The sequence below is a fragment of the Cebidichthys violaceus genome, unplaced genomic scaffold (genome assembly GCF_023349555.1).
Source record: "Cebidichthys violaceus isolate CVI_PGR_0920_01 unplaced genomic scaffold, fCebVio1.0.p SCAF_45, whole genome shotgun sequence".
In the NCBI taxonomy this organism is placed as follows: Eukaryota; Metazoa; Chordata; class Actinopteri; order Perciformes; family Stichaeidae; genus Cebidichthys; species Cebidichthys violaceus.
This window is the reverse complement of record NW_027176650.1, coordinates 2234081-2296407: the sequence shown is the minus strand read 5'-3', so window position 1 is coordinate 2296407 and position 62327 is coordinate 2234081. Positions and strand designations below refer to the sequence as shown.

Genomic DNA, 62327 nt, shown 5'->3' with positions numbered 1-62327 from the left:
AGTTACACACAACACGAAGGAATAAGAAGTTCATCATTAAAAAAAAAGGACTCACTGGTGTTTTATTTTGACCATTTAAATGAAATGGCCAAATGACTCCAAGCATAACAACGTTGGGCACAGTCGTCCACGTCTCCCTCAGCATGAATCCTACGGACTTTGGTGAGCCATTAACGGTTCATCTTGTCAAAATGACATTTTCTTTTTTAATACTTTGGACTATAAACGTGTAAAACTAGGGACATTGGTGCCAATTAGCAAATGCTAGCACACTAAACTAAGATGGGGAGCGTGGTTAACATTATAAAGCACCACTGTGTCCGAGTACAGCCTCCCAAAGCTGTCTTGTTTTTACTTTTTCAGACGGACCCCGGTGCATAATCAGCAGCTCATTTGCATTTTCCTCCAATTTTTCTTCTTCATTTTGTGTGACCAGGATCACTTTGTGAGCTGTAAACGTGCCAAGAGGTCCTTGTTAACTGTGGCGGTCGGTGTTTTCATGCTGGAGGAAACATGCTGATAATTGGTTGAAACCAATCTGCCGTTTCCCCCAAGAAATCCCAACATTTCATGTTAGAAATCTTGAAGATCTGAATTGAGAATTTAGTGGTGGGGGAGATTGGAACTGCTCTGTGTTTGGTGGACATATTTCAGCCGGATCTCATTTGGCACGAACAATGGTGAGCATAATTAGCTTTTGTGGAGCAGCATCATATTCAGATGGTTTTCATGATTTAAGGATGTTAAGGAGACAGAGTCTGTATCGAGGCTTGCTCAGAGGTCTGTCTCTGAGTCTCTGATATTTATACTGCGGATAACACACAAGTGCGTTTGCACAGAGTCATTTGCATAAAGCTTGACGTTTAGTAAGATATACCATCGCCCCCTTACAGAAGGTCACAGCGACTGCTAAGCGAGGAACATCTGAGGATAACAAGTGTGAAGAGAGTTCACACAGGAGCCACAGACTTCACGGAGCCTTGTGTGTTAAACAACAAGAACTGATCATTCTAAAAGTTTTATTTTTCCCCAACAATAAGAAATCCTCAACTGTCACGAATTTTGAGATTTTCAGATTTCATTAACCATCATTAGCTATAAAATGACCCGGCAACTGCTGCTGTATTAGGGCTCACACAGTCTTCAAAACCCATCAAAAAATGGCAGGAAAAGGAAAGACATAAAGGAGGCGTAAATTGAGTAACTCTTGATTTTGCAACCTGGCACTTTACATCTAACAGCAAGTTAAGTTTAATTCATTTACAAGACCACTTAGAGAAAATGTACATATGGAGGTTAATAGATTCAGGTTCTAACTTTAGAAGTTCACTTTAAGTCCAGCCCTCATTCCGCGCGGCCTAATTGAAACCATATTGTGTCTGATCGCAGAATACGAATCCAATCTTATGCGATGACATCTGAGAGACATTCTCCACCTGCTGCTGCTCAACTCGTCCCCCTCCATCTTTAAAAAAAAATCACCTGCAGCTGCTACAGTTACAGTATGTCCAGCTCCCCAGATGCAGAACATAATTTACATTTTCACACATGAAGGGAATTTCCATTTCCATTGTTAGCGCAGGGCGCAGAGTCTCTCTCCGTGAGAACCCCTTCTCCCTAAAGAGAGAAAGAGCGAGTGAGTCATCGCTCTAATCAAACTCCTTCCCGCACACCGATAGACATCACAGAATTACACGCTATTTCCTTCTTTTCCTTCAGTTTAACTCATCAGCTTCTTTCTCTCGTTTCCACGGATTTGAGACAAGTGACTTCCGACCTCATGTTTCAGCTGAGACGGACAGCGAGAGGCTGGAGGGGGACACAGCCGTCCCCTCCCATGCTAAGCTCTTTACGCCTCACTGTAGAACTGGTTGGGCTGCTTCCAGGATGGCTTAAATCATGGCTTAGCCACCGTGGGATTTGAGGTTTTTATCCTGCACGTTTTGACTGTGGGTGTTTTTAATAGCTGAATAATTGTGCAAACTGTTTAAGTCTTTTATTCATGACAATGGAGAACATGCTGCTTTGGTATGATGCAAATTGATTTTCTTTTTTATCAATCCTGTCACATAAAGATACTTAAAGAGGAAAACTGAATCCCAAATAGACTTTCAAATGGAGCATGAAAGAGAGAGAGAGAGCTGTTCCTCCAGGCTTGACCCCCAAAAACATGTTTTGAAGGATAGCGGCGCTGCTGTGACAGCTCGGAGAGGATGTCGTCACTGCTCCTAGATCAGATCGCTCACTATATACAGTGACCGATGTCAAACAAACAAGAGTTTCAGGTTTCAGGCCCGCGGGTAGTTACAGTGCAACCTATACAACGTGAAACGCAAACCGAGCACCTCTGTGTAGGTGCCAAGGGTTTAACAGGAGGATCGCCTTTCTAAATGTTTTAACCGACATTGTTTTTTAACAATTGCAATCTGGCTAATGGTTGGATGCCAAATACAAAGCTACTGTCTTACAGCTTTGTAACGTATATATATATATATATATATATATATATACTATATGCATGCATATTCTGTGACATTTATAAAAAAATGAGATGTTGGATCAAACTCAGCACCGCTGAAACATGCATGTTTGGTTTTATGCAGAATTTAAGTGTCCTGTTTGGAGGCGCAAAAATATAGGAATAGGTAAATTCTGACCAAGATCGTGTCTGAAATTTTGTCTCACACCGAGGGAGACAACCATGCCAGTTCCATGACTACAACAGAAGACAACAGAAGAACAATACAACAGCTGTTTTTCATACAGATTTACTTTTCTCCTTCCTTCAGTGGCCTTTTAATGGCTCACAAACAGCTCCAGTCCAGTGTGACACGACTAAAGCCGCCTGTAATACCGACATGTACTAGTTTAGAGTATAATTTGCGGCACGTTTCATAAATACCCCCCCCCCCCCCCCCCGCCAGTGTGTCTTAAAGACCAAACCACTTGGACAAATGTCATCGAAATGTTAGGAGGACTTTTTGAAAAGAAAAGTAAGATTTAATAGTTGCTTTGTTTGATTTATAAAAGTCAAATTGACTTTTTTTTTTTTGCTCCCTTTTCGTGCTCCTGGGTCAGATGTTTTGTCAGTGGGAGGAGGAAGACATGTTTGAACAAGAGACTCCAAACACACTTGGTGAGCATGCCCTTATTTGTACAATAATTGGTTCAGTGACACGGATTATTCATCCAAACAGGGAAAAAAACAAAGCTAGGCTGCTCATCACATTTTGTATAAGCAGATTAATGGTGAGAGGAAATGGTACAATCGACCCCTCGCACAACACGAGCCGGGCCTCCTCGGCAGGACTTTGTGATATTTGTCACATGCATAGAAAACATAAAGCTCAGCAGACATGTTCTGTCCTCGCTTAGCTTTGAAAACAAAAGCTTTAAAAAAAGAAAAATGTGATCACAAACCTCTGAAGCGATTCCCCAGTCCGTCGAGCTTTTTCCTTCACTTTCGGGTTACCAGTAGAAACCAGGAGGAGCCTGTGACTCCAGCTCGCTGAGCGGCGCTCATTACAGGTCGGTGTGTTGATGCCGGGTGAAGGAGGGACTCAAGAAGTGTGAGTGGTTACAGAGGCCCTGCAGGCGCTTCCATCCTCTGGAGTGCGCTGCTTATAGCTGACGACAACAACAGTCCTTTTCCTGTGTGGCTTTCTGCACTAAAGGTGTTTGTCATATACGAAAAAAAGAAGATATATAGGATTGTATCTTCCTGGACGCACGCAGAGAAAGCATGATTTATATGAAGTCATGAATCGATGTACTGTAATCTGGACAGCAGCTGTTGGGGAAAGTTCACCGGGTTATTTTTGACCCGCTGTTTTCAGCACCAGAGAGTGTTTGCTATAACGGTGTTAATAATTATAATGTCATCAACACACACACACACACACACACACACACACACACACACACACACACACACACACACACACACACACACTCTCTCTCTGACGATGTGTGTTAGAGAACACGATAAGGCTCACAGCAACAAGTAACACATGAATATAAGCAACTAAATAGTCCTTCTTATCTTGAATTCACTTAACATGTCGGTGTAACAAATGTGCAAAACGTTAAATGTTAGTTTTTTAATTGAAGTACATCATCACTGTTTATAAGGTCTCAAACTGACACCATTCACACAGGTTGGGATATTGCGCTTGTGAAGAGAGAAAGAAATGGAAACAGATGTTGTGTCTCAAAGCCCTGGACATTTATACTTTCCCTGCTGTCTTTGTCCCTCGTGTGCGATGCCGGTCTCTCCTGCTGACGTCAGCGAAGACGTCTTATTCCCTTCCTCCGCTGCTCAACGCGGTTGCTTTGCGATACTTTCGCAGCACTTCCACGCAGGCTATATGTGTGTGTGTGTGTGTGTGTGTGTCTCCGTACAGGAATGAGAATCTGCTGTACACAGAGAACCTTCTTCTAGTGCCTCATGATGTGATTACCAAACATTGTGTGCGCAGCGTCAAGTATTGTTTAACATTGTTTATCAACTGTATAAATCAGGGGGCTGTCTAATAGGTAGTTGTCTCGATTTTGTCTGAGCTGGGGCCTCCCGGTGTCCGACTAGACGCTACGTCTTCACAGCGCAAACCTCCCAGCTGTTGCACCACCATGCAGCCTGAAGTATGTCCGCATTGGTCGTTTGATAAATCCCCTTGGTACAAAGCTTGTAGCATCCCGTCTCCTACTGACAGTCAGCGTTAGATGATGTTAACCATGAAAGGGACTTTGTAGGCCAGGAGCTTTTATTAGCAAAGGTCTAGACAAGACATTTATCTTAAATGTTTTTTTGGTAAATTCTGCTGTTGGTTCCCCTTTAGAGGATGCATTGGGAGTGAGAATGTTTGTTACTGCATGGCAGGTCTACCCCCCCCCACTGCTAGGTGGATCCCTAATGATGAGGAAGCAGCTGCAACGCTGCTCCACAGGAAGCCCGCTAGACAAAGACATAATCTGCTTTTATTGACAAGATAAGAGAGAAATCCCTTAAACCCACCGCTTTTACTCTTCAGTGTGAAAGTCGCACGCACAAAAGAGGAGCGTGCTCGTCCTGGGGAATATCCCGACTGATGCGGCACAAGCCTGAATATTACATTCAATGTGTCTGGGGAGGGTTTCCATTCAGCAAAAAAAAAAAAAAAGAGAGGAATAGTGCAGTTGACTTAAATCAAGTTAAAGACTATTTTATTCATACTTTATGTTGTACTAATATCCCAGTGTGCAATTCAGCAGATGCAGCTGTGACACACAGCTCAGGGAGACACATAAGGTGCTTCACTTGCCTGAGAATCAAGTTTATTTTTTAACGTTTTCTTCAGAATCAAAGTACCGTTCATGGCGAATTTAGCACAAATGTAAAGAAATACAGGCTTAAAAAAAAAAATACAAATGAAACAGGTAGAAGATGTAGCCCACAGCTAACTGACATGGTAGATAAAGTATGTTGATTGGAGGGACAGACTTCATCAATATGAACTGGGTTTTTTTCATGTTGCACAATTAATATTTACCGAAGCTCAGAATGTTCCGTCACGGTTGTATCTGTTAATCAGATAACAGGACTCTGCCCAGAGGTTTATGATGTTGTGAGGGAGAGGTTTAACAACTCAACTGGAAATTTATGACAGAGATAGTGATTTTATTGTTTCATTCCTCCTAGCAACAGTTGGTAGGTAAACAGTAGAAGTACGGCCTTCACGCTACTTTAAACTTCCAGAAATATGTTCTTGTATGGGCCAATACAATTAGATAAGTCCTCTGACAAACGGTGCTTTCTGTTTCCTCTTCGTCGTCTCCCTGCTTATCTCTTGTCTGTCCTCTTCGGTTCGTCCTTTGACCCCACTCAGCCTCTCTGGTGGGTGTGGTCAGAGGTGACGCAGATCCTGGAGAACACTTCGCTGCACATCAGGACAGAAATGTGAGAAGAAGCTTTTCAGAAGGTGTAAAAAAAAAAAAATAAAAAATAACGTTAAGACTCGTTGAACAGAGGATCGTCCACTGGGGTTTCGTTGTGTGTTGTCCCTTAAGCAGTTTTTGGCACTAAAGATGATACTTGCTGCTAAAAATGAAAGTTAAGAAAATGAAACATTAACTTCCTGCCGTTCCAGGAGGTTTTTTGTGCTCTCTCTGTACTCTTACAGTTTACCAGCTCTGTGGTTCAACACGGTGGTCACTCTGATGTCCTTGATAAACCAGAGGATGAAGAAACGTCTCTGGCTCAGCGTCACACACACACACACACACACACACACACACACACACTTTGCAGACTGGATGCATTGAACTCGTCGTGGATCTCTGGATTGATAAAACAGCTCGGCCACGAACCACAATGACACACGACGAGCTGCTTTCTTACCACACGTGTCTGGGGATTATGTAATATTTATCATCCTTCTGCTGCTGTCGTCATCGACCGCAAAACCCATTATGCAATCTTGATTGTTATCTTATCTGATGATGAGTAATGTGACACTTTCTGCCAAGATGATATTCCATTAAGCTCTGATGCATTTATTATATCTCAACGTATGAAGCCGATGAAGCCAGGCTTCGCTTTCCCCCCCCCTCGTTCTTGTCTCAAAGTGTAAATGTAATCCTCCTAAGTGATATTAGCACGGATCAAAGTGGCGTGTTGCTCATGAAAAAGCAATAATCTTCAAACGTCATACATTTTTCATTTTCAGCGCGCAACACTTTTATTGGCACTCGCTCTGAAAACCTTAAACACGAGGGAGCGCGGTGACGCTTTACCCTCGAGTCTGAGTCCAATAACTGTGAACATGTTGTGCTTAATATTGCAACCCAGAGTCGTCTTGGAAACGCATCACAGCCGTCGATCACTTACTGTACTACTGGTTATCTACACAATCTTCACCTACATAACAATGGCAGCCAATCAAAAACACAATCAATTGTAAAGGGCGTAGATAGAAATCTACGGGAGACGACAAGGAGAGACTACGTCCGTGTTTTGTTCATTGCATTACGGTCATTTTAGCAGACGCTTTTATCCAAAGCGACTTACAATTCAGTATCTGTCTACACACCGTAGACGCAGCTACGGGAGACATTTTCTGGGGGTTAAGTGTCTTGCTCAAGGACACATTGACACAAGACTAGCGGTAGCAGGAGGATGGGGGTCGAAACCGCCGACCCTCTGATTGAAAGGCGGCCCTGCTCTCCTCTTAGCCACGGTCACCCCCACGCCACGGTCATTTCTGTCTGTGAGGAAGTTGAAAACGACAAACAAATTGATCAAATTCACTTATTTTGCTTTTGTGAAAATCAGTGAGAAAAGAAAACGATGAGCTTTTCTTGTACGGGTGAATGTTGAAACACGACGATGGTGATAATAACTAAAGTGTCAAAATGAACTCCTGTCCGTTAACCATCGACGCTGTTTTTGAAACATTTGTGGGGTTTTGACCTTTGAACTGTGAATGTCCGTTTGTCTTTCCTGCCTTGTCACGGAACAAGCTGTGATTCGGACCCTTTAATCACAATATCTTGTTGGGGAAGATGAGGCCTGAAGATTAGCCTGTTATGAAACACACGCTGGGTAGGTTGTGCTCCGATCACGCTTTAGGAGGGTGCCAGGCTCCAGGAGAACCATCCAAACACCCCCATTAGTATGCATGTTGTGTTTTTTTTTTTTGTTGCCTGTCGCCACAAGCGTGGGGCACATGCAGACTCGGCCAGTGAGCGCATGTCTGAGCTGAGCAGGGACGCAGCTGTCTCTTAAAGGCACCGATCTGTCATTTTTTTTAACCATCTCATTTTCAGGTAGAGCTTATACTTTCATGTATAATTAAAACAGCTTGACAGATTGACGTTTTGCTGCTGCGTTCGCAAACGGGACTGCAAGAGCGTCGGAAGTTATTTTTAACTTTTAACGCGACGCGTTGGCTCGTTAGACACTGACGAGCTTTGAGAGGCCACGAGGTCGAGAGGGGCCTTTAGATAATCGTTCACCCTATCGGCAAAGACTAATAATTCTGCTTTGACGTTCATCGACTGAAGATCTCGCAATATAATCAGGATTATTATATGAGCCGTGATCGTTGAGCCCTATTTCGGGCCCGGCTGACGCTCTGCGTTGTACTTCAAGTGCTCTAAATAGACACTCGAGGGCCTCAAAGAATCAAAAAGGTCACACCGATGCGAGCGTGTCGTCGTCGTCGTCGTCGTCGTCCATCACGGCGCTTTCAGCATCAACTGCAGAGCTGCAGTTGCATCACGCGTCGCAGATTGTCCCGTCAGCTGCAGAGGAGCAGGAGTTCAAACAGGAAAGACGAACTGTAAATGTTTAAAGTGTTCACTCGAGAGTCCGTGTTTATCGGGGGCTGCGGTTCGTCACGTTTATGGCCGTTTGTCGTAAAACAGGCTAATTTGCTGTTATCACCCTGTGAGAAGGATAAACTGTGCAGCGGTGCTGTAAACAAAGTCTAGGTAGCGAGGACAGTCGTGATGGACAAGGTGTCTCTCACGGTTCACACATTTACAGCTGCTCTGAACCTCACATGCAGCAAAAAACGAAATGTGTAATTAAATAATTTCTATCTATGCAGCGGGATTCACGGTCAATTTAGGCAAAATAATATAAAGAATTCATATTTACAGTATTGAGTATGTGTGTTCACATTTTTTCTAAAGCTGTCCTGTAGTTTTCCAGGGAGGGAAACAAGCTTTCTGACTAGAAATTCCCCAATATTTCAAATGAACAAATACTTTTTAATGAGAATTCTGAGAACTGCCCCTTTTAAAAACTAGTTTTCAAGTTCTGGAAAAGACAGCTGATAAAAGAAAATGGAAATCCATTTATGTAGAAATTCATATCACAGTCTGTAACTATTCAGCTTAAGGACGACTCATTGATGGATTTATTTATTTCCCCTTCTATTGTGCTGTTTTTGTGTTTGCCATTATGCCCAAGATGCGTTATAAATCAATATGGCATTTGGAGACAGACAAGACAGGAAAGTCCTCTCGGGTCATTTTTTGTTTTGGAAAGCAGCGCCGTGTTCCTGAGAAGCTGCTGGGGGGGGGGGGGGGGTCGGAGGTCAGAGGTCAGAGGTCAGACAGTCACCCGTGAGGAACACCGGGGGTACGCTCCCGTGAACATTGAAGTTGCACACAGTTGAAGCTGCATGAACTGAACGTGAAGGTGGGGAAAGTGAGGGTTCAACTAACGGACAGCTGACTGCACACACACACACACACACACACACACACACACACACACACACACACACACACACACACACACATCTCTGGCATCCCACCAATGAGAGCTTTGATCCCGCAGTGATCGCAGCCTTTAATGGAGTATGGAACAAACTGACCCCCTGCTCCTTCTGAATCCTGTTTTTAGATACTGTAGCAGCTCGCGGCCTCGGCCTCCCACTGCAGATTTCTGTTTCTACCGTTACCTGAATCTCAGCGAGCTCTACTCTCATCAGATACGATTCTGTCAACCGGGGTCCACCCGCTGCACCGCACCATACGAGCTAAAAGCATCCGTCGTTCATTTGCATCTAACGACTGGAGAAAAAAAACAAGGAATCGGGTGAGGGTGAACACCACCGTGGACTTTGAGCTCGCTCCCCGCAGCAAAAGAGATTTCTGCTCAAGCAAAGTTGCCGTTTCTTTGGCAGGTTATTCACGCTGGCTGGATGGTGAGTCACTCTCCGGGAAGAGTGGAGGAGCATGAGTGGGTTCTCTGATGTTTGTAGGTTGACTCCCGAATGCTTGAGACCTGCTGGTGCGCTCCGCAAGGGCCGTGACATACTGCGCATCGTAGCCTGGGACCATTGCCGGTGTTGTAATCTGTTGTGAAAGTGGACTGAAAAGAATTTGTCACACACAGAGTTCATAGTTGAACTTTTGAGATTTTTTTAGCCTCATTTTCCCAGTTTTTGAGATTTTTGTTCTGCACTAGTTTTTCCACTCCTAGACCAGAGACTTAAGTCAGACTTACGTAAAAAAGATAAGAGTGTGAATCATGACTTACTTGCTTATTTTGAGACTTTAAAGCAAAAACACTTGAGTCAATTTAATTTATGTACACCGTCCAAAATCACAAATATATGTAGTACATCCTCGATGCTTCTACGCTGTCAAAATATTTGACCTCAAACATCATGCAGCAATAAAAAAAAAAAAAGCAATCAAACAGTGGCAGAAAGTCCATCTTGTAGTCTTTTATAGTCTTATAACTCCAAAAAAATCTAATTTGCGTATGGAGACTCGGCTTTTACTTGTCCTCGGGGACTTGAGATTTGTATTGGACTTGTCTTGAATGACTCGAGACTTGATTTGAACTAGTCTAAAATTACTTGAGTCTTGATTTGAACTAGTCTAAAATTACTTGAGTCTTGATCTGGACACTTTTTCCCCAATTTGTTGTTTTCTCTCCGAGCCTCCTTGTAGCTGGAAACCGTCTCCAGGTTACAGATGTGATGCGTCATTATCCGCCGACTATGAGATGAATGATGAATGCCGGCACCGTCTGCTCTCGCCTCATTGACGAACCCGGTCATGATCCCCCCCCCCTTCTTTGCTGACTGGCTGCGCATTGTTATTAACTGCCATCGCCGAGTCTTCCTCAGCCGGTGGCATTAGCGTTTCTAGGGTTGCACCGACATTGTTTCCAGTCTCTAAACCGGGATGGTCAGAGGCATAGAGAGATTTCCTGGCTTTCAAAGAGGAAGGGGGGGTCAATTAAAAATGCATGCTGGGTGGGTTTTTTTTTTTGTCATTACGGAGCCGTCGGTGCTTGCAGGTTGACAATACAATTTCACATCATGGAAATGAATTAGTCTGAGCTCATTCATTATGGATGCCCATCGGTTTCTTGTTCAGGATGGCCATTGTGTCATTTCTAAATAGATGAAAGCCAGGTTAGGCTCGCAGATAGCCCGGCGATGTGTTTCAGGATGTGTAACGCATTTTGTTCTGCCGTCTGGCAGAAACCTCTCTGCTCACGTCTGAGTCTCTCCGGGTCGAGCATTAGCACTGACTTCTACAAGATGAAATTAGGATATTCATTTCAGGACGGTGTTAATGAGCCGCTGTGCTTTTTGACTTCTGGGCGATATGACCAAAATCATCTATCCAGACGTCAATATCCCTTCATATCTTCATAACAATACACATCATGATAGCACGTTTATGTGCAAAATGATCTGATTATCTGAGACATGTTAGTTAGCATGCGCTTGTTATTATCGTTAGACAATACAATTGTTATCCACGGTATCTATGTGATTTAATCACGATACGATTCCATGGAAAGACAATGAATTATGATATAGAATTATTGCCCCGACCCTGTTCTAAAGATGAATGAATGATCTACGGTCAACGCTGATTTTAAAGAATTCAAAATCTAGGTCAAAACACGTGTTGAAATGTAGCAGCTCATGATCTGTGTTGCATCTTAGTTGCTTGGTGACCTACTCTGTAATACTTATGCTCTAATCAGGGAACAGAGATTTTGTCCCCTGTCCTCCGTTTCAGATGATCTTCCACTTTCTTTTTCCGGTTAGACAAACGCAACAATGACAGCATTCACTTTTTTTTGTATTTTAACACTGATGAACACACTGATTCATTCCGTGTTTTAACTGTTTTGTATTGACAGTTTAATCTGATTTCCTGCGGTATCCGCTTAACTTTCACCTCAGCCGTATCGGTGTCAGAGCTGTTACCTGACAACTCCTGCTTTGTTTGCCAACACCTCCGGATCTCATCATGTTTATTACCCCGCAACCCGCCTCGCGGTCCGCTCTGAGCATCTATCCACTCACTCAGGCGTCCGTTTATTCAACCCCCCCCCCTTTACCCCTTGCAGAAAGCCGGAGTGACAGAGTAGAAGCGATGCCCTGCTTTTTATTCTCACGCTGCTCCACTGTGGCCCACCCAAAGCGTCGGGCTCAGCTGCAGCCTCCCTTGTTTGTGTCTCTGTAAGAAACTGAAGCCGTTCCCGTCACCTCGCCCACTCCTCCACCGCCTATTTACACGACGAGCCGAATTCCTGTGTGTTTGTTTACACCGTCGGATGTACGGTAGCTGATGGGTCTGTTTGTGACACTGCTGTTCCAAACTGTGACTCGCTCTCTCTTTTTGGTGTGTGTGTGTATATAACACAGTTCTAGCAGGTTGACGAGACGTGTCGAGGTCCGGCATTAAAGATTCACTCAGCACCTTGAAACACACATTTCTGTAACTCTTTAACTTTAAGTTTGGTTGTCTAATAGTTTATGCTTCTTAAAAAAATAGAACAAAAGATCTGCAGCTAAGAATCCTCCTCATCACTGATTCATCAGCTGGTTATTTTGTCAAAAATAAATCCATTATTATAATCTCCCAAAAGCCTGAGATGATGTATCCACATGCTGCTTCAAAAACAAAGAAACAATTACTGAAATAACAAGAAGTTGCAGATTCATTTTCTGTTTTTCGACTAATGGTTGCAGCTCTTAAAAGATCAAATAATATTTTTTATTTTGCTTCTCTGTAATTCTTACTTTTAATTGAATTTGCAAAATTTTTTTTACCTAGTTTCTCCCCGATCCATTTGTTTCCTGGTTTCATGAATAGTTGCACTTTAACGTTTAAAACGCTCCTTTTCTCTTCTTCTTCCCTCAGGTGGTTCTCGTGTTTGCTCTCAGCATCGGAGCCCTCGTGATATACTTCATAGATTCTTCTGAGTGAGTATTATTTTCTAACATACTTCACTATGAATGCTACTCTGGCTCATAGGTCCATGTTTTACTTGGTTCGCTGCACAATATTTGAGAGATTTAGAGACTGAAAAGTGGCCTCTTGAGTTCGTCTCGAGGTGTTCGGTCCTGATGTCCCTCAAAGCTTACCGTAGCTTAGCTTAGCAATTTAGCAACTGTGCTCTACGGTCTTTGGTTGTGCGTTATGGAACGGTGTGCTGGATGTGTTTCAGATATTTATGATTTTGATTACCCTCAAGAACTCCAGCCGTTAACTGGGTCCCACCCTCTCGTAAATCCTCACAGAATGCATATAGTTCCAGCCTTTAATTACAGTGAGTGCTCTGTGGCCTGTATGTGGCATCGGAGAGCACGTACTTGCTGGCTGTTGTGATCCAATCCCCTTCCAGGTGAACTGCTACGAGGCTCTCCAGCAGGTCTCCGCTGACAAACAGCCATGTGCTCACAGACGCTTAATCTCTACCGAAAAGGATCGGACTCTTAAACGGGCAGGAAAGACCCGAGTTCCTGTTCAAAAAACCCCCAATCACTGTCACTCATCGAACTGGAGGAAGTGGGAGAGCCTTTTTTTTTTTTTGCTCCAGTGTACTGTTGCTGCATCCCGGTGGTGTTTGGACAGGATGTGCCATTAGGAAGTGGAGCAAAATAAACCAGGAACAAAAAAAAAAGAAGCTTTTATCAAGCCCAGAGGGAGTCTCCGCTGGGAGTAATGCTAAGGCAGAGGAGAGAAAATGGGCTATAAAACTTCGTAATCCGGCTCATGGTCCCGGAGGCAGGCGTTCGGGTTATTTATTTCATAAGACCATACGCAGCTGAGGGCTTGGCTCGAGCGCGATCTCATTTCATTAACTGGACAGGCTCAGGTAGAGTTACATCCTCACCGATGCCATCTGTGGCCTCCCGTTCTCAGAACGGGCCTGTAGCGGCGCGCCCGATACCCTTTTTATTTCCACCCGATGAAGGATGATTTGCGACCTCCGTCTTTAACCTTTTTACGCATAAGAAAGGCCCTTGTTATAAATACACGATGAGGCATGGCGCTGCCGCACCTGTCCAATGACTTATTTTCATATTCATCTACAAGGCTCTTTGTCCCAGTTTTCATTCAGTCATGTCCAGGTCTTTCTATTATTTAGTGGGTTTTTTTGCACTACCTGTCAAGCCAACAAGCCCGGCACTTAAGGAAAGAGCAGCCGGTCCACTGCTCTCTTGCATGCTTCTAAGGGGCAGCCGACAGTAACGGATACAAGCCTTCCTGTAATTAGTCCCGTGGGGCTGCTGAGGCTGTCCTATGATGGGCAGGCTGACCTGGCTGGAAGCAACACAGAGAGACAGAGCCAGAGACATCAACGCAGCAAGACCCACTTAGAATCATAGAGAACAACTCCAGAGGAAGAAGACGGTTCGGTCCCACCGGGAGTTCTACGTCATGAAGCTGTCGTCGTGTCTTACTTTGCACCCTGTGCGTCCGTGTCGTCCTGTGTTTCATCAATGAGCACTGAGTACTGAACAGAGCTGGTGTGGAATACTTGGTAATACTCTTATTAGTATACTGGGGGGGGGGCAGAAAAACGGAACCGGAAGAACTTCCCCCAATAGAACCTTTAACAGGGAGGAAAACAAAGGAAGACTTATGTCAGATTGAGTGTGTTTTCTGTTTAGTTTGATTCTTCATCTGTGAAGTATCTCATTCATCTCATATCATTTATAATCTCAACTACATTTTTTGGCCACTTGGGGGCAGCGCAGCAACCTTTAAACACTGACACGTTATCCCCTTTATAAAGCTGTAAAGTTGACAGGGAGGAACATTGGCGTTATTTGCCAAATAAAAATTATAGTTTTGTATAAAAAAAAAAAACTTGTACAGTATTGAAGATTTTCTGTTTTTAATTTATAATCTCAACTACATTTGTTGGCCACTTGGGGGCAGCGCAGCAATCTTTATAAAGCTGTAAAGTTGACAGTTAACATTAGCATTCTTTTATTCATTTATTTTTATTTAAAAATGATAGTTTTGTTGAAAAAAACATACTTATGATATAAAAAACAAACTTGAAAAGATTTTCAAACAATACCTGGGTGAAGTGATCTACGTGACCTTTCGCTCTCGGTGGACTAAGCTTTTCTGCAGTGCCATCCCATAACATCAAGGTCTCCTCCTCCTGTTTGATCTGAGTCTGAGTTGAATGAGGGAGAGAGAGAGAGAGAGAGAGAGAGAGAGAGAGAGAGAGAGAGAGACCAGAGCGACTTTGGGCAGCAAGGGTTGGTGATCCATAACAGGCTTAGTCCTCTTCCACACCAGGTCTACTGAAACTCAATTATTTAGCAGCGCGGTTCTGCCTCCGCTATACGGTCTGTCACCCCGCTATGACGGGGGATTTACCAGGCTGATGTGTCATTACGGTGAATGAGGGCAGAACGTATATATATATATATATATATATATATATATTTATATATATTATATTGTTCTCGCCTAAAAGAAGATCGGCTTGTTTTCTTTATCGTCATTGTTGCTTTTGAGAAATCGTCCCGATGCGAGACAGTTGAATGTAACGGTTACGTTAAATGAACCTCAAACATGCAAACGTAGGAACTCATAAGATGCACCAGGAGGAGGAATACATCCAATTAGAGTACAATCAAAGCAATAACTTTTATTTTCTTGTTGTCGGCACATTAAGGTGAATAAATAGCAGTTATTCTGTATGAATGCTGCCTCGCTTAGGCCTGGGATGAGATGTTGCGTGTGGCCGACGAAGATAGATCGAGTCCTCATCACATCACTGACAGAATTAATCCCCGAGGTATTTTATTGTTACCTAATTCCAGCTCCACGAGGACGGCGTTTTATCAAACAGAGTTTATTTTATTTTTTTATTTTTATTTTTTACATAACAAAAGCAATTTGCTTTAATCCGACTGGTATTAAACGGCACAGGGGAGATTGTTGCTGATTGTGAGTGTGGAAGACTAACAAAGAGACACAACGACAAGCTAAATGTACGAGACGGACTCAATCAATCAGTCGTTGATTGAGTCATTGTTGAGGACTGATGAGGGAGAATGATCCCGTAAGAAAAAGCGAAGATGACAGAAAAGTCACAATGTATCTTTGTCAAAACTATAATTTAAATTTTGCTAAAAGACAATGTGTGTAGTAGAAATAGACTGTATATGTTTTGCTTTTATTAATCCTGTTAATCATCTCATTTACCGACCCCGGCTGCGACTACTCATCATTTTTAATTTTTCAATGAATCTAATTTGATCAATCGATCATTTCTACAAGTCCCCAGAGTCCAAGTTTGATGTTTGACCAACAGTCCAAAACCCAAATGATGTAAAACCCAGAAAAACAGTAAATCCTCACATACTAGAAGACGGAACCAGCACATTGATCAAACGACTAATTGAGTTATGGACTAATTGTTTCAGCACTAACTTGATTAACCAGTCACTGTTTATATCACGACAATCTAATTTCACTCAACTATTCATTCAAATGGTTTATTAATCAAACATTATATTCACATTAATCACATTAATTAACCGTCTTTCCTCCGCGGCGTTTGTTTGACGTTGAATGTACAGTAAACCTGTGTTACCTTTTGACGGTCGCATTCACCTGGTTAACTATGTCTCTTTATTTGAATTCTTAGTGCCAGACACAAAGCTTTTTGAGGGTGAGACTTCGCTGCATTGCTAGCATTTGCTATGGCTGCCTGATTTCATAACGGAAGACTTGAGCCCTGCATGCATTTATTTAACCCTTAAACTGCTGCCTTGGCTCTGCATTTCCCATCACGTTTTGAATCCATTTGTCCCTGAAATGTTTATGAGGTCGGAAACGTGGACCTGAGAGGAAAACCAGCGGCATTTTTCTTTAATAATGTGATATGGCACCTGGAATATGACAGATTGTTTTGCAGTTATTTAAGGGTTAATCAGGCATCTCGACAAGCTTGTGTGACAATTGAATGCATGTCCTTCCTCAACAGAACAAACATTGGAAAGTACCGACTATTGCACTTTTTTTTTTTCAACACTTAAGTTCCCTCTTCTTTTGGAAATCTTAAAAGTGGAAAAAGGAAAAGAAGAATGCATCTTTTATGCTTTTTTTTATACCATTGATATATATACATATATATGCATTTTACCAACCCTTTCCTCACTTGACCACTAATACTTGTAAGACGTTAACACACTTCGTTTCTCTCTCTGTCTCATAGTCCAATCGAGTCCTGTCAGAACTTCTACCAAGACTTCACGTTGCAGATCGACATGGCGTTCAACGTGTTCTTCTTGCTGTACTTCGGCCTCCGCGTAAGTGAAACGAGTAGGTCGTCCTTCATTTTGCACTCTTATCCAAACTGTGAATCTCACCTTTTTTTTTTTTTTTTAAACCCTTCATTTCCATCAGTTCATCGCTGCCAATGACAAGCTGTGGTTCTGGCTGGAGGTGAACTCGGTGGTGGACTTCTTCACGGTTCCTCCGGTGTTCGTGTCCGTGTACCTGAACAGGAGCTGGCTCGGTAAGGGTGCTGATCAACAGGCGTTGTGGAGTGGATGTCTGGGCTTTTATTTCCCAGGAGCTTTTTTGCTGCCACCTAGTGGATGTAACGAGCCTAACAGTTAGTCAGTGAACGCACCAGATAATCTCAGCACGTCCCTAGACTCACATCACATGAGGCACACTTTTAATATTTGCTAAAATGATTTTGATAACTTTGTCATGAAATGAACTCTATGGGACGTTGCATGAAAAGTGTGAATGATTCCCACCATTGCTGTGGAAATGGTGCATCAAATTAAAAACTCAGCATGGACACTGTCAACGATGGCGACTCTACGGCTTAACGAACATTACTCGTCAAACTGACGCTTGTTTGCACGACAACACTCTCAAATATTGTATGGCCGTCATCTGGCGTGCCATTTTAAACTCGCAGTTAGTTATGCAATTTGATTTAAACGGGAATGTAATCGGCTCCGTGTCTCTTTGGCCGTGTGTGTTGTGGGCGGTGTGGGCATTGTGCTGCAAGGTGTCATTCACACGCCCTTCACCTCTCCGGCACACCTGCGAAAACACTCGAATGAAACCATGCGGCGATTGTGAAATCAAACGAATGGATTTAAAAAAGACAGCTAATAGGCTTTGTTTTGGGGGCCTTCGTCGCTAGAATAGAAGTCAATCTGCTAAATGTGTGAGGCTCATCACTCGGAGAGGTCTGTGAGGAATTACGGGATTAAGGGGGATCTCTCTGTGTTTTTGCTGCGTTGCGGGGCTTTATAGCTGCTTCATAGCTGCTTCATAGCTGCTTCATAGCTGCTTCTCCTTCTCCTGTCAGCTGAGGAACACCAGCGTTGAACACCCTCTACTGTAGAGTCAGTGTGACAGCTTGATAGCTTCAGTTGCGTAACGTGCCTGTGTGTTTTTCCCTGGGCCGATGTACTGCCGAGTGACTTTCGATGTGAAAACAACAGAAAGTAGGACTAGCTGGTGCTGGGTGCCGGCGCCATCTAGTGGACATGAGCGAGTACGACAGTATTGCCATGATTGTGTTGTTTTTTGGTATTATTGTCTGTTGCATTATACTGATTTTTACTGGACATTTTATTGCCGTAGTTGTTGCACACGGTGCTTATATTCAAGCTGGTTTTCTTGTGGATATTTTATGCGCAACATTTCAAAGCGTGTCCTTTTATTTTGGTCCTGTTTTTAAACTTTGCTTTTTTATGGCACATTGGCTTTTGCTCTTTTATTTGTTTTCTGCTTACGCATTCCACATCTTCTCCACATCCGTAGATATCATGCTGTCGTTTTGAAAGAAGAAGATACAAAATCACAAATTGAATATTGCACGGCATTGCAATATTTTCTCTACATGATGGTTTTTGGCTGCATTGCCCAGAACAGTGTGAGCATTACTGCGATTCTGCCGTTGCTGATACCGTCCTCTTTTGTTACCGTTTGTGTAGGTGTTGCTGTTTTTTTTTTGTCATCTGCTCTGCCGCGCTCGCTGTACAGCTCTTCTAACCCGAAATGCAACACTTCGTTCCAGATTCCCGACGGCAAATACACAAAGCCTTCACGAGCAAGTTGACCGAAAACACAGATTTGAACACTTCAGTATCGTATCTCGATCTCTATCCAGATGTAGCGATTCGAAAAAAGATCATTGTTATTCAAATGAACACGAAGCGTTAAAAACAAATATGCTGATTTTTCCCTGTGGCGTTCAGAACGAGCTCCAGTGGAAGTCCTTCTGTCGGGCGTAATCTCAGTCAGTGCGGTCAGTGAGCAGTTGGCCGTGGAGGATTAGTGACTGATTTACTGTTTGGTTAAACTGAGGTCAAACAGGTGAGGAGGTCATCACCAGCTCAGCAGCATCTGTCCGCAGCTGTCCGACTCCCTCTTCTGATCGAAACTCAATCCCTCCCGTCTGAACATTTTTGATTTTTGACATTTTCATGTGTAGAAACGATACACAGCAGCTAATAAGCACAGTGGTGTGTTTTCACTGCTAAAGTCTGAACTCAGGAGCTGGAATTCTGACCTGCTTGCAGGTGTGAAGCACCAGCAGCGCATTTGTCTCTGACAGTGAAAGTAGTCCAGTGCGACTCGTCCAAATGTAATGAGGTAAATACAACACAGCTCTTGGTGGCCACATGTTGTTTAGTCTGGAGCTGATAGTAAAATACAGAGAGAGGCGTTCGCATTAAACTGTCCGCTGGAAGCTAAACGTCCTCGAGTGCAAACGGTTTCTAACTTTAGAGACGCAAACCTCCTCTTAGAGCTTTTCTAAAGACTTTACTGGAAATAATAATAATTACTAGTTTGTTGTGCAATTCTCCGTATTAGTTCATATTTATACATGATATGTATTCATTAGACAATAGACAGATTTCTCTTTTTTTCCGCATGCTTTTGTTTTTTATGTTTGTTAATTTATTCAATTTATTTAGTTATTTTTTTAGGACATTATAGGAAACTATAGAGCCTGAGGCAAATAAGGCATTTTATTTTTCTTTGCTTTTTTTCTGTAGAAATATTGAATATAAATCTGTTTAACTTTTATACTGCTCATTGTTTGCACTGAAAAATATTTAGGGCACATTTGGTATTTTGCTGAAGTGACACATATTTCAAACTGTTCAGATTAAGTGGACTTTTGCGGCTTCGTTTTTTTTTTTTTCGTGCTGCGCATTTAGATTTAACGTCAACTACAATAGCGGGCTATTACATCAGCTGTGATTAATTTAGGGATTATTGCAGAATCACTAAATCCATAGAAAAACACAATGATTGCCAAAGCTTGTCATTTTTCTTTTTTCTTTTTTTTTTTTTTTCTCCATACACAGCTTTACTGGTAGTTCACATGACTTGTTTCCTGCTATAAAGGCGAGACATGCTGTTCTTGTCCAAGATTAGAGAATTTGGTTTGTCCAGAGAGCAGTTGCGGGGTTATAGATGAGATGTAGGTTACACTGTGAAGCCAGCTGACGGACAGACTCGCTGCCTGGCCTCTTGCTTTCCCTGGATGAATCCTAAAGGAGCTTACGCTCTAATATCCTGATGGGAAAAGGGTTTGCTTTAAGCTCGACGAACGCGCCCGATCACAGCGAGGATGCTGTGAAGGTCTGAGGTGAAATCCAAAAAAAGGCTTCTTCAAAAGGAGTCCTCTTTTTGACGCCAGCGTGTTTGGTGGTAATATGAAAGCGCCTGATTCGTTTTTTTCTCTTTTTTTTGGAGGAGGATCATATTTTTTCTACACGATAGCTGGCGAGGGTGGATTCAGAATTGTGAAGATGTGGATGTGAAGAACATTTTGGACTTGACGTTTGCCTTACCAGAAGTAACTTCCAGACATGATTCCCACTAAGATGTTAGTGTACAGGGCGCCCGACGGAGGCACGCACTCCCAGACGGTTTCCAACACGAGAAGGCGCAAGAAATCAACCGGGGAGCTCTTCCAGAACGGCTACAGGGTCAGGATGAGCCACGGGCAGGTCAGCGAGAAAGAGGACCAGGACAGCATCTGCTACAGCCTGGGTTCATGCTTCCATGTAATCTCCTACTGGGGTAAGACCTGCGGGACGTGGGAACGAGGGGAATCTCTGCTAAAGCTGAAGGCTGGCGTGTCCAGAGGTCTTTGGACTCCAGCTGGAGCAGGTTCAGGTTCAGGATTTGCTCTGTATTATGTCCCCCCCCCCATCTGGCAAACGCTCACTTTGAAATGAGAAATGAGCTTTTTGGCAAGCCACGCCACGGTTCACGTCATTTCATTAAAAACATATTTATTTTTCTGTCTGGCTGAATGATTTGCCCGTAACGTCTTTGATTTGTGTCATTTGGCATTCGCACAAATCTCTTCCAGCGGGGACATTCAAAGCGTGCAGAATATGGATTTTTACTTGAACGCTCACTTTTGGCTGAGGTGGCTTTTTAATTGTTCATGCAGCACCGACACTGCGGTGGATTGTGCTGCCGGAGCTATGAATCTTTTTGAGCTTTTAAACTCAGGTGGGGAGTTTCCCTTTTTAGCGGGTCGTTTACTGCAATGCGCCTCAATGATGACACACACACACACACACACACACAATAAGATGTGTGTTATCCTCCTTTATCAGCCCTGTTTGTGATGGAGATTGTGATTTCTGTGTAAAATGGTTTTGATGAGGTTGGGATTGAACGTATATGTATCTTAAATGATGATACAGTCGATGAGTAATCATAGAGGAGCTCATGCTGGTGTTGTCACAGCTGATTTTGTTGTTGTTTTTCTGTCCTTGAACTCTTTGCAAAGCTTCTTTGTTTTTTTTATCCACAAAGTTAGGATTTGACGTCACGTCTGTTTAATCATTGAGGTCCACCTGTGTCTAATCCAGGGTTTCATAACGTCCATTTCTAGAGTTTAACTCTGCAGGAGTGAAGCCTGCATCAGGTAGATGCCGGTGATTAAAACAGGCCGAGTCGGTGGAGAGGTTACCTGGAGCGTTGCGCTCGTTTCCATTTTTTTTTTTTCTCCACAAAGTTTCTTTTATGACACGGTGAGGCTCAGTGTCGCTTGATTTTTTATTTGTTTTTTATCAATATGAATCCAATGAAGTTGATAAACATGGATGAAAGTATGAAAGGTACGGTGTTCTTGCACAAATGCTTCTGATGTTGTTCTACTTGTCGTCGTTCATCTCTGATAACTTCTTTGTGGTCTTTCTCTCGCAGGCTTGAGGTTTTTAAGGGCCTTAAGGTTGATACAGTTCTCAGAAATTTTACAGTTTTTGAATATACTAAAGACAAGGTAAGTGTGTTAATATCATATTTAAATCTCTGCCAATGTGTCAAACTGTAATGTTTAACCTGTCAATGTGTGGGCATTGCATGTAAAGTGATGTGATCTTTTTTTTTTACGCCTTTATGCAACGTCTTTAGCATTTAGCACGTTAGCATTTGCATTGTTTTCGTTCGATCTGTTGCACATCGACACTCAGTTTACTCCTCGGTGCTGCAGTCAGTAACACCGACGGTGCGACGGAGTCTTGAATCAAACCGTTTATCTGTTTGTCTGAGTTTTAATGCTTCATGCACAGATGTCAGGAAGAGCTTATAGCGCGACAAACTGTTTCAGAATAATCTCCTCTGTCGTTCACTCAGAGGAGGGTAAAGACTTGAACGCACACAGCAGGAGAGGATAGAAGGTCACGCACAGACTGTTTCTACTTTTTATCAAATATTACACACACACATTACATGTATCACATCTTTTAATGGGATGGTATATAAATATATTGTAAATGTGTGACCAGCCAAATTAATATAAAGTATGCAATTCAATACATACAAATAAAACTAAATCAATTTAATTCAATGCAACAGCTGTAAGGATTTTTATCATTTGTGCAGCATGTATATATATATGTTTCTTGGATGTTTTAAGTATTAAATCGAATATAATAATTAGATCTGTTCATAATTGTTAGTATATAATGCATTTCAGAGCATTCATCTTCCAATCTAGCCACTTGTTTTGACGTCTTCGACTATTTTCATGATACCAGTGTAGTAACTTATCGTTAACAACTAGCGTGTCGCTGTTTGGATGTTGTTGTTGTTTTTTTTAGCAACTCAATAAAGCTGGTGAACCTGTGTTCAATCTTCATAAGCACATGGCTAACTGCAGCAGGATTCATTCATTTGGTGAGTTTGTGGGTATTAATTAATAGGTGCTCATTATTACTACATCCTTTACTTCTATGCGTTTACCTGTGTTGTTGAACGAATGTCGACCTCTGTTCCAGGTGGAAAACTCAGGGGATCCTTGGGAAAACTTCCAAAATTCCCAGGCGCTTTCCTACTGGGAATGTGTCTACTTACTCATGGTTACCATGTCCACCGTCGGCTACGGAGACGTTTATGCAAAAACCACGCTGGGCCGCCTGTTTATGGTCTTCTTCATCCTTGGTGGTTTGGTAAAAATCTCTCTCATTACTTACTGCTTTATTGTCCTCCATGCAACCGATGGTCAGGTGTTAACGAGCGCCGGGACGCTCTCGGCTCCGGACCTCGTTCCCACCGAGCTGTTGTTGTGGCTCACCACTTCACCACAGTATGTTTGCATGTCATGCATTGTGTGAGTTGTCTACAGCATTGCAGCATTTATTCAGGTATTAATGCTAAAAGTTCTGTCCTGTTTTTTATGAATTCCTATATCTGTTATTAACTGTAAAAGTACTGCGGTTTCAGGTGGCTCCACCCTCCCCTCCCTCTTTCCAACAAACACAGTGACACAGGGAGGATTTGTTATAGCCTGGCTCGATGGATGAAGCGACGTTACGTCCATTATATATTCAAAGACATATTAGGGGATAGAATGCAGGAAGAATAATGATAAGTTGGTTGAATACATTTCACTTTGTGGGATTTTCTGGGTGAGGTACCTGATGAAGAAAAGCAGCCAAAGATTATTTAGAGGAAACCGTTATCCGGATCATAAAGTGTTATTCAGGAGTGGATTAAACAAGCGTGACACACTGTAATACAGGTAGAGTTGAGACTTAAAGGGGGTTTGAGTGACATTTCATATTTAAGGAAAGACTAAATTAACTTTCAATCAATACGTTTCACATTCAAAGTAATTTAATATTATCTTTCGAGGCAAAAAACAGTTTGAAGTCTTTGATTCTGACAGTCGGTTCAAACCCACAGAGTTATATTTAATATTCTAGTGGAGAATTAAACATTGTGATCTGATGGAACAGTGCAGCCATACAATATTTGGAGTTTTTTTTCCAAACTTAAAGACGCTCAAAGAGGAAGTTTTTGTCCGTTTCTCGTATTTTCTTTTATATTGCAAATGAACTAAAAGAGGATATTCTTTACTCATGAACAGATATGTATCTATACTGTTTACATTTAAATGTGTATATTATCCATTAAAAAATATGTTCATGTGAACTGTAATGAAAAAGATGCATTCACAGTTATTATTTCCGCTCTCTCGTAAAATCTCTGAAATTTTTTGCGCTCATTTTTTTTAATTTGTAAAACAACAACAGGCTCACCGTTGTGCCTCGGAGTGAAGTTAACGTCCGCCATCCATTTTGGCAGCGCTATCCAAATCAACCTGACGTGTGTTTGTTGGACGAAACATGGCACATAAGGCTTTTTTTTTTTCTTTTAATGATTTCTATTTTTCTATCACAGATTGACAAACCACTCATCAGCTGTCATTTTACTCCTTTACTCTTCCAATATACGTAAATATTGGCCTCGTATTTTCATTTTTCATTTTCATAGTTCTCTTAATATTTGGAATGTAACTGTGATATAACTTCAGGCTACATTCTTTCTCCTTTTTTTACTGTTAACAAATACTAATACTTCTCCTACACACACACACACACACACACACACACCACACACACACACCACACACACACACACACACACACACACACACACACACACACACACACCACACACACACAGTAGAGTTCCTCTTTCAGTCGAGTCTCTTTAAAAAATTTAAATAGAGGACCTGCTCTTCTTTGCCTATCTTTTTTTTAGTCTCTTCTTCTGTCTCTTATCTTCTCCTTAGGCCATGTTTGCGAGCTACGTCCCTGAAATCATAGAGTTAATAGGAAACCGCAAGAAATATGGTGGTTCCTATAGTGCGGTTAATGGGAGAAAGTAAGTATTCAAGGAGGCTCTGCTGCCTCCGCCGCAGTAGAACCTTCTCCGCATGCCCTTTTTCTTTTTCTTTGTCATGCATGTAGGCCATGTTTGCTCGCTACGTGCCAGAAATTGCCGCTCTCATCCTTAATCGGAAGAAATATGGAGGGAGTTATAACTCGACCAGAGGCAGAAAGTAAGTCAAACAATGGGGAAAAAAAAAAACAGCAAACATTTAATGGTGTGGTTTTGTGTGACTCAATTGGCCCTCTCATAAAGAGGTGACATACGCAGATTTTTGCTTTAATTAACAGACGTCATGAAACTGTAATTTGAGATGTGATGATCTCTGTTAGCACTAAAGTCACACTGTGACTGAAGACCTTGGCCATGATTAATGTGTAGAGTTTACTGTACTGTATCGCTGCTGCTTTTATGTGTGTGCAAGCTGTCGTTGCTGCTCGTCATGAATTAATGTCTGATTTTACTCACCACAAAAATACCTATCGCAAAACAATTTTTGGCGGTTATTGAATTCCCAAAAATGACATTTTTCTTTCCAAATTTTTTTTTTTAAACTCTCAACTCTTATTAGAAAGTAAATAAATTTGCTTCCAGATTAATTTTTCTTTCACTTGTTTTCAGAAAATGAGACTTTGAGAGCTCAAAAACAGACAAAATTTTCTTGATAGGACAAATATTTTTGCCGTGTGGTCGGGTAAATGTATATTGTCGTGCTTAAAGATGACACATGTTGGATTTTCTCTTTGATCTATCCTTCTGATATAAACTAGATGATAACATGAAAATATTGAAAATATTATTGAATTCAGCAATTTATCACGTTAACTTTTTATTTGATTCTTCATTTAAACGTTACAAAGTCTTGAGCAGTGATTTAATACAGTTAACTTTTAACCAGAACCATGTTGTAGTATCCTTAGATATGATTTTAACAAACCAATCAGAAATATGCCTGATCAACTGTGATTGAGAGAAAATTGAGAGAAAATCCTACATGTGTTGCGGTGTTTGTTTGATTTTGTCCACCCATCTCGCTGTTCATCCACCCAAACTCACATTTGCACATCGGACAAATTGTCTAAATATCATAAAATGAAATAACTGATCAAAGTAAAATAAGCATTGATAGACAGCCCTACTAATAGGCGACTCTCAATAATCAATTATAGAGATTAATCTGTTAATGGTAATAATCATTTCGGATAAATCAATAAATGCGAAAGAAAATCTATATTTACAGACAGAGCCTTCAAGACCATGATGACAACATTATAAAGTTGATAAACCCGAGCATACCGGAGTTCAGTATTTGTTTATCGTTTATTCAAATGATCAAACTCATACATCTGACCCCGTATGCCATTGCTTGCTTCATGCTGACTTTTTTGGAATTTTGTTTTCTTGTTCTTTGAAAAACTTGTGTCGCTCCGCTATGTCTATTTGTCGCGCTTTGCTTCTGAATATTCTTGGCCTTTATCTTCAGTCTGACCTACACCCTTAGGACTAAATATGATCTATATCGAGTTTACGGGAATAGTTAGAGAGCTAGATGATGAGAACGATGCCGCTCTTGTGTCTTTTATGGTAAATATTAAGGCGAGAGCCGGGGGGGGCGATTAGCTTAGCTTAGCTTACCTTAGCTTAGCTTAGCATGCAACTCCCAATACTACTTGTTGTGTTTGCATACATTTGTGTGCATGGATTTAAAGAAAAGCATTCATTGGTTATCTTTAGAGGCAGTAGTTTCTGTCTTTGGATAGCGCCAGGCTAGCTGTTTCAGCTAATCAACTCCATATTTAAAGCAAAGACATGAGAGCGGCGTCGATCTTTGCATTTCTGAAAATGTCAAACTATTCCTTTAACGTATACACTTTTGTGTCCCAAGCTTTTGCAGCTGTTTCTAAAGATAGTGAGATTCTGCTGGATGCCTCCAAACAAAATATGGCTTTTTGTAGCATGCTTTTTGGTACTCGTGCTCGTTCAATTAGCTTTAAAAGAAGCCAGACTTGGTTTGGGAAAACTCTCTTAAACCAAATCTATACTTCTTTTGTTTTGAAGAAAGCTCACAATTAGAGCTTTGTAAGTTCATTTTTTTTTTGTGTATCTTGTACACTTTTGTATTCATTATTTTGTCTTAATTTGTTAATTATTGGTAAATTGAACATTTATAATCAAACGTGAGACGTACTATGAGCTGAAGCAAACAATCGACTGGTTTGTGTTTTTTGTATTTTGTTGTAATTACTCACACAAACATCTGGTCGACACAGTAGCTTTACACTTTTAACAATTTCATAGCTATATTTCACCAACAGAAATTTAGAAAAATCAGGTCATGTAGTTTTTAATACCTGTGTTATTTTTGTTTTGACCTCTTACATTTAAATATGAATGCATTATTATGTTTCTGTCTTCTTCTTCATGTCTACTTGTTGTCATTACTGTCAGATATAACATTCTCTTGACTATTTTCCTTTACAACAACAATGATTTGAAAACATTTATTGAATATTAAAACCTAAAAGAATCACTGCAGTCCAGTGAGTGAACATCTGAAATGATGTTCTAAATAGTTCATAAATAAAAAATATAATATAGACATATGGGAATAAATCCAAACTGGGTTCCTTACATAAAGGATCTGTGATGTGTGGGAATCAAGATAAACTGTGTGCTGATTTCATAATCTCCATCTAAGTAAACTCTGATCCTCTATAATCTGATCCACGGTGCTCTCTGACCTCTTCATTCAGGTCTCACTCGTCACGACAGGGACCATCAAACAGCCCTCCTGTAACACAGTTCCTATCATTTCAAATAAATCACCTGAATACAAGCAGCACCGATTACTTTTCCATTACGTCTCTCTCGTCTCAGATTCACCTTTTGATTCCAGGACGAAGACGAAGACGAATCAACGATTTGTGTGTCTGTGTGAGCGTGTGTGTGTGTGTGTGTGTGTGTGTTTTGGTTTTTTGGACTCTTATTTCTGACTGCATTTTTAGTTTCATTATGATTCTGCACCTCCTTTCTCCAGGCACATCGTGGTCTGTGGTCATATAACACTTGAGAGTGTGTCCAACTTTCTAAAAGACTTCCTACACAAGGACAGGGATGATGTCAATGTAGAAATTGTTTTTCTTCATAAGTAAGTACAAAACTACAGAGGCCCGGAAGGGACATGGAGGTGGGAAAAATAAAAAGGTTATATAAACAAAAACAAAAAAAGCCCTTTTTTACATTGCTGCAACCGCTGACTGAGGGTTCGTCTCTGGAGCTAATTTTTTTTATTGACCTTGATGAAAAACTTTTCCAATATCTAGCAAAATGATATCTATTTTTTCCCCTCAACCTTTTGATATTTGTATTTTTCCCTCCATGTCCTGTTCTGAGTCTCTGTACAAAGACGCACATCTCTTCAGGAGATTATGAATAATGTTCCTCTTCACATGTAAGAGTGTCTCTTTTATTCTCTCAGTATTTCCCCTAATCTTGAGCTGGAAGCCTTGTTCAAGCGCCACTTCACTCAGGTGGAATTTTACCAAGGATCTGTTCTGAACCCACACGACCTGGCCAGAGTTAAGGTACCTGACGGATGATGTCTTCATCCTCTGTGGCTCAGAGGGAAGCTGTGACGTCCATAAAGTCTATTCTTAAGGTTACTGACTAGTTGAATAACATCTGTTTTGTTTCCAGATCGAATCGGCTGATGCTTGTTTGATCTTAGCCAACAAATACTGTGCTGACCCTGACGCTGAGGATGCATCCAACATCATGAGGTAAACCAAAGCAGCTTCTCCCAAGATGAGGACTTTTTCTTTACCCTGTGACCAATTTGTGTAGTTTTGGTGTAAAAATCGGTAAAAGTTAGGATGAGAAAAATTGCTTTCAGGGATTGTCAAGTGGTAATATGTCAATACAAAGGAAATAACCACGAAGAAGAATAACTTTAGTTCCTGGATAGGATAGATGCACTGTTATACAACACAAAAAGGGTTTATATATTCAGCTCCTAGAAGTCAGAAATTCATATAGATATCATATAAATGCTTTTATAAAGTTGTTTATTAATGTAGACTCCTGTTAGGAGCCCTAGGTATTTGGAAATGCAGATACAATAGACTAGGATATGTGAAATGTTACCAGTTGCTCGCACTTCAAAAAGCGAATGCCAGATGTGTTCCCACTTCTTCCTGGACGTTAATTGCGAGTGTAAGTGAGCGTGTCGCTAGCGAGCACACAGACTCTCTGCATGAACAAACTCCTGCTGCTCACTTTCCCTTTTGGAAACGTATCAAGAACTCGGAGAGAAAACATGAATCTGTTACAAAAAAGCACAATTTTCTTCCATAAGAAGAGACAAGTAACTTTTTTTTGTCTTTTATGAATGAATGAAAGTTTTATGCGAGTGGTCTGATTTAGTTTTGTTCTTTCTGTCGCGCTTCAGAGTAATTTCTATCAAGAACTACCATCCAAAGATCAGAATTATCACTCAAATGTTGCAATACCACAATAAGGTTGGTGTCATCTTTCACTTTTACTTCGATTGTTTTTGCCACATTGTAGCATTTTGATATATTATATTTATGTTTGGGTTATGTCTGCACTTGGAAGTATTCGTATTGTGTAATCCTTTGTCTGTCTAGGTTTTAAACAAACACATGTTTAACTACAGTTTGTGGTTCTGATAAAGCCACCATGTTAATCTGTTATTTCTGCCTTAAGGCCCACCTTCTGAACATCCCGAGCTGGAACTGGAAGGAGGGCGATGACGCTATTTGCCTTGCGGAGCTAAAGCTGGGCTTCATCGCTCAGAGCTGCCTGGCTCAGGGCCTCTCCACCATGCTGGCCAACCTTTTCTCCATGAGGTCCTTCATCAAGGTAGCCACAGCTAAGATTCACCCATCTGCGCTCACTGGATTAAATTCAGAAAGTACTGTTGGCCAGAAACATCGTCTGAATAGATCATAATGAGCATCCCAGATGAGGCCCGTGTGCAGCATCTGGGGATGAACTTGCAAAAACAATACAATAATCTTGAACTTAGCTACTTTTGTAATGGAACAAGCTCTCTGTATTTTGTGATCTTTGTTGTAGATTGAGGAGGACACGTGGCAGAAGTATTACCTAGAAGGAGTAGCCAACGAGATGTATACCGAGTACCTATCCAGTGCCTTTGTGGGCATGTCCTTCCCCGTCATTTGCGAGTAAGTACACTCAAACTATGCTATGCTTTGTTTACTTCTTTGCTACTTTGTCATTTCTGCATGCAGTAGTAGCCTACACTTTGTATATGAAGAGTCCATATTAGGAGGGTGACATGCAATGCATTTTTCAGGATTTTTATGTCTCTCAAGATTCTAAGATAATAATCAGGAAAAAAATGCTGGATTTGTTAGTGAAAGACTAGAAGACGCTACGATTCCAAAAAAGTAAAAGTGTGCATTACACAGAAGAAACAGGTGCTCAGCCTCAGATAAAGAAGCAGACCTCTAGTAGAAGAAGGTGTCACAAAGGTGGCTAAGATGATCTTTAGAGAACTATGAATATAAGCTTGAATATATGACGTCTTATTATGTTGTTATTCTCTTTTGCAGACTCTGCTACGTGAAGCTAAAGCTGCTACTGATAGCGATAGAGTATAAGTCTGATCAAAGGGAATGCAGGTAAGTGGATGTGCAACGCAGTGGATTATTAAAATGAATGGGTGCAAACACATAAATACGCAGGTCTGTTTGCTGACAGTGACAAAAGCCTCTTTGAATCGGCTTTTTCTGTTTGACTGCAAACACAAGCTGCTTTACACAATGTCCTTAATTGGTGTCTGAATTGTGTTGTTAACGGGCATCAGAGGAGTTTCTGGAGTTATTTTTCTTTAAACACAGCTGAAGCTTTGTCTTAGTGGTTCCTCTAATGCACTGCTCAGTTTAATACCATTTAAAGTGTCACTTTATCTGCTTTCATCAGCTTAATGTAATAAACAGGCCGTCGTGCCAAATGAGTTCCTGCCAGCGTGTGCTCAGTTGTTTTGCGGAATTCTGTGATATAACTTTGGTCCGTAAATCCTCTCAGCACCCTGATCAACCCTGGAAACCACGTGAAAATGCAGGAGGGGACGTTGGGCTTCTTCATCGCAAGTGACGCCAAGGAAGTGAAGCGGTAGGTTACTGGACGGGACGTGGGGTCGTTTGATGTTCCCTCGCGCTGCTTTTTCCTGCTCTGTTGCATTAGACATCGAGTCATACAGTGAACATATACATTATTTCAATTGATTTATGAAATGTAAAAAGGGCAAATCTGACTTTCCCAATCTCCATGAACTAGTAGACAATTAATAGGAGCGGTTTATAATGGCATTCCTGAGGTTCGCTAACAGGATGTGACGCACATTGTATTTTCAGTGACACAGTAGACGTAGACACCCGCGTTCGCTACTTGATTGGTTCTTAGCAGTCACGACGTGGCCTTCCCTGATTCGTCACACCCCTATCACGTGATCCTTGCCCGGAAATTCACAAACAACGGTCTTAGTTATCGATCGACTACCGGGTTAATTTAACATGGACAACTGATTAGAGGCGTTGCTGACCGTGTTGTCTTTACTAGCAGCTGTTGTTGAGTTAAAGTCTGCATGTCTGCGGAGGAAACAGCTGCTATTGTAGCGATTAGCGCGTGTCCAGCGGCCATTATCAGACCTACGGAGCGGCCGTCGGTCAGCGGCTTTGAGCAACCAATCTACTTCCTGTTTGCACCGGCCCCACCCGCGTGCCCAGTGTACGTGAATAGTCACGTGATCTTCGTTTTCAGGCGTTGTAGTCTGGACGGAGATCGTCTCGAAAACGATGCTGAAACGCCGCATGGACGGAGATCGTTTTTGTTTGTTAAAACTTTTTTTATTTTGTATTATTAGTGATAACAGAGGGGCCGACCCCTGGGTTAGCTTAACATGTTGCTAGCTAGCTGGTTGTTGTTAGCTCGCAAGGTGTTAGCAGATGATCTTAGCTTGTTGTGTTGCTTTCTAGGATGAAGTGGTGAGTAAGGCCACGTGTTGCTAGTGCTTCCAACATGATAGGTAGCTTAACATGTTTTACCTTTTGACACATTCTGCCTCATGTAACGACAAATGCCTGACATGCTTGTCTGACCAGTTTTTTATGTAAATCAGGGATTAAATGTGTCTGATCAACCTGATGAAATGCATCTCTGTGCCTCCAATCTAACAGTTTATTTTCTAAGCATCAAATAGCACTAAAGGTTTCCGCTCCAGAGTGATTACATTACAACCTGAAGCTACTTCCAGACATAGGGAAGGTGAAATGTCTGTAAACACTTTATTCCAGCATGTCGGACATTGACTTAGGTGGGATTCTTGTTTTTCTTCCACAGGGCGCTGTTTTACTGTAAAGCCTGCCACGATGACATTACCGATCCCAAAAGGATTAAGAAATGTGGCTGCAAGAAATGTAAGTGCCTACATATATAAACACCGTATAAGTTTGTCTTCAGTAACATGTCTTCGCAGCGCTGAGTTGGCATCGATCTAGCAGTGTGGTGGTGTATTTACGTGACCTACATAGCCATGTGTCCAAACCAATTAGTCCCCGCATTAATTATTCACTTTCTCGTAACTTGTGCGTGAAGAACGGTCATCGGGTTTCTTTTCCCGCAGCCAAAACAAACAGGTGCGCTCCACCGGTTTCCCTTGTAAACCTACACGCTCGGGCCTCCGTCTAACATAAATACCGGCCCCTCATTAATGAGTCAGTTCACCCAAATTACAAAAACGCAGCTCTCCACCGGTTTTGTTTTATGTGACGAGGTTATTCTTCTCCGAGATCTGCTTTTTGGTTGAACTGATTCTTTACGTATTCTTTATTTTTGTTCCTTATTTTTGGGGACCGAGAGAATTCGAACATGTTCTCTTTTCCATGGAATTCCCACGTATCGTAAATACGCAGCAAAGTGATGAATCAAACTAGTAAACGCCTCTCAAACCTCCTATGAATACAGTCTAAATGTGCATGTTGTCCGTTTCCCTGTGTTGCTATCTTCTCTTTTGTATAATAGCCGTCTGCGCTGCTCCAGCTCATTGATAACTCTGTGATGTTAACAGGAGTTCAGAGAGACTGTTAACACCACGGGTACCTGGGTGGACTTGTTTGTTCCTGAACATCATGTGCCACTCTGTCGCTCCTTCTCTTGGATTTAACCCAGCTTGTCTTGTCTTAACTCTCTACAGCTAACACCTAATCTTAACTCGTGTGATGTGTTCTCTTCCTGCTGCTCGGGAACTTGACACACTTTCCTTAAAAAAAAAATAATTCACTTTTATAGTGATATATTGTGAGTAATGTGGATTTGTTTCTCTTCCCGAAAACACAGCCTGCTACCCTCCCCCCCCCCCCCCCCCCCTCTCGATTGAAGCAACTTGTTTGAATGTACTGTAAATGTTGCATGTACAATGGTTTATGCTGCCTGGATCCGCCCGTTGTTATGTGCACGTCATAAGCAAATTAAGCAAACATACACTTTTTAAAAAAGAGCCAGAGAGACAAGGATACACAGTTGAGCATGCAATACTCAAGACTACTGGATGTTATTTTGACAATGCAAAAAAACCCAACAAGTTATTGCAGCATCCTTGAGGTAGTAGTAATACTCCATATTGCCACCAGGTGTCCCCACAGTCCTTTCACAAACACAACATCCCAGCAGTAAGAGCAGAGCAAGACAGCCACCAGGATGAGGAATGAGGAACATTCTCTCCACTGTTTTGATAAAAAGGAATACATCGTTTGACACGCAAACCCAAAACTGTGTTCATTACTGAGCAGAGTGCACAGTTTCTCCCAGCACAGCTGATATCAGGGATGTTTTTGGGACAAAGTTCAGTTGTACAGTTTCTCACAAGTGTTGGAGCGTGTCTGTTTTTTGTTCTTTCTGGATGAACTTATATTCCAGGAAACATTGTCACATTTACTTTGACCCTTTTTTGTTGGAGAGATTTCTCAATTCTCAGCTGGAATTAGAAACCAGTACAGTTATTTAAGAGTTGTAAACGCACCACACATGCTCCAGTCGTGTGTCTCATAACACATAGTGGACATGAGCGTTGAGGGGTCAATGTTGAGGTAAAAGGGTCAAGAGGGAACTTTTTTTTTTTTTTTTTTTTTTTGTCTCGTCTGCTGCTGAAACAAAAAATAATGACTTTCCCTTCTCGCCCCCCCCCTCAACTCATGTCACGCTTACACCAGAACCACATGACTTAAAGACATCATCATATGACCCACACCGAATGAACCGAATAGTGGAACAAATTCCAAACTCCTAATGTGACATTTGCACGCTGTCGAGACAAAGTGTATCTTGTGCATCCCAGCAGCAGCAGCAGCAGCAGCAGCCGTCCTCTGTGCCCTGTGTTGCCTTTGTCCACTCTTCCTCCAGAACGACCCTCTACATTAACCTGCTCTTCCTCTCCTCTCGTCTGAACCCGTGACTGTAGCCAAGAAGCTCGCCTACAAGAAAATAAAACTGGCATGTTGTTTTGATTGCGGCCGCTCAGAGCGGGACTGCTCTTGCATGCCAGTTAGTGTGCGTTGTAACACGGACTCCCCTCGACGCGACATCCCGCTCTCCGCTGTCTCTGTTAATGATTGCTCAGCCACTTTGCGTGCCTGTAAGTTGTCGCCGTGACGTGTGCTCTTCAGTGTTTGTAACATGCACTGTGTTAACCGTACAGCGTGTCTTTTTGGCGTGTGTGCCGTAGCGGCCGTGTCGTCACTTTCATGGATATAGATGTCGCTTTTTAGTGTTTCGGCTTTTATGATTTCCAGTCGGCTCGTGTTCTTCCCCATGTGTTGCTACTTTTGGAGGTGACGTTTAGCTGTTGTGAAGCATGCCAGTGTACTGTTTTTTTTTTTTGTGTGTTTTTTTTGCTAGTGTTTTGTCAAAAATTCAAATTTGAGCTGTAGTTTATAATAACTAAACGGAGCTTTAACGTTAATTCTCCCCCTGAAAAAAATAGCGTGCTTCCTTCACCAGTGACCTCGCCGACATATTTATTTAAGACGTTAAAGGACAAAAAGCCTTGACACATGTACAGCTGTGCATCCCCGCCACCAATCTCTTAAATGCACACTCAAAACTTGAAAAACCCCTGGTGGAGAATTTGCATGCATTTCTTATAAAATGACTTGGTTTTTTTTTTGTAGGAAAGCACAAGTGCTATAATGATGTCACTGGAGAGGGTAAATGTCATCTTTTTAAGAATAACCCGAATAACACATATTTCACTGCTGTGCCCTCCAGACGTGGGTGAGTAGGATAGGGTTTGAGATGGTGCCGGAGGGGATTTCCTGAGGGGTAGCAGTACATATTGAGGTTAATGTACTGGATTAAGATAAAAAAAACTTGGAACAACCACTGAGGGGTAAAACCTCTCAAACACATTCAGCACACAAACCAGTGCCTCGCTGTACAAAAGACTAGAGCACCGTGGAATAGAACTGGATCGCACTCGATCGAAAGAGGAATAAAAGACAGCAGAGTAGTGCTGGATCCTGTTGTGTTTCGGTGAATCGACCTAAACTGAGCTGCGTATAAATTCTTAACTCGTGTGTGTGTGTGTGTGTGTGTGTGTGTGTGTGTGTGTGTGTGTGTGTGTGTGTGTGTGTGTGTGTGTGTGTGTGTGTGTGTGTGTGTGTGTGTGTGTGTGTGAGTGAGAGTGTGATTCCCCCCTTTTTAAAGCCAGAAGGCATGTTAAATTGCACTGATGTATCGCAGAAGGCACGGAGAATGTGTCTGCTTGCGGAGTGTTGATACAATTTGCTGGAAAACATCGCAGACTGTCATACAGTCTTAGCGAACGCCTCTTGATCAAAGGCCGTTCTGTGTGTGTGTGTGTGTGTGTGTGTGTGTGTGTGTGTGTGTGTGTGTGTGTGTCTGTCTGTGTGTGTATAGTTGAACGTCTCTGGGCGTTTCCACCCCTCCGACGTGTCTTCCAGGGCCGCGCGTTTGCCGCGAGCATCGCCTGGCTAGCCGAGCTCCCCGAGTCGCTGTCGACATCGTGGCGGGGAGACGCGCGGAGCGAGGCCTTATGCGGCCTGACGTGGAAATTATGTTTGCATTTTCATTTTTGGAGTGCTACCGGTTGTCATGAAACTCAGCCTGACAGTTCCTAACCACCAGGCAAGCTGAGTGCCCCCCCCGCCCCTCTCCTCCTCCTCCTCCTCCTCCTCCTCCTCTCGTTGTGGGACAGATGCTAGCCTGTTAGTCCTGTGACTCTGCTCGCGCCCTGCCGATTGCAGGCGACAGATGCCAGGACCAGCAAAGGTCCCCGTTTGAACGTCGCTGTCACTGTCCTGCCTTAAGCTCAATGCGTGACCTTTATTGTAAGCAAGGGGTTGAAATAAGGTACTAATGAGCATGTGTGGGACCCATGGCTCCCAAAAAAAAAAAAGAAAAGAAAAGAAAAGAAAAGTGACTCACAGAAAGTTCCAATGCGTTTGTGCAGGTTGTGTCGGGCAGTGCAGAGGAATGGGAAACAGCTGGTAAAAACCCAATACTGTAGAGCTAAGAACACCTACAGTCATATTCCATAAGTATCTCCTGGATGTTAATGCAATTATCCTACTAACTGATTAGTGAATCGACAGAATCTGCAACTATTTTGATATTTCAAGCTAAAAACACCAAACGTTCCCCAGCTTCTCAATTGTGTTATTTTACTGTTTTTTTCTTTGTTTTATATGAAAGTGAATCAAAACAAGCTATTTAAAGGCATCTTTAAAGGCATTTTTCAATAAATTGACATTGAATAGACCAAAAATAATGACCAGATATCCTGAACTTTGGCATAAAAGACGTAAATGTTTAACCAGATTTAACCTCAGCTATCTACCGCAGACCAGTGCTCGCTCTACCACCTCAAACACGACCGTTCGTATTCGGCTGGCGACGTTCTACTGTTTTTAAAGCCAGCTGACCGCATTTACTGCAAAAAAACAAAACAAAAATCACATTCCTTAATTGATCCGTGTTTGATTTCTCATTGCTCTCTCCATGTTGTCTTCAAGGCGCCTCTCTGTTAACGCGCCTTAAAAGAGAAATCTGTCAGCCTCAGTTCTGTCATTTATGATTTGCTTTTCATTACAACCTGTTCTTCCCTGTAACCTCTCATCTTGTCTCTGCATTTTTCTCAGCTAAAAATAGCTATAATGGATATATCAAGTCAAGTAAGTTTTTTTTATTTCCATTCTCTCTCTCTCTTTTTTTTGTCATTTTGTTTCTAAACCCCTCGTCCGCTTGTACATTTCCATCCGTCGCCTCTTGAACTGTCTCTAACCGGCTGTGTTTTGCCATTTTGCCGCTCATCGCTCTGTCCGGTCCGTCATCATCATCATCATCATCCATCGTTATATTTTACATGCAAAACATTAGGAAATTGTCTCTTTTGAGTGCTGTGTGTGTGTGTGTGTGTGTGTGTGTTGGGTATCGGTTACAGCTCAGCAGTAGATGGTGCTGCCGCTTCACTGTGGGTGGAGGGGAAAATACCAAAAAAAACAACAACATTTAAAGTGAAACGTGTGCACGGATTTATCATGCAGATTCATTGTTTAGAGGACAGACGCGAACGGTTACGTGTTGATATTTTCCCAGGCTTCGTCCACTTCACCGGGATCTGCGACGGGCAGCAAATGTGCCACAATGAGTCGTGGTGGAGAAGTGCTGTGCGTGTTTGACGCGGGCCAGATGAATAGTGGAAGTCCGGAGCTCAGAGGATAATCTGCTAGACAGCTGACTGTTGAAATAATCATCTCTATTCTCCAGTTTTAGCTCCTAGCCATTTTCTTTTAGGGTAGTGAGAGGAACACTTCCCCCCCCCCCCCCCCCCCCCCACCCTCTATTTTATGATATTATCTTTACCAGTTATGTTTCTATTCCAGCACCAGTGGAGACGTGAACTTCCACGTTTCAGTTTTGCGAGCGGAGGCTGATTTCTCCCCCCCCCATCGGGCGTGAACCGCAAACAGCAGCTAGTGGTTGTTAACTCGCACTGTCACCTCCTTGTTCTTGTGGCACAACAATCGCCGGAACACCTGAGAGCATGTTTATTAATTCATGCTTATTATAAATATCAAAGTAAATGTCAAATCCAACATTTCATTGGTGGCTATAGCAAGTGGTTAAGTGGTGTTTAATAAAAATGAGTTTTTTTAATTATTCAGCTATTAGCATTCTTGTGCCAGAAAGAATTACCCCCAAAAACCTGTGATTGTTCTTTTAATTATGATAAGAGTCACAGGATGTTTTATTAACATACACACTGCAGGTCCTATTGAAGTCAGTTTGAATTAGATCTTGTGGTGAATGCGAGGAATCGACGGGGTCGCTTCACCCAATCCACAGAGCTTCTGACGTCCTCGTTGTGGGATCTACTCATGCAGATTTATGTCTCCACCGACACAATGGAGGAGAATTGATTCGTGTTTGTGTCGCTCACAAACACGAGCAAAACCTCTCTGGATGATCTACAGTTTTAACAGTTCTCATTGTGACTATTTCTTCAGTAGAAAATAGGTCCTGTTGACCGCGAGGCCCGAGGATAATTCAAAATAGATTGTTTTAATGGTTCGCGTACCGCAAACTAAATAGTTTCCCAAAACCTCTGTTCATAAAATCAAAGCTATCGACATGGCTAGATACCGCTACAAGTGGGTTTAGGTGAAATGACCCTTTCAAAATAAAAGCGAAGACTCCAGTGACGTTGTCCAGATCCTGATTGTGACTCCTCTTCATTTAGCAGTAATCAATGGTCCCCTAATCCAGGAGCTTTTCGATACGAGTCGGCTAAACTGAACCGCGGCTCGGTCCGTAAGAGGCCGTTAGTCTCGGTCCCGCTGGTAAACAACCGCAAGGGAAGCCTGCTGCCCCCCCCCCCCCCCCGTCACCACCACCACCACCACCGAGTCCTCTGCCCTGAGACTGAGCTTCACGGGCTCCGGGGGAACCTGGTGGTCCAGGTGGTGCCGGCTACGGCCGTCTGCGGCGGAGTCGCCGTTAGCCTCCCCGTGAAATACAGATACCACCCCAGTCGCTCCAATAAGGCCGCGCTCGGCCACAGACACTGTAAGGGCCTTCCCCCCCCTCCACCCTACCACCCCCCCACCCGCGTGTTTGGCAGGTCTGTACGCGACAACAGCAAAAAAAACAAAAAACAACAAAGCATGCGCTTGCCAGACTGGAGTGGTCGCATGTGTAGCATTCCTTACTAATGACCCAGTGTGTGCAGCTGTCAGCTGTGAAACATTAAATATTGAACAGGCCAAGCAAGATGTGAAGGGCCAGTGTGTTGGAGCATCTCTCTCCACTGGAAACCCCCCCCCCCTCCTCCCCCTTCCCTCCCCAGCAACTCAAACATTTTCCATTACAGTGTCACTCTCGCTGGCAGCGCTTGAAATCCTGCGTTCGTCTTGCAGAGCGGCGTGATCTTTGAGACTTTTGCTCATTTCTGATGAAAGCTCTTTTAGTGTCTTCGTCGTTGACAGCTTGAACTGTCGTTAAAAGACACTCCGGCCGTACGGAACGGGGCCGTTCCCCCCCCCCCCCGCTGTTGCCGCTCGCGTTCACTTTACCGGCCACGGAGTGGAGGCGTTTTCTTCAGCTCGTGAACATATTTGCCTGATTTACTTTACTCCAGGGTAAACGTTGTAATTCGTTCCCTATGAAGAGCTCGGTGCAGCTTCCTGTAGTGATGGAGACAACAACGTCCAAGGGGCATCTCAGCTGTACATAAATCACTCTGGCACAAGGACTAACTTAATAATATGAGCCAAGGGCGTCACTCCCGAGATGAAGAAAGACCAGCGATCCAGACTGGATTCAGTATTGGCACTTAAACAGCCTTCTTTTATATAAAAAAAATAAAAATAAAATGCCGTTGCGTGTTTACAGGTTATTACCGTAATTAAACGTGACGCGAATGATTAGCATGACCAAAAGAAGAGCCATGTAACTCTAGGTCTGAGGAAATTTTGTACTAAACAAGGGATTTGGAAAAAAAGAAAAAGTACCCTTGAGGTACTTGTGGTTCTACATTATCTGGATCCCAGCGATTCTCTGGATCAGTGCGTGTGGGGAATACAAGCTCTCAGATCGGACTTTAGCAATTGGCATGACGGTCGATGATGGCACTATTGCATGTTTGCATCTTCATACACATTCACGCAAACAGATGTGCTAATGTGTGCTGTCGTCATCATGCAAACACTGGACTGTTTTCCGTTGCACACAAGTTTTTAAGTGTCCTGTCCACTCCATCTTGTTCACCCTCCTCTCTTTCCTCTCCGTGTCTCTGTAACCCGTATTATCTCTTTGAATTCACTGACCTCAAATTGTGCTGTGTGGTTCTTTTGCCGTCACTGACTTTTGTTGTTGTTGTTGTTGTTGTTGTTGTTGTGCGTCTCCTGAAACTCCCCTCCCTCACACCCGTTGCCTTTCGTTGCAGTTGAAGAGGACCAACAGTCGGCGTTGTCGCCCAAAAAAAAGCAACGCAACGGAGGCATGAGAAACTCTCCAAACTCCTCGCCCAAGATCACAAGGTAGGACGACAATGAGGACATGTTGTGCAGGAAAATGGACCAAATGTACACGACGCCGGTTCATCTCACCTGATGAAGTTGTTATTGTCAATGTGTCGCTTATGTGCATTTCACCACACGGAGCGACATGCATATGGAGTCGTGTTTATGTTTCAACGAACGTCCAATTTCCACCTAAGTCCTAAGAATATTATCTGGCTCTTTAGCGCTCTATGTCCACCAGCTGGTCGTCTGTTTATCCGACTTCTAAGTGCTGATAACAGCTGCCTGCCGTGACCGGAAACGAGGTTAGAGATCGGCGAGTGTGAACGAAAACAAGGACGAAGTTGCGGGGCGTGAAATCCCAACGATAAACTGAAAAACGGTAAAATGCTGCGTCTAGCCGAGGCGATAATAAGGGTTCATCGCGACCGGCGACCCCTTAATACACAAATTGACTAGCGTAGCTTTAAGGGTCCTTTTTTAATAACGGTATATATTATGTAAAACGTCGTAAATAAGTTGTTTGTGCGCTTGTTGTTTTCGTGGCGAACCGTGAGACGGGCTTGCAGAAGGGCTCTGTGTGACACCCACAGAGTGCGGCTCCTAAACAGAGCTGGCACTAATGACAGTCAGAGAGGCTCTAAAGGACGGAGAGCCCGAGGCTATCCATCTATTGTTGGATCCCTCTGAGCTCTCTTCAGCACGTAAGGCCACAGATGATATGTATCGTCGCAACGAAAGGAGGAATTCAAATGCTACCTTGCTTTTATCTTGTCCCGTGAAATTAAATTTGCCGCTTATTGATTTTGACTGGAGATAACACGGTTATTCAACGGGAAGCCATTACACTGATGATAATAGTAATAGTCATTGTCATTAAGTGCCATGTTACAAGGAAGAAAGGCAGCGGAGGGGGGGAAACTCCTGCAAGCCTGACGTATACAAAGTGGAATTGTACAAATGAAAGTGAATTAAAACTGACGGATGACTTTATGTTCCCGTTGCTTATGTGGCTGCTGTTCATTTGACATTCAGAAATGAAACGCATGTTTGTATTGTTTAATTCTGTGCGGTACAATAGTCAAAATGACTTCTATAAAAGGAGTGTTTATGCATATTGTTTCTTTCTACTTTGGACCTCTGGCCTCTCGTGTTTCAGGTGGGCGTCGGCCCTCGTTTGAGTGTTTTTGATTTTCGGTTCAAAGTTGAATTGCTCCAGGTGATTTTTTTTTTCAACACTCCTGGGTAACAAAACCAGGCTTTTTTTTCTAATGCTTTAGCCCCTCAGCTTAATATCAGCCCACCAAAAAAAAAAAAAGCCGATGCATCTACTCGCCGTGCTAATTCACCGCACGGTACAGGTGGACGTGTTTGTCCACTGCCGACACGCTGGAGGAGGGATTCACTGCGGTAGCCTTAGGGGTACTTCATTGCAACAAGCCGAGGAGAAACCCCCCCGGCCCCCCCCCACACTCACACACATCTGTGTGTATTCCATATCGAATGTGTTTTTACAGGACCTGCGGTCTCAAGGCCTTTTTGTAAATAAGTAATGACCAACAGATTGGCTGTGGGTTTTGAAGAGCGAGTCTTTGTCAGTTTGCGTGATGGGGCAGGATTTCAAAGTCTCCGCATGCCCTCGCTAACTTGTGCAGCATTGCAGTCAGCCGGTGCAGCGATGCTGAAAGAGACATTTTTTGTAATTTTTTTTACATAATATGCAGGTTTAGCTCCTACTTTGCGTCTCCTCTCAGCTGTCATTACACTCCTCTAGGAGACACCTGGCTTTATGTTCCGCGGGTCGTGACGCGTGAAGCCTTGTCAAACGCGTCGTCTTACCGCTAAAGTGGTGAATTATGCCGCTGATCATTTTTTGGAATTGTTGAGAAGTGCGGCTTACAGGAAAATAAAGACGCTCGGAGGCGCCTCGGCACAAAATGGAGAGAGAGAGAGAGAGAGAGAGATCGGCTGTGGAAGCACAACCGTCTCCCGTTTCCAGATGTATCGGCAAACTAACGCGTCCCGTCTGCAACTCGGCAATGACGTCCTCGCTGAGATTCACACCGTTTCCACGGGCTCCTCGCTGGGTCGCGAGACGCGTCTAATTGTGGGATGTCACAACGCGTTGGGTCACATGGAACCGCGCCGTGACGTACGCGTCGACGTCTGCTCCGGGACCGCCGAGGCAATCGGCGGTGCGGGATGGTGACGGGCCGTCACGGCTGACAGTGAGCGATAGCTATCCTGGCAGAGCTCTGCCTCACCAGTCATCTTCCACAAGGGCAAACTGAAGTGACAGCGGCTCCACTGAGTGAGCGGTGAAACATTCGACTTCTGATGCAATATTTAGCCGGGGTGTAAAACCACTAAATGCTTTCACTCTTATTAGAATTTGCATTTCAGACTCGAGCAGAAGCCGAGGATTTACGAGTCGTGGAAGACGACTGTCGTGGGTAAATGGAGCTGGATTTATTGATTTTTGGAGATTTATTGACATTGGCGTCATTTATCAAGCAGCTTTTATTCAGTTTTATATCATTTTTAAATTGAATATGTTTGTGTTTTTGGACAGCAATTTGAAGACGCCATCTGGAGCTCTGATTCATTTTAATGGATCATTTTTTACAACTTTCTGACATTTTAGTTGTAAAAAAAAAAAACCCCAAACAAATTAATCACAGAAAGAGTTTAATCTGCTCCAGCATTTACACTTTCAAATTTTTGTTCTTGTAAAATAGTATTTTACATGGTTTCACCCGCAGAATTTAATATTCACACATTTTTGTCCTTTCAAATTAGAATAGCTTTAACAGTCTGAGAGGTTGAAAGTGGTAGAAAAGACATTTTCTTCTCCAGCTACTTCCCTTCCTGAAAGGACATCCAGGTCTCGCCTCGGGGTATAGAAGCCCAAGGCGGGCTTTTTTGGCTTCAGTCTGTTGGAGCCTGAGGGATGATAGTTGCAGCTGACACTTTGATGCATACTTAACATGTTACTTAAAGTAGCATTCTTCTAAAGTACTCGCGTGGATTAAAGAGACGGGGAGAAGGCTTCTTTTTTTTTATATATTTAAAAGGTTTTGGACAGAGACAGAAGGCTTCTGTCTGAGTCTCAGAAGATAACATCTTCAACTCTGATCTGAATCTGACAAAGTCAATTTAGTGCAAGAGGGAGTCGTGTTGGGCCTCCGCGGTTAGCTTCGTTGCTTACGGAGGCTGATGGTGTTCAACCACTTTGGCTGGTCGGCGCTTTTCTCTATCGCGTGTCTCATGTTCTCCTTCAGTCTGTTCCGGGTTCCTCCAACAGTCCGAAGACATGCAGGGTACCGGAAACAACGACTCAATATCATCTGATGTCAACCTTTGTATTGTGTTAGAATTTTACAAAATGATGGTGTTCAAATTAATCAGTTTGTGTTTTATGCATTGAATGTTACGTCTTTTTTTTGTGTTTTTGATTTATATATTTTATATTATTTTTTATATATATATATATATATAATGTAAAATCTCAAAAGAAAGTAAGTAAATATATTTATATATTTTATTACATTTTTTATTTATTTAAATTGCTGAAATTAATACTAATTTAATTCCATGTATTTCTATTTGTCTGAGGGTTGGGGGATGGGTGCTTGAGGTAAACATGGACGTTTCTTATATTTTAATATATCTCCAGGAGCTCTGTCAAAAAGCTGACATGAGTCCTCGGGTCCTCATGTTAGGAGACCACTTTAGTGGTCAGCGTTGGGGTAGGATGAAGTTCTGATGCTCCGTTTAAACATTAATACCCTTCACTTCCAACAGCAACCATGATTGGGCAAATTCCTGAAATATTTAAAGTCTGGTCTGTTAAAGCTTTTACCACGCAGCGGAGTACGTCAAAAGCTGTATGCAGTAAAGGGGGGGGGGGGGGGGGCGTAATTGCATCTCCGTGCTCATGCCAGTCAACGCAGTGTGTTGCTGCCATCTCCTTCGCCTGGCTGCCGCCGCTGATGTCACTCTGCTTGATGACATGGCAGTTTTGTTGGCATTTCTGCAGATGGCACTGACAGGAATGAGCAATGAGGGGAATGAAAGGAAGAAAGCTACTTTTTTTTTTTGGGAGGGGGGGGTGTTGAAGATTCCTAAATATTCTGCTGCATTGATGAATGTTTTTGACAATTAAAAAGTTTTTAATTTTATTTTTTTTACTAAAACCTTATTTAATTTTAATTTTTTTTACTTTTTTATTATCATCAATTTACCATTTACCATGTAGTCCAACACAATTTTCTTTCTTTTTTTATATTAAAAATTTATGAAAATAAACAAACTTTCCTTAGTATAATTATTTATGTCTGCCTGTGAATTACATTCCTTGTATCAATCATGTTAAAATGTAGTTCCATTAGTTAATTTAACTAGTAATTTGGATCCACATCTACAGTGTCTTGACGGGACCCCCTCTCATTCCCTCCCTCCCGTCTTTGCCTTTGATTAGACACGACCCGCTCCTCATCCCGGGGAACGAGCAGATCGAGAGCATGGACGAGAACGTGAAGAAATACGACTCCACGGGATGTTTCACTGGTGCCCGTCCAAAGACATCGAGAAGGTCATCTTGGTGGGTTCTGCTCTTTCGCTCGACACACGTCGTTTGTCCCCGACACTCTTCTACCCGGTGACAGATGTGTCACGTCACAAAGCACCATCGGAGGTTGACGGGGCACTTAAACACTCTGTAATGAGGTGTTTGACGTGTCGTTTGCTATACGGAGTCCCTGTACATAGAACATTTCTTGTACTAATACATATCCCATTTTTCAAATTACTTTCATACTCCATTGTAGTCATGAACTGCATGATATATTTCACTGGGTGAGTAGGCAACTGATGGAAGAAAAGAGACTAACATTTGCAAGAAAAGCCAAGTTTGTGTCACATTTTCATAAACATATTTTTTTTTCCCTTTCTTTCCCCGCTCAGACCCGGAGCGAGGCAGCCATGACGGTTCTGAGCGGTCACGTGGTCGTGTGCATATTTGGAGACGTCAAGTCTGCGTTGATCGGTCTCCGGAACTTTGTCATGCCTCTGAGAGCGAGCAACTTCCACTACCACGAGCTGAAGCACATCGTGTTCGTCGGCTCACTCGAGTATCTGAAACGGGAGTGGGAGACGCTTCACAATTTTCCCAAGGTCTCCATTTTACCTGTGAGTGCAACAAAATCACCCATTTCAAATATGCTTCAGCTAAACAGCCACTGGGTGGATTGCTAAGACATTTTGGTCTTAGCAATATCTTCCCCCCCTAAGGATGACTTCTGAATTGGAAAAAGAGTCTGCCGGTGAAGTAATGGAGGCAGCGATTAAGTTTCCTCCACAACATATTTGGCAAAGTGCTTTAGTCGTGTGTGAAAGTGTTTAGCAGGAGACGGGGGGGGTTGAGGGAAAAAAAAGGCTCAAGGATGAAAACTGAAATTTAAAAGTTGCGACTTGGGTGTCATAGGTGCGATTACAAATTCTCCCCTTCGCTTCCTCTCAAAGGGCACGCCGCTGAGTCGGGCGGATCTGAGGGCCGTCAACATCAACCTCTGCGACATGTGTGTCATCCTGTCGGCCAATCAGAACAATATTGACGACGCGTCGCTGCAGGACAAAGAATGCATCCTGGCGTCGCTCAACATCAAATCCATGCTGTTTGACGACAGCATCGGGGTCTTGCAGGCTAATTCCCAAGGTAAGGAGCGCCCTATCATAGTTCACTGCACCGCCTGGAAGGGACAGGGCGCTGGCACGGAGAATATCCCTCACTGGGATGCTGCCTGGCCGACCTGGTGTCACTGCGTTTGACAGTAAACCCTACTGACTATTCCTCGGGTTACTGTAACAACTGGTTTCTTTACTTAACCTAATTGGTGGCAACCGGCACAGTTGTTGGCGCAGCAACCTTAAAATGTGTTTAATTCATGAAGTGTGTGTGTGTGTGTGTGTGTGTGTGTGTGTGTGTGTTAGCTTTTAAAACAGCAACGGAAGCACTCTGTTAGCTTGCCCTCAATAATGGTCATTCTCTGGCAATGAGAGAAATGCTTTTAGAAACCTTTTGACCTCGGGGGGGGGAGAAGGTAGATCCAAGCCAATTTCATTATTTCTCTAATACATGTATGACCTTACATTTGCCTTAGTCAGCAGTAAGTGACGGATGTCAAAACACGGCCTATGTATAATACATACAGCATCGCTGATTTAATGTGCTTACTTGTCAGTCTGAGGAAAGCAAGAAATGTCAAGTCAATTTGAATTCAATCTTGCGTCACTTATTTTCTATTTCATGGCTCCGTACTGTACATGGGTTTTTTTTTTTTTTTTTTTTTCGTGCGCGAGGTTTCCATCTCCACGCACGCTGCAACCTAAAGGAAACAAAATGAGCAGCATTGTGACATCTATTAGAGATATATATATATATATATATATATATATATATATATATATATATATATATATATAGACTTATATTGGACCTTGTCAAGAATACGGCACTCAGCAACTTTGTGCTTTAGCGGCGGCGTGTTATTATTATTTCTGCTGATAAGTGCCCGTTTGTAGCCTCTGATGAAGTATTGAATATTGCATTAACGTATTGTGTGCTTTTATGTCATGTGTCCGTTTTAGGCTTCACGCCACCGGGAATGGACAGATCGTCTCCTGAAAACAGCCCGGTCCACGGATTAGTGAGGCAGACTTCTGTCACAACCGGAGCGAATATCCCCATCATCACAGAACTAGGTATGCTTTCTGCTGATTGATATGATAGCTCTACTGTTGCATGCTTTTTTTTTTTTATCAGTTATGTAGATCTGAAAACAATTGGAGGCTGTCAACACTTGATAAACCGTACTTAAAATTTTTTTGGGTTTTTTTTTTCATCCCTTGTTGACATGCTCCAGTAACTGTTTTTCCTCAACACTTGTCTAACACCATTAGCAAAGCCAGGCAAAAAACTGCCTGTGATTTCATTCAGTCAGGATAAAAGCAGTGGGACCAGCATACAAATCATAACTGAGCTGGGTAAGAAGTGCCTCTCTGTCCTTGTTCTGCAGTGTTGTAACCGCTGCTGCTGCTGCTGCTGCTCCCTCCATATCAGCTTCCTTTTTGATTTCTCTCGCTGCACAAGAGGCTCAGTCCATTCCCATGGCATCACTTTGAGCACATTTTACCCTTGGTTCTGGTTGAAATTGCCTGTCTTGTTTTGGCCTCCTTATCTCAAAGCAAAAAAAAAATAAAAAATTCTTCCCTTTTTTTTTTCTTTTTTTTTTCTAAGAGTTACAAGGCCTTTGATCCCTTGGAGATCCTCGTGGCTGTTTTTCATAGCATCTCCTGTCGGATCACATTCTCTGGCCCGTGCCCTTCTTTCATCTCAGCCCCGTCGATATGACTGACATTTATTTCTTGTCCTCGCAGAAGTAGTATTTCTCCCGACTCAATTTTTTACATCATTACTCTTTTCCAGCTACTGCATGTGTTGTTGTGCTCAAAGGCATCTTCAAAAGAAGGTTCTGGGGGCAATGAGATACTTTCATTTGGTCAGACGTGCACAGTGCAAGCAATTGGAAGTTCTGCCTTGGATTTTACAAGACAAAACAATGGCATATTGGTGTGTTTCTAATACTGACTTTTGAAATCAAAGCGTGACGCTTTGACAACAATATGCATGGTGTCATGAGTGTGCATGGCCTAGATATGGAATGTGAGGAATGAGGCGAGTTGGGCCCAAGAAGCCGAAATTCCAGACACGGTTTCATTTCAGTCGCTTAAAAAAAAAAAAAAAAATTTTTTTTTTTTATCCAAATTGTGATTTAAAGAAATGTTTCACAGATTTCTAATAGTCCATATCTGCAGCTTCTGACTGTACATCTGTGTCCTCTTCACGTGAATGTATTCACGATCTATTCCAAGTATTTGCTTGATGAATGCTTAAACACACACAGTCCATGCTTTCTCCATAAGATCTGGTTTGTAATGCAGAAAATGAACACGAAGAATTCAAAAATGAGTGATGGAAATTGACGCGTTTTTTTTTCTCTCCATAGTAAATGACTCCAATGTTCAGTTCCTGGACCAAGACGACGACGACGACCCTGACACGGAGTTGTACCTCACGCAGCCTTTCGCCTGTGGGACGGCTTTTGCCGTCAGTGTGCTGGATTCCTTAATGAGTGCTGTGAGTCCGAGTTAATTTAGCTTACAGAATATATACAAGGTGGCGATTTAGAGGTTTTTGTGCAGTGATAAAATAACCGTCATAGATCTGAAATCTTGTGTTTTGATAGCGATGTAGGACCTCTGTGTTCGCGTTCCAACAATAGCTGACAAGACTGGAACTTGTACTAGATACGAAGGCTTCACTTGTCTGCCTTTCAGTTTGAGTGAGCTTTAGAACAAAGCTGCCTTCAAAGTGCGCTCCAGTGAAGACAAAGGTAATGCTACCTAATGGACAGCCCTCATCCATCATCTTAGTCAATAGTGCTGTCAGCAGCCGAGGGAGATGTCACTGTGCTGTACAAGCAAAAGGAGACGAGGGACAAGCGGTGCAGACGTTTGCCCTCGTTAAAATCAACAAAGCAGCTACTGGTTGCAATTAAAAAAAAAAAAAAAAAAAAAAAAAAAAGATAGCAACTTCACTGAGGAACGTGGATGTTCAGGTTTAACATGAATAGCATGTAAAACTGACTTCTCCACATAATCGTCTGCTATTTTAGCTATAGGAAATACAATAATGTGCACCAGCACTTCCTGTGTCTCTCTCTGATGGGAGTGAGAGTAACCTGCAGTAAGTGGATTCTCCCGTCTTTTCACTCGGCGTGCAGAGCGATGTGACACAACAGGGTGGCGCTAGATAGCGCCGTTCGGCCGGGTCTGGCACTTTGACGAGGTTCGGTTGTGACTTCTCGCTGAAGGATTTACCCCCCCCCCCCCCCCCCCCTCTTACCTTCATTCCTTTAGACATACTTCAATGATAATATCCTCACCTTGATCCGGACGTTGGTAACAGGCGGGGCGACGCCGGAGCTGGAGGGGCTGCTGGCAGAGGAGAATGCGTTGCGGGGAGGCTACAGCACGCCACAGACACTGGCGAACAGGGACAGGTGTCGCGTGGCACAGCTGGCCTTGTACGACGGGCCCTTCGCCGACCTCGGGGTAAGTGACTAGTGTCTGTCACCCGAGGGCCGAGCACGGCCAAGTCCGCTTGTGTTGTGGGAGCTGACTTTAGTGAGAGGATTTGGACTAGCAGGGATTGTATGTCCAGAAATAGGTGACTTCTGTCACAATGACACTTTTAATCCAATCTATTTATCCTCAAATAAGTTCATTGGCACTTGGAGAAAGATATGCCAGCAACATTACACTTCATACTCATATATAATGATGTTTTCCAATTTAAATAAAATAATTACAAAGATTTTTGGTGATGTAATATAGCATATATTGCACTATACTTTGATGCATGTCAGTATTTGTTTATTGTGAGCAGATTCTTCCTCAACAACACTTCAGCTCTATAGTCCATATGAAGTCCATGTAAACAACTATTATGATAGGTTTGTGTTTTTTTGGTGTTGCTTTTGGACTACAGTTTGTGCCACTGTCTTGCAGGATGGCGGTTGCTATGGGGACCTGTTCTGTAAAGCCCTGAAAACCTACAACATGCTGTGCTTTGGCATCTATCGGCTACGAGACGCACATCTAAACTCCCAAAGCCAATGTACCAAACGGTGAGTACGGACCCAATGTGTCTTAAGTCTTAGACTTTGTTTCAACCTATACTAAATTTAGAACCGGCCTTCCGCCTGTCATCTCTTTCCTCTAGGTATGTCATAACCAATCCACCGTATGCGTTTGAGCTGGTGCCCTCAGACCTGATATTCTGCCTGATGCAGTTTGACCACAACGCCGGCCAGTCTCGAACCAGTCTCTCCCACTCGTCCCATTCGTCCCATTCCTCCAGCAAAAAGAGCTCCTCCGTCCACTCCATCCCAACCACCAACCGCAGCAACCGCGTGAGAAGCAGGGACTCCAAACAAAAGTATGTGCCCCTCTAAAGCTCTCTTGACTGTCTTATGTCCGTGAACAGTGACAGTAACTGTCCCGCAGTGTCCTTTTGCAGACAGACTGCAACATGTCGATGTTTGTCCGAATGTGTATCTGTTAGTTGTAGGTCTAAAATCCAAAAGCCCTCTGCAGTTAAAGATGTCTGAATCAACAGAAAACATTTTGGTTACTACATCAAGCTAGATTTTGACTTTGTTTTGACCCAAGTTTTATTGAATATAGCTTAAAGGACAATTAGAATTACTCAGGCTCAGCACATTATACAATGCAACCCCACTGAGTAGGAATTGGCAAACACTTCTAGACTTTTAGTTTTACATATACGGTGCTTTCTTCTGTTAATTACTTACCTCTGTGATAAAGGGCACTGGGTTTCTCCATCTTATAACGTTTCAAGTTTTGCTTCGTTGAAAGTTTTGTTTGATTAATAGCAGATTTTTCCTGGTACTTGAACTGCACTTTAAATTACGTCTTAAAAGTTCATAGTGTGTCCTATTAATGCCTTTGATTTCCAGTAACATTTAAATGCTATACTTAAATATTATTTTCCACCATGAAGCATCAATTGTGTCTTCAAACGTGAATGTCACATTACATTGAATTCAACAACATGGTTATTCTTACTTGGTGGATTACCGATCGTTGTCTGATGGTCATTGTTCAAAAGCAGCGAACAGAACCGCATCGTCAGCAAAAAGGCAAATGTGAAATGTGAAGCCTCATAACAAGAGCCCCAAACCTCATGGTGAGTTCGTCCACAAGACACCGCATGAGGTGGACCTTCAGGACAATCTTATTTATATATTGATCGTTTATAATTGCATTCTACAAAACCTTAATTTGAGTGTTGAATTTTTTTCACATTTTATCTTGAATTGTGAAGCAATTTGTAAAGTCAGTTTCATTGTAAGCACTGTAAATTAATCAATCTGTCTGACATTTAATTATGATTGAAATATCACAGCAAAGATGGTTTACAGCAAAGTATAGTTGCGATATAAAAATGGTTTAGTATGCAATTAAGAATGTCAAAAGTAATTTAATAATATATATATAATATGCGTCAAAAATGTCATAGTATGCCATAAACATGTCACAAAAGTTTCATAGAACAGTATAATGTCATAGTATAATATGCAATAAATTAAAACAAGATATAAAAAATATAATATAAATAAATATATAATGTCATAAAAGATTTCATTAAAAAGTAATAGTATGTTATGCGATAAATTGTTCATAGTATTGTATGTCAAGAAAAAAGATCATTCCTTTAAAAAGTAATACATTTTCTGTCACTGACACATTTAGAGGGTGTCGCTGAGTTGGCAGAGGTATGCATTCTCCAAGTGTCTCCATTTTTCTATGGGAAAATATTCATAAAAAAAAAAATGAGCACGTTACATTTTCACAGCTGCTGAATGAACGCGACAAGCTTTCTATGGTTAGTAATCTGTTCCCATTTGAAATAAGAAATACATTTCAGCCGCACCAATTCATTGGCATTGCACATTTTACAGAAATTCATTTTCTACATGAAGTTCTTTTGTATCAGTGCAGTACTTTGTTCGCTGCATGTTGCTCATCGGGTTTCTGAATCATGGACAAAATCATGCTTCTAATCGCTTTGGCAACAGGCATGGATTCAATATGGCTGCTTGACGGATGACACAGCGGCTAAATGCATAGTGATGGCACTTAACTTGTTGGTCGCCCCCCCCCCCCCCCCCCCCCCCCCCCCCCCCCCCCCCCCCCCCCCCCCCCCCCCCCCCCCCCACTGATTAACCTACCCCACAATCCATACGTGATGAGAGCATCTGCTGTTTGTATACCTCTGATCATTATGCTGTGCAGAATCTGTTATTAATAGTCGTATTAGTATTTCTCATTTTGCTTACATTTAGTGTACTACTTTCTTTTTCCAAAGTGCAACAAGGATGAATAGAGTGGGCCAAGGTATGGAAGTGAACGATTATGCATGATGTTAAATGCATTTAATATGGTCATGTCCTTGCTGACATTTTGCCCTCTGAATGAAAGCCAAGTAGTTATGTCTTTTCCAAATGACTGCATAGTTATGACCTGTGCAGTACATCTCACTGAATGGTTTGATGCTACTTCACTTTAATTCTGTACCGAGTGATGTTTCGTGTTTCATCATTGGCGACATGTATTTATAATGGCATATGCAGCGCCACTGCCTTAAGTCATGCTGATGAAAATGCATGACCACGACCATTGCCAAGCGGATGAATCACCAGCGATACGTTATGCCAGACTATTCATTTCCTGTTTTAAAAGAAAAGAAAGTTGCATCAAGCCAAAAGCCTTGAAGGCCCCTCAAAAAGATAAAGCCCTGGAAGTACGAACTGTGAAGTTAAAAGTAACCAAATTACAAGTTTACTTAAAAGGGAAGTATGAAAAACAGATTGTGTTTAACTGGTGACCCAACAAAGCAGCATGTTTCCACGGCAGCATGGTCTTCTATATAATAAACATTTTTAACCATGAGAGGATTTAAACTTGGACATTGGGACAATGAGTGAAACTTGCGCGCCATTAAAAACAATCTTCTAGGAACATATTTTGTCGTGTCAGAATGTCTTTTTACCGCTTCAATTGAAACCAGTATGACAGCGTTCTCCTCATGTTGTGTGTGCGCACTTTGAAAATTGACGTCTATCTAGCGTTAACTTTTTTCTTTTTTTCTCAATATGATTTGTCTCTTTCTCAGAAAAGAAGTTTACAGATGAGCCGGAGAATACCCACCTGAGGACCATGCAGATCAAGCCTGTGAATACGCTCGCCATCAACCAAGTCAGTCAGCAGAAATCCACAAGCGGCTCCATTGCCCCCATCAGAGAAGTAGAAGACGAGTGCTGAGCCCCGGACCCCCCCCCAGAAGACTCATCGTGTAGGTCTCAGACTGGGATTCTGGGTTGTATTCTCATCTGCAAACACTAACCATCAATTGACATTAGATGAGACGAACACATACTGCTTTCCTCATTCACCTCTGCAGCAAGCAGATTTAGAATCATACGTGAAATATAGATGAAGACAATCATAGTCAACTGTCGCTACCCCTCAACTTTTAGTTTGCACAGCTAATATTGTGGTGGCCGGACTCCATGACTTTTCTGTTCCATTTCGGGGAATGAGGGTCACTTGAAGGAGAGAACAGCAATGTAAAAAAAAAAGACTACTGCAACAAAAAGGAGGTGATTATAATAACGGATCAAGTTTTGCAATTGTAAAAGTTGCCTTTTAAGCTGTTGATGAACAACTACTACTACTGCATTGACTTTACCCAGTGTTGCAGAGTTATTCTGTACAGTATGTTAAAATGTGTATTTTACATCCAGCTGCAATCCCACCATGATGGCATCGTTAGTGACTGAGGCCCAATCCCCAAAGTCTGTAAGGGCTCAGGGGCTGTCCCACTGTCAAATCGCTAATTTTAGCCCTTTATGCACATTTTTGCCCGAGGGAATTACCCACAATCCATAGCGTTGTTACGTTAAACACTGGTTACCAGGAGGCTTAAAAAAATAAATAAATAAGGTAAACAAAGAGGATAGCACATTACATTTACACAGAAATATTAACATTAAAAATGTAAGATTGTGCATAAACATTTGAAATTGGATTAATTCAAGCATATGCTATATTACACACCTAGTTTATCTATCAAACATTTCTTTTAATTTTGCTTATTGAAGCTGTTTTGACAAAGGAGTAAATGTATTATCTGCCAATTACCTCATCTTATAAGTCAAGAGACGTTCCAATCAGGCAGTAAAAACATAAAAACCCACAATTGTAGATGACATGTTTTGATGTCACGTGTGATATGTCGGCTCAAAGTGCCGTTCGTATTTACGCCGTTTCAAGCAGGTTGCAGCCTCTTACACGTCGGGATTGGGCCTGACTCAGTGATTCCTTTTGCCATTTGGAGCTACTTCACAACATTTGTGACGGTTAAGACGGCCAGCGTCCATGTGTAAATGGCATTTGGCTCCAGCCTTATCTCTATCCATTTATATTCGTCTTATCTTTGCCTTTTTTTGAGTCGTTTGTTATAACTGTTTTCATTTTTGCTGTTTGGTTGCAATGTCCAAAACCCCAGAAATTATATTAAGTACAAGCTTTTTAAGTATCTGCAAAGTTTCTCCAGGGTTAAAGCAATATTCTTTATTCTTCTCTTCTTTTGACAATACCCAAATATGATAGAGCTGTTTTGTTCTTGACAAAAGAATATAACCAAAAATCTCACACAGTTTATGATACAGTGATGGAGATATTCATGTACTTAAGACACCATAGAGAGCGAAGCTACACTATGGTTCAGCGTGGCATATGATAAATCTGTAGATGTGTGAAATATGAAAGCCTCGTATCGCGTGAAGTGGGCATCTTTAAGTCCTCCTTTGGCTGTAAGCACTGCCTGACACAGGATTGTCTTGGAGGCCATTGGGCGCTTTGTTTGTACTCCATGACCAATCTTAATGCCACAATCACACATGTTCATGCTTTTTGTAGATACATGAAAAACAGCTCTATCATACAAAGTTATTTGGGCTATTTATACGTTCTAAAAGATTCTATTCTATTGGTGAACCATTACGTATCCTATATATATATATATATATATATATATATATATATATATATATATATATATATATATATATATATATATATATATATATATATATATATTCATTAAAGGAACACAGATAATTTGTTTCATTTTGTACATGCATGAGTCGAGATTGCAGAGCTAAGAGTGGTTATTAATCTTGTCTTGTTTTATTTTGAATTGCAAGCTTAATCCACATGAGGTGCAAACACAGTCTAGCGCTCATGTTGGATGTCAAAAAAATAAGAGGTTGTGAGATTTTTAGTGGCACAGAGAGCATCCAAGCCATTCAACCCTCAGTGCCAGTAATGTGCCAGGCAGTGCTAAAGTCAACGGAGGACTCCAGAAGACCCACTACTGCGAAAAGAGGCTTTTAGCTGAATTTAGTCCAAATTTTATTTTTTGCTGTAAGACTGAGACATGTACTTTCTTTGGAAAAATTGTATTTCAATTTCTTAAGAGGCTGTAATTCCCTGGAGATAACTATGGCTGGAGTAAACAATTTAAAGTCTTAACACTATTTTTTAAATCATCCATTGTCAATAGCAAAGCGTGATAGCAAATAATTGTATGTACTCTTCAAAATCAATCTGTAAAGCTTAATGTAAAATATTTTTTTTCTAGTATGTTCTTGTTTGACAGTAACTGTGGGGTTGAGAGGCATTCAGCGTTGCAGTCTAGTTTGTATTATTTTGTGAATTTCTTTTTAGCACACTGACTTGTAGATACAATGACTGTGCTAAGCTGATATTTCTGACTATGTCATAATACCCAATAATCAATACAGTTTATTGTCTTGTACAAATAGGCTTGTACATAAAATTGTACATGATTTCATTTTGTATTTTCACAAATTAAAAGCTGATGTATTGTGTTCTACATTGTGTCATGTGATTTGTTTTCTCAGATGTTTCTAGAGGTTTATAAAGTCATAGTATAGCATGTCGAAAAAAAGTAATAGTATAGTAGGTCAAAACAACGTCTCCTTGAGCAAGACACCTAGCCCTAAAATTGCTACCAGTGGCTGTGCCTACGGTGTATAGATATACATTTTTTACATCATACAGATATTGATTTTTTTTTAAACATACTATGACTTTTTAGACATGACCGTTTTTCACTTTTTTCGACATGCTATACTATTACCTTTTTTAGATATTCTATGCCAGTGGTTCTCAACTGGTAACTGTGGCTAAGTGGAGAGCAGAGCCGCCTTTCAATCAGAGGGTCATCGGTTCGATCCCAGGCTCCTGCTCCATTAGTCACATGTCAATGTCTCCTTGAGCAAGACACCTAGCCCTAAAATTGCTCCCGTGGCTGTGTCTACGGTGAAAGAACATCATACAGATATTGATTTTTTTTTTTCGACATGCTATACTATGACTGTTTTTTTCCATTTTTAGACATGCTATATACTGTGACCGTTTCTCACTTTTTTCGACATGCTATTGGATTACTTTTTTCGACATGGAATACTATGACTTTTTTCAACATACTATACTATGACTTGTTATGACTTTTTTGACATGCAATACTATGACTTTTTTCAACATGCTATACTATGACCTTTTTGACATGGAATACTATGACTTTTTTCAACATACTATACAATGACTTTTTATGACTTTTTTCGACATGCAATACTATGACTTTTTTCGACATGCAATACTATGACTTTTTTCGAAATGCTATACTATGGCTTTTCGACATGCTATACTATGACTTTTTTCGACACGCTATACTATGACTTTTTTCGACACGCTATACTATGACTTTTTTCGACATGCAATACTATGATTTTTTTCGACATGCAATACTATGACTTTTTTCGAAATGCAATACTATGACTTTTTTCGACACGCTATACTATGACTTTTTTCGACAAGCTATACTATGACTTTTTTCGACATGCATTACTATGACTTTTTTCGACATGCAATACTATGACTTTTTTCGACAAGCTATACTATGACTTTTTTCGACATGCATTACTATGACTTTTTTCGACACGCTATACTATGACTTTTTTCGACACGCTATACTATGACTTTTTTCGACACGCTATACTATGACTTTTTTCGACATGCAATACTATGATTTTTTTCGACATGCAATACTATGACTTTTTTCGAAATGCAATACTATGACTTTTTTCGACACGCTATACTATGACTTTTTTCGACACGCTATACTATGACTTTTTTCGACATGCAATACTATGACTTTTTTCGACATGCATTACTATGACTTTTTTCGACAAGCTATACTATGACTTTTTTCGACATGCATTACTATGACTTTTTTCGACACGCTATACTATGACTTTTTTCGACACGCTATACTATGACTTTTTTCGACATGCATTACTATGACTTTTTTCGACATGCAATACTATGACTTTTTTCGACACGCTATACTATGACTTTTTTCGACACGCTATACTATGACTTTTTTCGACATGCATTACTATGACTTTTTTCGACATGCAATACTATGACTTTTTTCGACACGCTATACTATGACTGCTTTCGACATGTTCTACTATTACCTTATTTAGATATTCTATGCCAGTGGTTCTCAACTGGTCACTGTGGATAAGTGGAGCGCAGAGCCGCCTTTCAATCAGACGGTCGTTGGTTCGATCCCCGGCTCCTGCTCCGTTAGTCACATGTCAATGTCTCCTTGAGCAAGACACCTAGCCCTAAAATTGCTCCCGTGGCTGTGCCTACGGTGTATAGATATACATTTTTTACATCATACAGATATTGATTTTTTTTTAAACATACTATGACTTTTTAGACATGACCGTTTTTCACTTTTTTTCGACATGCTATACTATGACTGTTTTTTTCACTTTTTTCGACACGCTATACTATGACTTTTTTCGACACGCTATACTATGACTTTTTTCGACACGCTATACTATGACTTTTTTCGACACGCAATACTATGACTTTTTTCGACACGGTATACTATGACTTTTTTCGACACGCTGTACTATGACTTTTTTCGACACGCTATACTATGACTTTTTTCGACACGCTATACTATGACTTTTTTCGACACGCTATACTATGACTTTTTTCGACATGCATTACTATGACTTTTTTCGACATGCAATACTATGACTTTTTTTGACACGCTATACTATGACTGCTTTCGACATGTTCTACTATTACCTTATTTAGATATTCTATGCCAGTGGTTCTCAACTGGTCACTGTGGATAAGTGGAGCGCAGAGCCGCCTTTCAATCAGAGGGTCGTTGGTTCGATCCCCGGCTCCTGCTCCGTTAGTCACATGTCAATGTCTCCTTGAGCAAGACACCTAGCCCTAAAATTGCTCCCGTGGCTGGGCCTACGGTGTATAGATTTTTTACATCATACAGATATTGATTTTTTTTTAAACATACTATGACTTTTTAGACATGACCGTTTTTCACTTTTTTCGACATGCTATACTATGACTGTTTTTTTCACCTTTTTCAACATGCTATACTATGACTGTTTTTTTCACTTTTTTCAACATGCTATACTATGACTGTTTTTTTCACTTTTTTCAACATGTTCTACTATTACCTTTTTTAGATATTCTATGCCAGTGGTTCTCAACTGGTGACTGTGGCTAAGTGGAGAGCAGAGCCGCCTTTCAATCAGAGGGTCATCGGTTCGATCCCTGGCTCCTGCTCCGTTAGTCCCATGTCAATGTCTCCTTCAGCAAGACACCTAGCCCTAAAATTGCTCCCGTGGCTGTGTCTACGGTGAAAGAACATCATACAGATATTGATTTTTTTTTTTCGACATGCTATACTATGACTGTTTTTTTCCATTTTTAGACATGCTATATACTGTGACCGTTTCTCACTTTTTTCGACATGCTATTGGATTACTTTTTTCGACATGGAATACTATGACTTTTTTCAACATACTATACTATGACTTGTTATGACTTTTTTGACATGCAATACTATGACTTTTTTCAACATGCTATACTATGACCTTTTTGACATGCAATACTATGACTTATTTCAACATACGTACTATACAATGACTTTTTATGACTTTTTTCGACATGCAATACTATGACTTTTTTCGACATGCAATACTATGACTTTTTTCGACATGCTATACTATGACTTTTCGACATGCAATACTATGACTTTTTTCGACACGCTATACTATGACTTTTTTCGACATGCAATACTATGACTTTTTTCGACACGCAATACTATGACTTTTTTCGACATGCAATACTATGACTTTTTTTCGACATGCAATACTATGACTTTTTTTCGACATGCTATACTATGACTTTTTTCGACACGCAATACTATGACTTTTTTTGACACGCTATACTATGACTTTTTTCGACATGCAATACTATGACTTTTTTCGACATGCAATACTATGACTTTTTTCGACATGCTATACTATGACTTTTCGACATGCAATACTATGACTTTTTTCGACACGCAATACTATGACTTTTTTCGACATGTAATACTATGACTTTTTTCGACACGCTATACTATGACTTTTTTCGACACGCTATACTATAGCTTTTTTCGACACGCATTACTATGACTTTTTTCGACATGCAATACTATGACTTTTTTCGACATGCTATACTATGACTTTTTTCGATACGCAATACTATGACTTTTTTCGACACGCTATACTATGACTTTTTTCGACAAGCTATACTACGACTTTTTTCAACAAGCTATACTATGACTTTTTTCGACACGCTATACTATGACTGCTTTTGACATGTTCTACTATTACCTTATTTAGATATTCTATGCCAGTGGTTCTCAACTGGTGACTGTGGATAAGTGGAGAGCAGAGCCGCCTTTCCATCAGAGGGTCGTTGGTTCGATCCCCGGCTCCTGCTCCATTAGTCCCATGTCAATGTCTCCTTCAGCAAGACACCTAGCCCTAAAATTGCTCCCGTGGCTGTGTCTACGGTGAAAGAACATCATACAGATATTGATTTTTTTTTTTTAGACATGCAATACTATGACTGTTTTTTTCCATTTTTAGACATGCTATATACTGTGACCGTTTCTCACTTTTTTCGACATGCTATTGGATTACTTTTTTCGACATGGAATACTATGACTTTTTTCAACATACTATACTATGACTTGTTATGACTTTTTTGACATGCAATACTATGACTTTTTTCAACATGCTATACTATGACCTTTTTGACATGCAATACTATGACTTATTTCAACATACGTACTATACAATGACTTTTTATGACTTTTTTCAACATGCTATACTACGACTTTTTTCGACATGCATTACTATGACTTTTTCATAACTTTCTTCGACATACTATACTATGACTTTTTTCGACATTCTAATTGGCAACAAGCATTGGATACAATATGGCTGCTTGACACGTGCTACAGAGGCTAAATGCATTCTGATGGCAATAAAAGATTTTCTGACACGATACATGTTCTGTTTTCCTGAATTTTTTTTCAACCTACTTCACATTATTGCATAATGACAGCGTCAGCTGATCATTACACTGTGCAGTTTCTGTTATTAATGGTCATATTTGTTTTTTCTCATTTTGCTTAGATTTCGTGTACTGCCCGACAAGGATGAACAGTGGGCCAAGATATGGAAGTGAATGATTATGCATGATGTTAAATGCATTTAATATGGTCATGTCCTTGCTGACATTTTGCCCTCTGAATGAAAGCCAAGTAGTTTAGTCTTTCCAAATGACTGCATCAGGACTGCATGGTTATGACCTGTGCAGTCCATCTCACTGTAGGTTTGACTGCACAATGTGTTATTGCAAACTGAATGGTTTGATGCTACTTCATTTAAATTAATTCTGTTTCATGTTTTGTCATTGGCAACATGTATTTATAATGGCATATGTGTTAAGGTATATAATATAGTATGCCTGGTGAGTCATCCATTTGGCAGACTATCCATTTCCTATTATAAGAAAAGAAAGACAAAAGCCCCTCAAACAGATAAGTGATATAATTCTTAAAATTATTTTTAAATGATCCATCGTCAATAGTAGAGCCTGATAGCAATTCATTGTATGTACTCTTCAAATAAATCTTTGATGCTTAATGTAAAATATTCCATTCCAGCGTGTTCATGTTCAACAGTACCTGTGGGGTTGACAGGATTGCCGTCTATTTTGTATTATTTTGTGAATTTCTGACTGAATATGTCATAACACCCAATAATAGATACACTTTATTGTCTTGCACAAAGTGGCTTGTATATGAATTTGTACATGATGGAATTTTGTATTTTCATAAATTAAAAGACGTATCGTGTTCTACATTATTTCATGCAATTCATTTTATTGGAAGTTACTTGCATTGCTAATGTTTTGACGTGAGGCTCAGCACAGAAAATATTACCAGGCCACATGTTACACATGCATCCATCACAGAGGGCCTACATACATAAAGCCTTCTCCTTTGATGATGACATACTTTCTAATTGACAGACCGATCACGTGACACAGCACACCCCGGTGCACCCTCTGGATAATGGCTGATAAAAACACCCTCCAACATTCTCACCTTGTACATGAAGAGGGTCCATCATGTTGCCTGTTAACGATTTTACACACCATGGCGCTGTGGGAGACTGCCAGCATGCCAATAATATTTACTGTCTAACACCTCGCTGAGAGGCTGCTGATTTCCCTGATCCTCCCGCTAGCGGCAGTGTCCCCTTCTCAGTAAACAAACACCTGATTACTGTATATATCAACTGTATATATATTGATATATATATATATATATATATATATATATATATATATATATATATATATATATATATATATATATATCTATATACACATATTAATCTAGTCAAATGATGGCAATTGTCTCAATGATTATAATAAAGTATCAACCAAGATCCCATAAAATACCATAAAAGGAACTGAAAGAGAAGCCAAGATTGTAGTCAAACTAAGCCAATTAAAAAACAAACATATCCGTATAGTGTCTGTGTTTAAGAGGAAAATATCTCATTAATATGATTAAAACATGGT

General features: G+C 41.5%; 1 protein-coding gene across 1 annotated transcript; it reads left to right on the top strand.

Moving 5' to 3' along the window:
- Positions 1-12674: 12674 nt before the first annotated feature.
- Positions 12675-56154, top strand: LOC137886624 (calcium-activated potassium channel subunit alpha-1-like). Its single transcript, XM_068729155.1, is given in 31 exon segments — positions 12675-12731; positions 17000-17093; positions 17191-17302; positions 21997-22072; positions 22893-22968; positions 23070-23240; positions 24869-24960; positions 28004-28114; positions 28445-28550; positions 28663-28745; positions 29414-29483; positions 29692-29847; positions 30064-30173; positions 30564-30632; positions 31039-31125; positions 32353-32429; positions 34469-34642; positions 37167-37199; positions 40472-40565; positions 45028-45098; positions 45101-45150; positions 45513-45737; positions 46071-46263; positions 47196-47309; positions 47508-47591; positions 48614-48744; positions 49527-49721; positions 50178-50296; positions 50392-50607; positions 52561-52589; positions 53368-56154. Coding segments are annotated over 30 exon segments (3315 nt in total). The 5' UTR covers positions 12675-12731; positions 17000-17051; the 3' UTR covers positions 53517-56154.
- Positions 56155-62327: the final 6173 nt, after the last annotated feature.